The 72,089-nt window shown below is 36.0% G+C and overlaps 4 protein-coding genes, 2 long non-coding RNA genes and 1 pseudogene across 9 annotated transcripts; 4 read left to right on the top strand and 3 right to left on the bottom strand.

Annotated features, from left to right (window-relative positions):
• Positions 1-26,594: 26,594 nt before the first annotated feature.
• On the top strand, positions 26,595-28,256 carry LOC110817661 (hydroxyproline-rich glycoprotein family protein). The gene has a single exon (XM_022046291.2). It carries the CDS (start codon positions 26,595-26,597, stop codon positions 28,254-28,256), a length of 1,662 nt encoding a protein of 553 aa, XP_021901983.2.
• A 1,623-nt stretch (positions 28,257-29,879) lies between these two features.
• Positions 29,880-32,335, top strand: VIP3 (Transducin/WD40 repeat-like superfamily protein). Its single transcript, XM_088207378.1, has 2 exons — positions 29,880-30,330; positions 31,570-32,335. Exons 1-2 carry the CDS (start codon positions 29,992-29,994, stop codon positions 32,194-32,196), a joined length of 966 nt encoding a protein of 321 aa, XP_088063504.1. The 5' UTR covers positions 29,880-29,991; the 3' UTR covers positions 32,197-32,335.
• Positions 32,336-33,528: 1,193 nt separating this feature from the next.
• MTO2 (Pyridoxal-5'-phosphate-dependent enzyme family protein) lies at positions 33,529-35,357 on the bottom strand. The gene has a single exon (XM_022046290.2). It carries the CDS (start codon positions 35,262-35,264, stop codon positions 33,642-33,644), a length of 1,623 nt encoding a protein of 540 aa, XP_021901982.2. The 5' UTR covers positions 35,265-35,357; the 3' UTR covers positions 33,529-33,641.
• Positions 35,358-35,995: 638 nt separating this feature from the next.
• Positions 35,996-37,713, bottom strand: LOC110817658 (putative polygalacturonase At3g15720). Its single transcript, XM_088208498.1, has 6 exons — positions 37,567-37,713; positions 36,831-37,007; positions 36,466-36,530; positions 36,320-36,410; positions 36,130-36,237; positions 35,996-36,043 (listed from the first exon to the last, which is right to left on the bottom strand). Exons 1-6 carry the CDS (start codon positions 37,711-37,713, stop codon positions 35,996-35,998), a joined length of 636 nt encoding a protein of 211 aa, XP_088064624.1.
• An 8,192-nt stretch (positions 37,714-45,905) lies between these two features.
• LOC110817636 (uncharacterized) lies at positions 45,906-48,761 on the top strand. The gene is made up of 2 exons (XR_002540231.2): positions 45,906-47,634; positions 47,692-48,761. It is a non-coding gene; the product is annotated as an uncharacterized LOC110817636 (long non-coding RNA).
• A 2,405-nt stretch (positions 48,762-51,166) lies between these two features.
• LOC148252981 (uncharacterized) lies at positions 51,167-57,234 on the bottom strand. Of its 4 annotated transcripts, none has more exons than XR_015813281.1 (4): positions 53,675-57,232; positions 52,766-53,452; positions 52,437-52,533; positions 51,167-51,388 (listed from the first exon to the last, which is right to left on the bottom strand). It is a non-coding gene; the product is annotated as an uncharacterized LOC148252981 (long non-coding RNA). The 4 variants fall into 4 exon arrangements; XR_015813282.1 differs by lacking the exon at positions 51,167-51,388 and having other exon boundaries at positions 51,395-52,533; positions 52,766-52,836; positions 53,046-53,452; positions 53,675-57,199; XR_015813279.1 differs by having other exon boundaries at positions 52,437-53,452; positions 53,675-57,234.
• A 14,680-nt stretch (positions 57,235-71,914) lies between these two features.
• LOC148252980 (putative xyloglucan 6-xylosyltransferase 3 pseudogene) overlaps positions 71,915-72,089 on the top strand; it is a 700-nt pseudogene continuing 525 nt past the window's right edge.

The raw sequence follows: 72,089 nt of genomic DNA, 5'->3' as shown, positions 1-72,089 counted from the left end.
TGCCAAATCCCTTCTTCGAGTATCTGCATAACTCTTTTGTCTCTTTTAAACCACTTGTGTAACGGCCCCAGAAATTAAAAGGAAATGTATATATTTATTCTAAGTGCGGAAGCGAAATAAAATAGATTATAATTAACATCCCTTACACAATAATCAAAATGTATTAGAGATATGAAAGAATAAACTAACTAAAAGAAATACTATGAATGAATACTACAAGGAAAACTAATGAATCTTTAGGCTTCTATTCGCCATCTTCCTGCGGAACGGACTCAGGAACTAAGTCTTCCTGATCTGAAATGGATAAGTAAGGAATGAGCTACACTAACCCAGTAAAGATGTCACACTATCTCACTGTCACAGTAATAAAGGTTGGTATAAAACAAATACGACCAATAGAGCATAATTCATAACAAATTCATTTATCAATAATAAAACCCTTACTGTCACTTACCTCGGTGAGATTCATGAAAATAACTTATGAAAACAATAACATGATAAACATCATAAAATCGTGCACACTCTGTAACATAACACATATCATACATTTATATTTCAATCATCAGACAACAAATTTTCTCTTTTATCAGCCCACTAGTATCTATAGGGATCCCCGCTACACGTGAACCATTCACCTTAATTCCAGGGCCATCCTCATATCCCGTCCAGTATGAGTGCCACAATATTTAAATTCTTCATACCCTGTCCGATATGAGAGACCACGTTCCCGGTAGGGTTCCCTATGGACCCGGTCTGTCCACCATCTCCTTGGATATCTAGTGAGGCTGTCGACTTATCCATTCATAAATTCACATACCATCCTTATTTTTCTTAGTCTCAATTACCCAATCAACATAAATACGTAAACCAGCAACGCACATCAAATAAGGCAACACAACATCGGGTCCACAATAATTCAAACCATAATAGATTAAACAGTTATTCATGCATACGAAACTACAAAATAAACAATCAAATATTATACTGCATTTAGACTATAAAATATATCAAACAGGAACAGATTGACAAATACATCAGGTTCGGGCTCTATTAGCAATCTTAATTAATTATACATGTCTATTTATTCATAAAATACCGTTCAATCATTTATTAGGCTTTAAAGCCGTGATAGGAAATAGGGTGAGGGATCCTTACTTATTTCAGAGTTTAAAATCGGGTTCTCACTGCGCCTAAGAGCAGTCCCTAGATTCCCTGAATTTTTCTTCGAAAACTGAAACACACTTCCGGTACCTGCATATATCCCCAAAAAAAACCCCAAATTAGACCCAGGGCCTATTCGGCTAATTTTAAAATTTCAACACGGCGGCGATCCGCCTCGGATTGACCGTTTCTGGCCGAATTCGGCCAAACTTGCATTGGTTCCAATGATAAAACACCCCTAGGGCCCTCGGTGGGCCAAAAAATTATAGAAAACGGAGACTTACCGGCGGCGGAGCTCTCAGATGCGGCGGCTTCTCCGGCGCGAGTTACGATTTGGTGTTTTGCTCAGGTCAACTTGTAGAGAAAAAGACGGTGGTCACAGTGGTGTAAAAATGACATCGAACGGGAACCGGAAAGGGCCTCATCGAAGGCAAAAATCAAGGGAACCCGCGGCGGTGCCGCTGGGCTTCGGGGGTGTTTTCGGGCCAATTGGCTGCTGGTTTGGCTCTAATTTGGCCACAGGTAGATTCAGCATCGAAAACCGAGCCAAGGGGAGAAATTTTACCTTGTTTGGCGGCCGAAAAATCCTCCGATGTGGCGGCGGGTGACGGCGACCGGTTCTTCCAGTGGCTGGGTCGTCTTCTCCGACGAGAACTCTGGCGGCTAGGGTTTGGGTTTGGGTGTGGGTGAGGTTATTTATAACCTTTTCCTTTTAATCTGAGCCGTCCGATAGCGATTAAATTAGAAATAAATCTGGGCCGTCCATCACAATGCGATCTGGGCCATCCGTGCGTGATTCAATCTGAGTCGTCCACACACGTGAGATCTGGGCCGTCCATGCTCGCTTTTGATCTGGGTCGTCCGTGCGCGCGGGAACAGATCTGGGTCGTCCGATCGCGCGCACACGGATCGCCCACGTGTTTTCGTCCTGCGTGGCTTACCGCATCAGCGTTCCTGCCACGCGGCGTGTCCTGGTTGGCCGGGGCTGCTGACGTGGCGCAATTTTTTTAAATTGCATTTTGACCTCCGGTTTTCAATTTTCTTTTCAAAAACACCCCTAGAATCCAAATTTTCACCCATTTTTCCTAAAATCATTTTCAATTAAATCTCAAAAATAATTTTACCCTATTTTATCATTATTATTGTTTTTATTTTTATTAAATTAAATTAAATTAAATTAAAACCTTATAAATTAATTATTAAAATAAAATAAAATCAAATAAAATTCTAATAATAATAAAATAAAAAGTTTTGGGTGTTACAACTTGGATATTCTTTCTTATCTTGTCTATCTTTGTTGTGATCTCTTCTACAAGATCTGGACTGATTAGTTTCCTGTTACCTACCCATTCCCAAAAAATTAGTAATATGCATGGTAGACCATACAACACTTGGTAAGAAGCCATACTGATGTTTGTTTTATAACTATTGTTATAGAAAAACTCTATCAATGGCAGGTGATCACTCCAATGACCTCTAAAATTTAAGACATAAACCCTAAACATATCCTCTAGTGTATGGATGGTTCTTTCTAATTGACCATCTGTTTGAGCATGCAATGTTATACTAAAAGACAACTTAGTTCCCAAGGCTTTGTTGAAAGCTTTTCTAAAATCTAGAAGTGAATCGAGGATCTGTCTGATACTACCGACACTGAAACCCCATGTAATCTAATTATCTCCATGATGTAAGTTTTAGCCAACTTGTCCAAGGGGTTTGTCATTTTCACAACCAGAAAATGAGAAGATTTATGAGTCAATCAATAATTACCTGAATAGTATCGTTGCTTGAATGGTCTTTGGGTAATCCTGTCACAAAATCCATCATAATATGCTCTTATTTCCACTCAGGGATCAGTAGTGGTTGGAGTAAGCCCTCTAGTTGTTGATGTTCTACTTTAACCCATTGACATGTGAGATGCTTAAAGACAAACTCGACGATATCATTTTTCATACCGTTCCACAAAAACTAGAGTCACATATTTTGGTTATCTTGATATTATTTAAATGTATGGGGAATTTTAAATCATGAACCTCTGTTATGATATCTCATTTTAACTTGTCATTATCGAGAACGCACAACATGCCTTGAAACCTAAGCGACCTATCATTATAAATTCTGAATTCTACTTTTAAACCATGTTCGATGTCCCTTCTGATGACTGTTAAGGTGTGATCAGTCAACTGTGCCTCTTTAATCCTCTAGGTCAACTCGAGATAGATTGGTAAATGAGCCACGCATATAGTACATTTTAGATCTTGATGTTATATCCTCTGCATGGTGTCTACCAATTATTACTTGGAGATCATAATGTGAGCTAACATATCTGTATTCTTCCTACTGAAAGCATCTGTCACTATATTACCCTTAGACGATACAAGATCTTATAATTATAATCCTTTAAAAGTTCAATCCAACGTCTCTTGCGCATATTGAGATCTCTCTAGGTGAATATGTATTTCAAGCTTTTATAGTTAGTGTAGATTTCAAATGTCTCCCCACATAAATAATGACGTCAGGTTTTCAGCTCGTAGACAATTCAGCAAGCTCTAGGTCATGAGTGAGATGATTTTGTTCATGAGTTTTTAACTGCCTAGACCCATAGGCTATAACTCTCATATGTTGCATCAGAACACAACCCAAACTCTGGTATGAAGCATCACTGTATATTGTATATCTCCTTATTCCATTCGGTAAGACCAACACAAGCATAATGGTCAGTCGCTCCTTGAGTCATGTAAAATTTTTCTCGTATGCTTCATGCCACTCAAACTTAATATCTTTCTTCATGAGTCGTGTAAAAGGAACTGTTATACTTGAGAATCCTTTCATAAACCTGTGGTAATCTCCTGACTTCTTTGATTGTAGTCAGTTGCTTCCAACCCTCATGACGTGAATCTTGCGACAGTTCACTAAGACTCCATCTTTCGATATTAAGTGCCTCATGAAAGAAGTTTGTTCAAGATAAAATCAACATTTACTCAGCTTTGTATATAGTCTATTTTTCCTAAGAATCTAAAAGATTTGGACCAGATGTTGGGAATGGTCTTCCTTATTCTTATAGTAGACTAGGATGTCATCAATGAAGACTACAATAAATTAATCCCAAAATGGCCTGAAGGTTATATTCATTAAATTTATAAAGATTATGGGTGCATTTATCAACTTAAATGGTATGATGAGAAACTCATAATGTCCATACCTAGTTTGGAAGTCTATTTTAGGATGTCCTCAGCTTTGATCTTTACCTAATGATACCCCAAACGTGGATCAATCTTAGAGAAGATTTGAATACCTTGTAACTGATCAAAGAGGTCATCAATTCTAGAGAGTGAGTACTTGTTGATTGTAACTTTGTTCAACTTCCTATAATCTATATACAACCTTAGTGACCACCACCTTTCTTTGTAAACGTGATTCCGACACCCGAAGGGGATATACTCTATCAGATGAACCCATTATTATGCAGCTCTTTGATTTGTTCCCTTAGTTCTTCTATTTCGATCCGGCTCATCCAGTATGGAGCAACCGAGATAGGTTAGGTACCCAGTCAGAGATCAATGGCAAATTTTGCTTTTTGATCTACTAGCAGTTCTAATAGTTCATCAGGAATTATATCAGAAAAGTTTCGAATAAAGGAGTATCTTGAATACAAATCTCCTTTTTTTTTTTTGCCTATTCGTGGAAAAGAAATCATTAATTAATGACATACCATTAAATTGAATTGATTACTCTCATTTACCAACAATAATTAAGATGTTATTAATCAGAAAAAAGTTCTTTATTAGGGATATTGAATACAAGTTTCTTGTGATAACAGTCGATGATATTGTGATAGGTAGCTAACCAACTCATTCATAGAATTACATTAAAATCTCCCGTGTTTAATGCTATTAAATCTACACTTAATTCTCTATCTATTATTTCTATGATGTACAATTTGTATACAACATTTGTCATCAATGTCCCATTCGCAGGTGTAGTCATTAACAAAATATAATCAAGACGTAAAGGAGACACATTTAAACATCAAGAAAAAGTATGTAAAACAAAATAATATAAAACACCAATGTCAATTAAAACATGTGCAGAATGTTTACAGATAGTATACATATCTTGGATCACATCTGGGTTGGTTTCAGCATCCTGTTGAATGAGAGCATACACTTTGTCTTGAACTGTCGGCCTAACCTGTCTCTGGATCATTAAAAAATCTCTAGCAAAATGTTGTTTACTCCCACACCTATAACATGTGTTGTTGAGATGATGACAAGGTTAGGTCCCATGATCCCTGCCATACTACTGGCAATTCTAATTACATTATACAACTAGGTTCTGAGGAGGTACTTGTAGCGCTACTCTGGGTCTTTTATTTTTCTGGTCCAGTATCTCTAACACCAGCCTCCGATGTGGGGTGAGGGATCTGGAATTACCCATCACCAAGGAAAAACTTTGGATATTACTTTCAACCAATTGTGCATTGGCTAACACCTCCACGTATGTGCAAAGCTCTAAGACATATAATTGTTGTAAAATCTCTAAATGAAGGTCCCACTCGAATCTCCTAGCCTTCTTACCTTCATCTGTCATACTATTATGGGAGTAACGACCCAACTTGAGGACTCTCCGGGCATAGTTGATGAATGACAAGCTCTCCTAATTGAGTTGTGCAAACTTTATCTTTTTTAGGTGGCAAATATGCTCTAAAGGTACTTGACATTGAACGCTGCAAAGAATTGCTTTCAAGAAACAAGAGTGGACAAGATAGCCTGCTTGAGTTGCCACTAACATCTTGCTTCGCCCACAAGCATATATATAACAAGTATGACTTTCTATTCTAGGGTCACCCCAAGTGTTATAAAGGTGTTCTCGATTTCTGTTAACCAGTATTTAGCTTTATCAAAACTAGATGGCCCTACAAAAGTAGATGAGTTTAGTCTTTTATATCTTTTGATATAGTCTGTGCCTATTATGGGTAGAGGTAGGTTTTACTAGAGAGGGATATGATTACTAAGAGGAATCAGGTCGTACTGTGGGGGAACTATGGTGTACTGCGAAGGGACTAGATCATACCGAGGTGGGATTAGATTGTGCTGCGGTGGCACTAGACCTTGCGGCGGTAGAGGTGGAGGGAGATCAAGTAACTCTCTCCTCTACTCCTTGGCTTGCTGGGTAGAGATTAACCTCTCAATTATTTCATAAAGTCGGTCAATATCCTCCCATAATGATCCCTCTAAGGCAGCTTTGTTCAATGGGGCTCTTTTTCTCCTCGTGTTTCTCTTTTCTACATCACAAGATGAAAGTTTAAGGTTTACTTCCTCAAAATTAATCTCTATTTTTAATTGTCCTAAGCTTCACATGTAATGAATGATTTCGAGAAACGTGACTCTGATACTAACTGTAATGACTCAAACTTCCATTTGAAGTTCTAATCGCATCACAAATAGGCAATTGCAAGTAATTTAGGAAAACATCTCGCACAAAAAATATTTAAAAATTAAAAATACATCCCTTACATGACTCAGTTTCAAAATGCCCAATATTAGTTATCTAAGTTCTAAAAATAAAATTTACTGCAATAAATAAAAAACTTTTAATATAGTTCAATTTAAGGTAAAATGAAAAAGAACAATCTCTTAGCAAGTCTTTTACTACTCAAAAGTGGGGTCCTGAACGTCTAAATCTGAAAAGTTTAAGTAATGAATTGGATGAGCTATATTAGCTCAATAAGGATTTGAAAACCAAATAATGTAACAACTTATCAAAGCATTGTAGAAAATAGTAAAATACTGATATAATATATTTTTTAGTAAAATTCATTTGATTATTTAAAAACCTCTCATACTTTTCTCAATCACAATACCATCAATACACATTACGTACCTGAACGAACAACTTGTATTCTCATGCATAAACATTGTTATATCATGTCAAATATACCATCAAATGCAAATTATGAATCAAATCAATTCACCTTTACCATCAAATACAATATATGAATCAAATCAATTCACCTTTCTCTTTCGTTAGGTATTCAAGGTCACATATATCTTTATTTTTCATCCCATAATGCCTCTTTAACTAATACCGTTTAACACATTAAGGATCCCCTCTACTTACGAATACTCAAACGCTTCCATAATCAATGATAAATTGTTGGTCATACTCATACCCTATGATGCGTTCTATACAATACTAGTACGTGCACTAGTCGTATTAGTAATACAGATATGTGAATTCAAGCATAGTTCCATGAAGATCATATTTTATAAATCAATTATTATACTGAAAACTATTATTTGAAAAAGACTAATTGAATAAAAGTAAATTATAAAATTAAATAAATTGTAGAAAATTAAATAACTATAATAAATTAATCAATAAAATAATGTTAAAGTCCACAATCCCCTTAAACTTGCCTAGATATTAATATTGATAATGAAATCTGAGTTAAGATTGGTAGGTTAATTCTAAAGCCTGGTTAACCTTATTCAGGCACCTAACCTTTCAGCTTTAAATGAAATTCTTATACAGACACTTTTATAGAAATCTGCATATAATGAAACCAATTATCTGACCTTATTCAAGAATACGAATACATGCCACTAGTTAATTTGAGATTATTTATTTGAACAAATCTATTATTAAAGGTGTTATACAAAACACTAATAATCATGTATTGAAATCTCACTGATTAAAAATTCTAACTTATTTATTTGACACATCATTAAGGAATTCAATCAACAAAATATCAATACAAGCATTAAGCTCAATGAATTTGCATAAAAACTTACTCAAATATCATTAATCAAAATTAATACGCATCATAGTTTAGTGTTCATGTCAAACATTCCCAATTCAACCCCATAATCGAGCAATTCATTATTCCCTATTCAACACACATACGCACGCACACAATTATGTTCACAACATGTATCAACATCGAAGCCTAACACTATAAACTAATGGACACATTTACACACATACACCCAACGTACATAAAAATTATTATACATCAAGATATGCACCAACATATATAAAAACTATCATACATCAATATATACACGCAGGAACTCATCAAGTACATCAATACATTATAGTATGTAGTCCAAAATTAAATACTGCGAGATAAATCACACAACAGGAAAATATTCACATAACTACATCAAATGGCTTCGTCGACACTTGTTGCTATTTTTTTATTTATTTTTTAAAAGCAATGAACGAATTAGATTTTCAGTTTGAACCTTAATAAATGATTACTGGAATGGGTTTAGAGTCCTTACCAGAATTAGAGGCTTAAAACGTTGTTGTCTTGGATCGTTGGTCGTAGTTTAGCTTTTCGTTTTTCGAGCTTTGTGTTGTTCCCTAATTTTGACGTGAAAACTTCTCTTAAACGTAAATCAAAGAGAAAAATAACTAAAAGATGAGGAGAGGTGACTTACCAGAATCGCGTTTTGTCTCCTAGCCACCAGCGTGGCGGGTTTCACCTTTGGGTTCGGCTTTTTTGTCAGTGTTAGAGAACAATGATCAGAGAGGAACGCAAAGGAAAAAGGGACAAAATTGCTTATTGAGAGTCGGTTCAAGGTTCCAACGTTGCGTCCTTTTTTTTTTTTTGGTCTCCCCCCCCTGCCTAGGATTTTTAGAGCCAACAGGGATGGGGCTTAAAAACCACCCCCCCCCCCCCCCCCCCAATCGATCTGCACTGTCCATCCCTGTCCATGTGGCGAAAAGGAGAGCTGCCCAATTGTGAGCATGTGGATTGCCAGCGTGTCATCCACGTCACATCACTTATTGGCATGGCATCCATGCAGTACGATTCTACTGGTCGTGCGGTTGAGTCAGCGATTCTACGTGACCTATTTTCTAAAATCACATAATGGCCCGTGTTTATTTAAAATTCTTTCAACTGTGTCCCTTTTTATTTTAAATGGGCTCTGATTTTGATATTTTATTTCAAAAAGGTCCAAAATTAATTATTTCAATTATTGCTCACACTTTTAACAAATTTTGATCTTAATTTAACACATTCACGCACTTTTTAAATTATAACATAAACAAATGAGAGCTGATTCTTTATTACGCAATGAATTCGAAGGGTTTTTAAGTCCAAGATATTGCAATATATACCTGCTTCATGAAATCTAACACGTAATTGAGTTATTGTCCTAGTTGATTTTAACATATACACGAAAGTATTTGAGTATATAAAATTATAAATAGTAGAATAATACAACAACTAAATGCCTATTTAGTATTTTTAAATTTAAAATTTTAATTTCAAAATTTTCTAATTGAATATTATCACAATCACACTCGCACTCTACTTGTTCTAATTAATTTGAATTTCAATGATAAAAAAAAAAAAAAAAAAAATTGACAATTAACTTTACAAATAAATTCAATGTTATCATCTTGCATTTCTATAGAGGGGGGGGGGAAATAGTAAACACAGTCAGTTGATGAGATGAACACGTGAAGCATGGCACACGACAACGACATTATTACATATAAAAACTAAGGCCACTTGCTTACTCAGTATTTTTGCTCTTGATTGCATTTATTAAATATAGTATATAATTATAATATTAAAAAACAGATCAGCTATTCACTTAATAGATAAAAATAAGATAATTAGAATTGATTTATTTAATATTGGTCAAACCCAACAATAATCACCCTAAGATTTGAATATTCGAATTTCTTAATTGGTACTGCATGTCGTACATAGATATTTGATTTGGGAAATTATAAAACATTAAATTAATGATAAAATGGTTGTATGTAGGGTAAATGCATTTTAATTAATAAGTAATTAGCAAGTTTAAATTAAATTAAATTATTTGATTTTGTCATCATATCAACAAACCTTCCATCACATTTCTCCACGTTACACGTATACGTAAATCATGGGTTGAATACCAAAAAATGTTACGTCTACGATAATTTTATTTATTTTTTAAAAAATAAAATTGGATTAAAAAAATGTAATGATTGTGGAAATTAGAAAGTAATTAATTAATTAATTAAGACACGTGTGAAGAAGACTTGGACTTGGAGAAAACGTAGCTTGCTTGTGGACGGACAGCTGGGGTACATCTCTTTCCCGGAGCTCTCTGTTGTACAAGAAGAAACCACGGGCCCTACTTTTGCTTCCATTGTTATCGCACGCGTTCTTCTCGGGCGTGTATTTCACAATCTTCTTTTTCTTTTCTTTTCTTTTTTTAAAAAAATAATTAATTTATATACTTAGAACAAATAAATTATTCTTTATTTCACCATTATTATGTAAGAGGGATCATCAACCAAATCAATCAACGTCCAAGTATGCTTGTAAATCAAGAGGTAAAGAGATAGAGATGTCTGAGTTCACGAAATAATAAATAATGTAGAGGACATTAATTAAATTTATAAAATGAAGAGCATGAAATATATAATAATTTTAAACAATTTTAATACTCTAAATTTAGAGTAAGTTGCACATTTATGAATAAATTTTATAAACATATAAGGTATAAAATAAATTTAAAATTAAATCAGCAGAATAAATTTTTAATAATTAATTAAAAATATTATTAGAATTTATCAATCATTTCAAAATTCTCGTATGCAAAGAGAGTGGTGAGCTCATAATTCAATTAATAATCAAAATCTACTTGCAGAAAGATAAATTTAATACATATATGATAGTAAATAAAATAAATTTTAAAACATTTGAATTAACATTTAAAATTATTGCGTCAAAGTTTACCAAAATTCAAATAAAAATTTTACAATCCTTAACAGTTACGTTATATCGTATCCCTATAATAAGACACAAAAATCATATTTACACCTAATTATATATATATATATATATATATATATTAGGGGCTTAAAATATTTTTAATTCCTATGGTGTACGTCCAAAAGAAACATGCTTATGACAAATTCCAATGCTTACCTGGGTTGGTAAGGTCAAATTATAGCCAAACTGAGAGTTTTAGAATAACTTGAAATTTCATATATATTCATATTAAAAACAAATAATTTTATCTAATAACTCAGAATCAAAGGCTTACTAAAATTTAAGTTTGATCCAAAGTTTATACATAAAATAATAATTTATAAAATAATATATACTTGCAAAAAAAGTATATACTTAGTTAGGTATACTAAAACTAATAAGGAGTTAAAATATTTAGTAATACTCAAATAATTTTTAAATATCATAAATCACCCAAGTAGGTTAAAAACTATTCACATGTAACTTTAAATCCCAAATTTTCTAATAAAATAATAATACTTCTTTGATATCCTCTTCATTCAAAATGTCAAATAAATTTTAAATTTGTTTATGTATGTCAGTGACATGCTTAACGTATTACCTATAGAATTTAAGATGATATTTATTTTAGCATCCTAAAACTATTTCTTAGAAAATTAAAGATTGAGATTATGTTTACATAACACCCAACCTATTACAGAGTATTTAATTCTCCTAATCATTATCTAAATTAGTGACCAGTAATTGACTAAAACTTTAGAAAGAAAAGATAAAATATCTTATTTTTCTACAATTCTAATATCTTTTTCAATTTTAATCCAAATCATACAATCTTAATGTTTATGAAAAAAAATATAATGTATAGATTATATATAAAATGCCATACCAAAAGCATGTTGAACAAAATTAAAAACAAGGTAGAAAAGTTGTGCCTAATTGCATTCTACAATAGTTCTCAATTTTAAAAAATTCATATCTTATTTTCTGATTCAAATGATGTAATGTTGGAGTCTATCAAAAGCTTATGATGTAGATTATATATAAATAGTTTGGTAGCCAAAATATAACTAGAGAATTACAAGATGGTCACAAGGCCTACTACCGCACAATTCACGATTTTTTACAACCCTAAATTTTCAAGAATTCATAACTCCTTCAATTTTAATCCAAAATCATACAACCTTGGTGTATATGAAAAATTTAGGATATGTAAACTATAAATAAAGTAGATTGGTAGCAAAAAATTAAAAAAATCAAAAAATCAAAAGTGGTCAAAATGTTATTGCCATACACTTTTTTTGTTTCTCTACATACACATAGTTTTTTGTCTTTTAGCTTTCATGTCTAATATTATGCAATGATTTTATCTAAAATATTAATATATATGTATTTATCCATAACCAGGTTTTATATTCACCCCTAGTTAAAATAAATTTAGTCCTCTAAACTTGACATACTTTCAAAAAATAAGTTAGCATACTCCTTTTTCAAATCATCCTCAAGCTCTCAAGTTACCTCTTTTTTGGTATAGCTGCTCCATTATACCTTTATATAGTGTATTGTTTGCTGCCTCAGTTTTTTCTTATTTACGACACAGATAGGTTATTCTTCGTATGACAAGTCTTGCCTAAATTTTAATGGTTTTAACGCAACTATGTCACCCAAGATGATGAGACACTTTTATTCTTCGTATGACAAGTCTTGCCTAAATTTTAATGGTTTTAACGCGACTATGTCACCCAAGATGATGAGACACTTCTTTAGTATAGATACATGAAACACAATATAAACTTTTACTAAGACAGACACTAGGAAAATTTTATAAGCAACTTCTCCAATCCTTTCTAAGACTTCAAATAGTATGATAAGTTGTGGACTTAATTCCCTCTAAATCCCAAACCACATGACACCATTATTAGAATAAACTTTCAAGAACACATAATCTCCTACTTGAAACTCAAGTTCTCGCTTCATGTTACTTACATAACTCTTTTGTTTACTTTATGCAACTCAAAGTTGCACTTTAGTCAAATTAAACTTTTTTAATTATTTTGTTCCATGATTTCAGGACCCAAGATGTAACACCCAAGTAATTTAATTTTTATCTTACTATTTTTATTTTTATCTATTTGAATTTTTAAGATTTTTAATTAATTTAATTTAATTTAATTTAATTTAATGAAAATAAAAATAATAATAATGATAAAATTGGGTAAAAATATTATTTGAATTTAATTGAAATTGATTTTGGAAAAAAGGGGGTGAAAATTTGGATTCTGGAGGTATTTTTGAAAAGAAAATCGGAAACCAGAGGTTAAAACGCAATTTAAAAAAGTTGTGCCACGTCAGCACCCACGTCAGCGGCCCGGTCAGCAGTCCGGCCAACCAGAACACGCCGCGTGGCAAGAAAGCGCTGACACGGGACGGGCCACGTGGGCGATCCGCGTGCCCGCGACCGGACGGCCCAGATCCGTTCCCGCGCGCACGGACGACCCATATCAAATGTGTGCACGGACAATCCAGATTGCATCGCGATGGATGGCCCAGATTTAATCCCAATTAAATCGCGATCGAACAGTCCAGATTTAATCTTGATAGACGATTAAGATTAAAAAGTAAAGGGTATAAATAACCCCACCCACACCTGACCACAAAACCCTAGCCGCCAGTGCGTCGCCGGAGAAGAAGAACCAGACGCTGGAGGAGCCGACTGCCGCCACCCGCCGCCGTACTGGAGAAGTTTTCGACTGCCGATCGAGGTAAATTTTCTCCCCCTGGCTCATTTTTTGATACTGAGTCTGCCTACGGCCAAAACGGAGCCAAACCACCGGCCAAACGACCAAAAAACCCAGCTGAAGTCCAGCGGCGCTGCCGCGCTCCACCTCTATTTTTACCTCCGATGAGGCCCTTCCCGGCCTCCGTTCGATGCAAATTTTATACCATTGTGATCACTGTTCTTTTCTCTACAGGTTAATCGGAGACAAACATCAAAACGCGACTCATACCGGAGGAGCCGCCGCACCCGAGAGCACCGCCGCCGGTAAGTTTCGATTTTTCGTGATTTTTTGGCCCACCGAGGGCCCTAGGGTTGTTTTATCGCAGGGACCGATGCAAGTGTGGCCGAATTCGGCCGAAAACGGCCAACCCAAGATGAATCGCCGCCGCAAGCCTCGCCGGAGCACGGCGGAGCCGCCGTACCAGAATTTTGATATTGGCCGAAAGGAGCCCTAGGTCTGATTTGGGATTTTTTGGGACACGTGCAGGTACCGGTAGTGCGTTTCAGTTTTCCGAGAAAAATTCAGAGAAATTAGGGACAGTCTGTAGGCACACTGTAGAGTCGAATTCAGACCCCAAAACAGGTAAGGACCCCTCACCCTATTTCCTATCACGGTATTAAAGCTTAATAAATAATTAAATGGTATTTTGTGACTTTACAGATGTATAATTGATTGAGGTTGCCAATGGGGCCCGAGTCTGATACAATGTTGGTCTGTTATTGTTTGATCAAATTTTCAGTATTAAATGCAGTATGATGTTTGATGTAATGATGTTATGGTCTTGTATGCATGAATCATGGTTTCTTTTATTATAGTTTGTATTATGGTGAACCTGATACTGTGTTGTCTTGTTTGGTGTCAATTACTGGTTTATATGTTGTGTATGATTGGATGATTGAGATCAAGAAAAAAGGCAAAAAGATTATGTGAATTGATAAATAGATAATGTGGACAGACAGACTAGATATCTTGGGAGATGGTGGACGGACCGGGTCCGTAGGGAACCCTACCGGGAACGTGATCTCTCATACCGGACGGGGTATGGAGACCTTATGTGTTTTGGCGCCCATACCAGACGGGGTATGGGGACAGCCCATTTCACTCTCATACCGGACGGAGTATTGAGGTTCATGATTTTTGGCGCCCATACCGGACGGGGTATGGGGACGGTCCTGGGATCAGGTTGTAAATGTTAATGGTTCACATGTAGCAGGGACCCCCTATGGATCCACATGGATACTAGTAGGCTGGTAAAAGAGGAAATATGTTTTCTGATGATTGAAATGTAAATGTATGATATGTGTTATGTTATAAAGTGTGTATGATTTCATGATACTATAAGGTTATTGTTTTCATATATCGTTTTCATGGATCTCACCGAGGTAAGTGGACAGTAAATATTTTTATGTTAATAAACGAGTTCGTTATAAATTATGCTCCATTGGTCATTTTTATTTTCTACCCACCTTTACTTCCGTGGCGGTGAGATAGTGTGATGTCTTTACTGGGCTGATGTAGCTCATTCCTTATTTAACCATTTCAAATCAGAAAGACGTTGTTCCCGAGCCCGTCCCGCGGGAAGACGGCAAAGGGGACGCCTAAAGACTCCATAGTTATATTTATAGTTCTTATTTTGAGTATCTCTTTTAGTTAGTTTATTCTTTCATATTTTGAGTACGTTTTGGTTATTGTGTAAGGGATGTTAATCAAAATTTTTATTACGCTTCCGCATTTGAGATTTTTAATACATATATTTCATTTAAATTTCCGGGGCCGTTACACAAGATCTTTCTTTCCCCCATATTATTCCAAGAAATAAGTGATCAACACTTCCTTTACAAGAATTAATATGGAGCTATTTAGATACTACCTTGATAATTATTACAATAAGCATATTCAACTAAGGATAAGTGTTCATTCCATGAGCCTATAAAGTCTAAAATACAAGCCTGTAACATGTCCTTTAGAATTTGAATTGTTTGTTCTAATAGTCCATCTGTTTGAAGATGGAAGTTTGAACTAAAATAAATTATAGTTTCCATCAACTTATACAAACTTTTCAAAAGTTTAAAATAAATCTAATGTCCTTATTTGACACAATAGTATTAAGCACTTCATATAATTTAAAAATCTCTTATACATACAAGAGAACATCCTTCTCTAATGAAAAATTGATCTTAATTGATAAGAAAGAGGCAGATTTTAATAATTTGTCCAAAATAACTCAAACAATATCAAACAGGTCATATGATTTAGGCAAACCCACCATAATGACAATATGCTCCCACGTTTAATCAAAAATAGGGAAGCTTTGTAATTTTCCTACATACAGTTTATGCTCAATCTTCACTCATTTACATGTTAAATGTTGAAAAATGTATTTTGCGATCTCTATTTTCATATTATTCCACTAAAAGCTTTTTCTAGGTCCAGATACATTTTGGTGACCCAGGATGCATTGTGTAACCTATGCTAAGTGTTTCTCTAAGGATTTCTCTTTTTATCTCTGAATCATCTGGAAAACACAACCTATTACCTAAGTATAAAGATCGATTTACATGAATAAGGAAATCTAATATTTCTCCAGTTTTAACTTTTATCTTAATTCTTTACAACTGGTGGTCACGACTCTAGGCCACCTTATTCCTTTCAATTAATTTTGATTGAACTCCAAGATTAAATAATCGTGCACTAGGTTAATGCCAAAGTAATCGGATTTCCATCGCCTGTGAATCTCATATAATTTACTTTTCAAGAAGTAATTAAGGTTACCAAATTACTTAGTTTTTTCTTGTTTAAGGCATTAGCCACAAAGTTCTAGTTTTTTCTTGTTTAAGGCATTAGCCACAAAGTTCTCTTTTTTTCTGGATGATAATTGATGGTCATATCATAATTTTTCTATAGCTCTAAGAATCTTTTTTACCTTTATTCAGTTCATTGTACAAATAATGCCTCCAATTTTTTAGTGCAAAAACCATAATTGCCAACTCTAAATTGTAGGCGGGATAATCCTGTTCATATGACTTTAGTTGTCCAGAAGCATAAGGAATAACCTCTCCTTATTGCGTTAAAACACATCATAAACCCTTTTAGAGGTATTATTATAAAAGTAAACTTATTACCCCTAGAAAGAACAGTGATAATAGAAGCAATCAATAATCACTCTTTTAATTTCTGAAAACTCTACTCACAATCCTTAATCCACATAAACTTTGAGCCTTTATGTGCCTAATGAATCGAAGGCAATGGATTTGAGAAAATCCATTCATAAACTTTTTTATAATATCTAGCCAAGTTGAGGAAGTTATATACTTAAGTTATAATAGTTGTTCTATATCATTCAAATACAACTTTTATTTTCTTATGAGTCTATATAAATGTCATCCTTCATGATCACATAGCCTTAAAATGCCACACTGCTAAGCCAAAAAAATTTCACTTCTTTAATTCAATATGTAACGTTTTTTTTAAGGTTGGCAAGATAAGTATTTTGAGTAACTTAAGACTCCATTCTCTCCTAAGGAAATAAACAAAGTAATTGCCTTGTTAACCACATCCAAAACATGCTCTCAAAAGCCACTTATAATCATTTTTATCACGAAACCTGTTGGAATGATAACATCTACTCGCTTCTCCTTGTGAGTAATTTATGCAAAATAATTGTTAAATATTTCTCTTTTCATCTTGATTACTAATTATTTGATCTTTTTTTTTGAAAATGTAGGGGTCTTTATCTTTTCAACTAATGTTCTGCTTCTTGTTTTTTCAATAATCATTCTCAACTCATTTATTCAAGCTTTACTCAAAACCTCTAAATAGATCTCTAGCTCAAAGGACATAAAATCCTTTTTGAGTTCCCCTCTCAAACTTGACATAAAATGTTTAATATTTTCTTGAATTGTAGTTACCAAATAAGGAGTGAATTTAGTTAATATCTCAAACTCAATTTCATACTACACCACTATCATGTTATATTTCTACTTCAAGCTAATAATTTTTTTTCCCTAGTTATCTACATGCTTTAAAAAATGTATTGCTTATAGAATGCCTTGTGAAATATATCTAAGTAATCGGACTTAAACTCGCATCATCTTTCTCAAGGATATTATTTTCTATATTTGACCACTCATGTGTACTACCAGTTAATTAGAATATAACAAATTTAACATTTTCTTCATCAGCACAATAAAGGGTGTCAAGTCTCTTTCCTTTGCTCGTAATCCATTCTTTAGCTTAAAGAGTGTCTCGTAATGCCCTTGAGTTTATTTAGCTTAAATTATGTGAGTTAAGTCAACTTACTATGTTGCCTTAGGAGCTATTTTTTGGGAAGTTGTTGTCTCAATGATTCTCTTTATTGCATTTGCATCATAATTTAATAAGATATCCATCATATGTTGTCGATTTTACAGCCACAACCATTCCACAACTATTACTACTACTATAGTCCCTTCCACAACTTTTACAACTACAACCATTCGTCATTGCTTTATCATTATCGTTATTGAACCTTTGTTTTCATCATTACTGTCATTATAACCACTGTTTTTGCTATTATTATTGTCAAAATTTAACCTTCAACCACTCTTACACAATTAACATTGTTATTATTGCCACCATATTTAAGCAGTCTTTGTCATCACAATCCTTAAATCTGTCACCTCGCCATAGTCATTGCCATCCACTCAGTATTGTTGGTGTCACATAATCACCACCATATTTTTGAATATTTTCAAGCTTAAAGTGTAAGTTTGCTAATATAAAGAATAATAAATAAAAATGAAAAAAGATAAAAATAAAAGTAACTAGAGGCATCATGTCTCTAGAAGCCAAGGAAGAAGAGGTAAAAGAACGGACGTGCACATTAGAAAGGAAAAAAGAAGAGGCGGGCATGACTATTCTTCTCCCACCTACAAAAGAGAAAGAAGAGAGAGTGAGATCTATGTATAAAGAAATAGAGAAAGAAATCAAGAAAGGAGGTCGCAGCTCACCAGTCAGCCGAAGAGGAGGAGATGTGCTGACTAGATTAGTTTTACCCCTCTTCAACTTATGTTTACTTTTGCTTAACTCTTGTACGCAGAAAATGAGACTCAATTTTGTATTTTTACTGCCAATTTATAAGCTGTTTTCTTTCACTCATATAACTATCTAATTTACTTTATTAATCCCAAAGATGAATAATTAAGATATTTATTTAATTTATTTAACTTATTTTTCTAGAACGAAAGGCATAGGGAAAAGAAAAGTTTATGTTTCAACGAATCACACGTAGAGATATTGATAAAACACATAGAGTTAATGGTATTTCATAACTAATTGATTGAGCAGCAGCTCGCAGACCACCTAAAAAAGAATATTTATTAATAGATCAAAGATCTTTGAATGCGTTGATTTCTTACTAAAGAAATTGGCTTTCTATCAGGAGTTTTGTTTATCGATCGATGTGAAAGGGTTGAAAACTCTCACTTTATGCTTGAAAAAGAGCCTTCCCAACGATCTGCTTTATGAATGGAAGGGTGGAACCAAGGAAGACAACTGAATACCAGAAATTCAAAGAGAAGGATTTCCAGAGGTAAATATCTGACATTGAGCCCGCTTATCATAAGTATGAGTTGGGAGAGCGAGATAGAGATAAATACCCAATAGACGGTGAAAAGGATTTCCTGCACGCGGGAACCTTCATTCTATTTTGCAACCTTGATGTTTAGTTCTATTCTCCTGCTTTTATAAAGCTAACCGGGAGGGAGGTCTTTTTTTGGGTTTGGAGCCAACCATCATTGTGTTGCATAAGATGATGTCGTCCCACTTCGAGTTCCTTTCTTCATAGTAAAATATGATGATATGCTTCGGCAATCTTACCTACCAAATAAAAGGCCTGCTAGGTGATTGAAATCACTCAAGTCAGTGAGGACTCACTCACTCATCTACTCATTCTTTATATAACAATTTCTTCTATCTACTGAATTCAAAAGGCAACCCACCGCGCTGGGCTATAAGATAAGATACAGCTGTTGTACTATTTTACTAGTAAGAAAAAGCTAACGTAAGAACTGGAAGAGTCTTATATGTACGGTAACCCTCTCTTCCACTATTTGTGGACTGTTGCACAGAAAGGCCGACAAAAGCAACCTTTCTTAGTATGTTTTTTAAGTGCTCACTACTAGCGACAGGCGGCAAGGCCATAAAGTTAGTTCAGTTGGAAGCCTAAGCCAAGAAGGTACGAATAAAGTGATAGGCCCCTAACAAGATAGGGTAGGGGGACAACTTTCTTGTGGTAGTAATTGCGAACATCTCTCTTTTTCTCTTAGTGTGCACAGTTTGCTTGCATGCTACTTTAGGCACATCTCTCTTAAATTTGAGACTTTCTGCACCAAAAATATTCTTTTAAACAAAGGTATTCGTGCTTGGATGGCGGCTCAATATCAGCCTCATGAAAACCTTATATTCCCTGAAGAGGTTCTACCACGTGGAAATGCTCTTTAACGGAACTTTAGCTTTAGCTGGTCGTGACCAAGAAACCACTGGTTTTGCTTGGTGGGTAAGGAATGCCCGACTTATAAATTTATCCAATAAACTATTGGGAGCTCATATAGCACATGCCAGATTAATTGTATTATTGGCCGAAGCAATGAACCTATTTGAAGTGGCTCATTTTGTACCAAAAAACCCATGTATGAGCAAGGATTAATTTTACTTCCCCACCTAGTGACTCTAGGCTGTGGGGTAGCTCCTGGGGGAGAAGTTATAGACACATTTTCCATACTTTAGATATGGAGTACTTCACTTAATTTTCTTTGCAGTTTTGGACTTTTGCGGTATTTATCATGCACTTCTCGGACCTGAGACTTTTGAAGAATCTTTTCCATTTTTCCGACTCCTCAGAATTTGGTAACTTCAACTCCATTACCAATAACTTACGAATCTTTTTTCAGATTACACCCATTATCTCAAGTTTTGGATAGAACTAATCCATTGACCGAAATAATTCATGGGAGAAAATTGAGTTATTTGGGCCCTAGAGGATTAATGGGACGAACTGCTAATTTTTGGATATGAGATATCCATCCTAGTCACTATGGGCGCATTTGCCCCATTCCCACAAATTACTTCTGAATAAATTAAAAAAAATCATATTTAAGAACCAAACATTTCGTGATTCATTGGTAAATCTACTTTACTTTGATTTTCTATCAACCAAAAATAAAAAATTTGGGATTATTAACATGGTTAAAGCTAAACCGTTTGAAGTCCAGATGTAGCATGATACTCTTTCTACTACTATAGTTAATAAGATAATAAAAATATTATTATCATATATTAAAATAAATTATCAAATAATAATATATTCAATATATTACACGAATAATTGAATCGCGTGTATAACACTTATATCCCTAATACTTGGGACAATCGATGGTCATAACACTCATATTGGTCGAGGTATGAGAACAACCAATGATTATCCATTGGTCATGAAAATATTTGAGTATCTACATGTAGGGTGGGTCCCTATGAACTTTAAATAATATCGATTGAAAAGACATCACGCGATAAAATCTAAAAGTAAATAAAAGGTTAAATATCAAATGGAAAAGAAAAGTGATTGATCTAATATATGTATTGTATTTGATTATGAATTCGATATGATATGATGGTATTTGCACATGAGAATGTAAGTTATATGAACACGAACATGATATGGTTTGATGGTATTGTGAATGGGAAAGAAAAGAGAGGTTTTTTTAATAAAAAATTAATTTTATTAAAATTTATATTATGTTGGTATTTTTTACTATTTTCTACAATATTTTGGTAAGTTATTACGTTGTTTGTTTTTTGTATCTTTACTGAGTTAGTGTAGCTTACCTAATTTATTATTTATCTTTTTCATAATATGACAATTAAGACCTTGCTCCTGAACAATAAAAGATTTGTTAGATGATTTTCTATTTTTATTTTAGAAAAAACTTGAGGTTTAATTATTTCTTTAGTTGGAGTACTTATTTTAAATGTTTTTAAAAACCTTGCTATCCACGATTGCCTCATGATCACATGCACATCATAGAAACATATACAAGAAATGTTTTTGTAAACATTATATTGACTTGCTGCTTTGAATTATGTTATCGTAGTTTTCATTAATTTAAGTCACGGGTGTATGTTCAAGACTCTAAAATGAGTCAGACTCAGAACGCTACAGGTGAACTTTTATTTTATGATAGTTAGGACAAGATATGAGTTAGAGCTATAAGAGTCTAAAGTTCTTTTCGTTTTCAAAATTAAAATAAAGTTCTTAAGGATTAGTTAAAGTGGTAAGTGAGCGACCAACTTGTACCTTTGACAATTTTATCTAATTGTTATAAATAACATTTTAAGACTAAAATTATAAGTCAATATAACAATTCTTTATTGAAAATTTTTTTATAATAAATTTTAGGACCGAACAAACCCAAAAAGAAAAAAAGAATATATATATATATATAACCCTAAACGATGTTGCAGTGTCACTTTGGGTACTCAATTTTAACTGCATTTAACCTATAAAGATAATTAGCTGAAAAGAGGGAGAAGAAAACAAAAGGTTTGGTGTTTGAGAAAGTGTAAGCTGAAAGGCCATTCCCATTCATGTTTGTTGTAAAGGGAATGATTTCAATCATTGACGCCACGCTCCTCTTAATTATTTATTTATTTACTTACTAACTTTGTTTGTCGCTTGGCCTGGCCGCCTCGTGGGTAGAACTGCAAATGCAATTATTTTAATAAAGTTTTGATAATTCATTTAATCAAACATTCTTTACAAATTTAATAATTTGGTAATGTTGATATAATTCCTCTTCAACTTGCATTGCAGCAAAGCTGATAATCTCTCTCTCTCTCTCTCTCTCTGCTTCAAGTTAAATCAACTCCAACTACGTCTTTGAGTTTCGTGTGTGTATGCATATCAACGTGTATATATATATACATTAGTTTTCTTAAAGGCCAATTCTTTTTTTTTTTTTTATCTGTATATATATATATATATTCCGGTCTAATATGATTGAGTTTTTTCACACCCCTAAATGATGTAATTTGTTATTCTAAAAAAATTATTTAATAATTTGGTATTTTAATGCTAGACATATAATAATATATGTGTGCTCCAAATTTTTTACTCAAACCCAACCCCATCAATCAATTTATTGCATTAATGGTAACATCCAACATTATAATTAATTAATTACTTAATTAAATATTTGTTACCGTCATTTTTTATTATAAATTAAAATTTTAAATCAAATCTTATTTTTGTCTATCTTAATTTATAGTTTATTTTTTATTATGTTATAATTTATATATATATATATACGAATCACTAGTTAATAAATATATAAATTTAACATCAAGAAAAATGAAGAAATAACATAAGAATCATCCTTATTCACAATTTTTTTAAAAAAATTAATTTTGTAACTAGTATGGGTTTCTTTGGAAGTTATGTTAGTGTGTGTGTGTGTATACATATACATAAACATATATTGTTGCCAAGCTACATTTGCTAATATCACATTTTTGTGAAGCAAAAGGTTGTTGACAACGAATATGTACATAAACAAAGGAAGTAAAAACTCAAACCTCTAATTAAAAATTCTGAGCGTATAATTCAAAAATAGTAAAATAAATAATACTGAAATTTATAATTTAGCGGAAATATACTTTACTTAAAATACTCAATAGAAATACGAGAATACTCTTGAAACTTTAACGAAAAAAACATAAAAGAAACAAATATAATTAATTTCTACTGAAAACAGATAAAGCGGAAAAGATAATCTTTTAACTAATTTCCTGCTGTTCAGTATCTGGATTTTGGTCGTCCTGATCTGAAATGGTAATAAGAATGGATGAACAACACTAACTCAATAAAAATATCAAAAAAAATTTAGTGCGGAAACAATAACCAAAGGAGTACTTACCTTGTATTAAAAACCATATTGGTGCGGTTACACCCTTTTTTTTATGGAAAATAATTTAATACACATTTATTTTTCCTTTAATATACTTTCATGCATTATATCTAGATACGTTCAGGAAAATGATGGAATTCTATTACTTTGTTAATCATTCACTTATCCATCCTCTAGAATTATTTCTATCCTCGGTATCTATGGGCACCATAAGAGTTTTTAATACTCGTAGATTTATATTTCTTTCACCACATCGGCTGTCCCCACAGCCCATCTGGTAATGGGCGCCACTTGAACCGACCACTCTATATCCCGTCTAATATGAGTGCCGCTTATATTAGCCATCACCATACCCTGTCTGGTATGGGCGCCTTTCATAATCTCCCAACCTCGTCCGATATGGGACTTCTCAGTCCCGTACAATTGAGGATTATATCCACGATAGGGGTTATATACTCTCATTCCTGATAACCGGTGACTATTCATTCACCTCACTACTCGATTCTATTTTCATCAACAACCTGTTCTGCATCATGCAAATTCCAAACTATCTCTTTTACCTTTTAATCATTGCAATGTATACATAAACACAATATTAATGCCAGAACACGTAACTCGTAATTGGGTGTGCATCGAGGGAGAAGTAATCATCAAATAGGTTAAAGTAAATATAATATGAATGCCTTAAAATACAATACGACCAGATAAGGTAAGATTAATTTCGATGAATAGAATGCTTAGAACATCATAATAATATAAAGTTATATGCAATAAAACAAAATAAATCAAAATAAGGGGAATATATATAGGAATACGTGTGAATTTATTTAAGAAAAACAGTAGAATAAATCAGAATAATGATCAGCATTTAGCTGCATCGGCAACTTCAAGGTTAAATTTAGCAACACGTGATGTGGGTTAAGTTTTTTATTCAACCAAGTACATTTATACATACACCTATAGATGTGTATTACTTTATTTTATCGTCATTCTCACCATGTTATTATTTTACTAATATTATTATATTTATTGGTATTATTATCATTAATTAATCTATTTATTATTATTTATGTATTATCACTATTATTAATTAAAATATATTATTATTATTACTATTACTATTACTTTTTTTTGTTGACCTTTGGTCAATTGCTACAGAAGGAAGGGTTTTAGGTATTCTTACCCCAAATCAGTCGGCAGCGGCACGACTCCTTGAAACCACCGGTCGCGGCGATCCCGGCCCTCGGCTTCCACTTATCTCCTCTCCTTTTCTCTCATTTATTTGCCAAATGATGAAACAACGTGTTATTAGTGCCTACGGAAGGAAAAGGAGCAAGAGAAGGCGGACGGCTGATTGAAATCGGGTTCGGCTTCTAGTCGCAGCGCGCATCTCTCCTCCTCGTCTTACGGTGCTCTCGGGTGGATCTACGGTGAGTTTTATATTAAAAAAGAATCAGGAATGAAGAAAATGAAGAAAATTGTGCTTATGGGCATTAGTTCGACTTCCAGCATGGCAACACTGTCACTCCCTGACATCTGAGCTCCCTCCGGCGCCCCCTGCATGTCTTCTTCTCTAGTCAACCTAGCGCCTAGGGTTTGGGGACCAGCCGAAAGGAGGTTTAAATACCTCTTATCTTTTAATCTGGACCGTTCATATAGGTTCACATGATGCGAAATAGTCGTATGATCGCGCTTATTTGAGGAACGGATCTGGATTGTCCGATTGAAAATACGTGGGCAATTCGATCAATCCTATTTGGAGAATTGACCTCGATCGGTCACGCGCGTAGGGCCTTGAACCGTTCGATCAACCGAGCATACAGATCGCCAACGTGGCTTCCCATGTGGAATCTGTTTCAACGTATCCGCCACGTGTCGTGCGGTGACTCCTTGTGCTACTGACTTGGGCGTCCACATGGTCTTTTTTTTTTTTTTTTAACGAATTAATCCTTCTTTTTAAAATTTTTTTTAAATAGATCATTTTTTATTGTCAGTTTGATTCATTTTTTTAAATTATTTTTAAAAATACTCAAAATTCATATATCTGAAAAATAATTAAAATTAACTATTTTTATTATTATTAAAAATTTAAATTACATTATTTTGAATCTAAATTCTGGCTCTGAATGTTGCAGGAGGAAATATCCTGAAAAAATGGTTCTACTTTTTACCATTTACAGAAAATATATAATTAATATATATATATATATATATAAAAGATATTCATCCGAACTTTGAGATTCATCATCAAGTGGGTAAAGTGAGGTAATATTTCCACCTGAGTGGAAAATAAATTATTAGTAGAGAAATTAATATTTTGAGAATATGAAAAAATCGACTAAACTTTCACCCAAACAGTCAATATGGGTTATGCAGTTTTGATTTAATAATGTAATGATGTTAGATGTTCATGCTTAAACTTTTTGCTACATATACATATATATATATATATATTTTACCTTTTCTTTTTCAACAATCATGAAATTTCAAATTAATTATTAAATATTTTAAGAACATGAATATAATTGATTTATTGTTATTTTTATTAAAAAATTATATAAGTTAAACTTAAAATATAAAAATTATATTTATAAAATTGCAATTCACATGCATCCTCAAAATAACTTTCTTTTTAAAATAATTTTTTTTTTTTGACCTTTCTTAAAAGAAATAACCTCAAACACTTCACTTATAATTTGACGCTCCTAATAATCAATTTCAAATTCATTATAAGCAATGTGGGAGATACCTTCCTTGACTTTATAAAATTTACACCACATTTCCTTGCCATTATAAAATATATTTATGTACTCCTTTAAATTTGATTTCCATCTCATAACTTTCTTCAACCTTCACCTTATATACATATATACCTACATATACTTATCTTTCTCTGAAAGCCAAGAAATTTTAAACAAACACCCACCCGCAAAATCGTCGCCGGCCACCATGAATCGGTATACCTCGCCGTCTTCTTTCCTTACTCCGCCGTTGCTTATCATAATCTTACCCATTACCGCATTACTGCTTTTGATCTTTCTTCTTCCTTCATTTCTCTCTATCAGCTCCCAAATTTTCCAACCAACTTCCTCAGTTAGGAAAAGTTGGGATTCTATCAATATATTTCTGGTCTTGTTTGCGATTCTTTGTGGTGTTTTTGCTAGACGAAACGATGACGCATCGTCCCCCGATGAAGACGAACAAAAGTACATCGGCGTCGGAAATGTTTCCCGGGATGCAGCTTGCAGCAAACCTGTCTCTGTTTCAGACCAATGGTTTGATCAGTATGATCATCCTAAGATCTACGATACTCCTCCCCTGCCGGCAATTAGCATAAAGAGGAACAGCAGCTCGTACCCGGATCTCAGGCATGAATCCTTGTGGGAAACCGGCGATGAGAGGTTCCGGGTTTTCGATGATTTTGAAATAAGTAAGGTCCGATCATCGGCAATCTCCTCCGATCATCGTCAACTTCCACTTCGTAGAACACAGAGTGAACTGGAGCATGAACGTACCAAAACCAAGGTGATTCCAGTTGACACTTTTGTGCTTCGTCACCCTCTAAATCCGCCGACAACGCCGCCGCCTCCACCTCCTCCTCCGCCTCCGGCGGTTCGTCAAAAACCCAGACGAATATATCACTCAATCAGAAATGAAGAAAGAGTGGAGAAGGCAGTGGAAAACAATGGTATTACCGAGAATAAGACTTCACCAGCAACTCCCCCGCGGCCACCCCCTCCTCCTCCGCCGCCATCTTATGTGAGGCGTGGATCAGAGCAGAGGTACGGTAAACTTGAACGTAGAAAAAGTAATGCAACGAAGGAGATTAAGATGGTGTTGAGTTCATTTATTCAGAATCAGAGAAAGAGAAAGAAGAAGCTAAAAACAAAAAGTGCTGAAATCAGGCAAGATCATCTTCTTTACTCTCCGCCATCTGAATCATCATATTACAACCAGTCGACCGCTCCGGCAACGCCGCTTCCACCTCCTCCTCCGCCACCGTCAGTTTTTCATGGCTTATTCAGGAAAGCAAGCAAAAACAAAAGGGTTCACTCAGTCCCGGCGCCACCTCCGGCACCACCGCCGTCATCGTTAACACGATCTTCCAAGCCAAAAATCCACGTCCCACCTCCGCCTCCGCCTCCCCCTGCACCAGCAACACCTACACGAGGACGAATTTACCCAACAGCCACCCGGAGGCCACCGCTGCCAACGAGGGGGAACACTTTTTACGAAGAAAACATAAATAGCGGCAATCAGTCTCCGATGATTCCCATGCCTCCTTCTCCACCGCCACCTCCGTTCAAAATGCCGGGGATGAGGTTTGTAGTTCGAGCGGGATTCGTTAAGATAGGAAGCAGCCAGAGCTCCCGTTGTAGCTCCCCTGAGTTGGAGGACACATCTCTTTTCTCCGGCAAGGAAGAATCAGAAACGACAAGCTTGGAGGGGGGTGGTAGCGGTGGTTGTGGTGGTGGGTCAGTGTTTTGTCCCAGTCCTGATGTTAACGTAAAGGCCGACAGCTTCATTGCTCGGCTACGGGATGAATGGAGGTTGGAGAAGATGAATTCCATGAGGGAGAAGGGAAAAATGGTGGCCTTTGCCTCGGCCTAGGCCCAGCCCAATCAAAAGGCCAGATTAAAATTTCAGCAGATATTCTACACGGTACATTCATTACCCTAGACCTATAAACACAAAAGTTAATTGAAGAAGAAGCAGCAGAAGTTAAAAATATATTATGAGACATAATGGAGATCTGGTGTGGTTTTAATTCACATCTTGATGATCGTTCATGGAGGACGATAAATGTTGGTTTATGATTAGGCTCTGAGTTTGTATTTTGATTAAGCTCTTGGAGCCAAGTTGGAGTTGGGTTTGCAGGTTTTGAATTGCTTATATGTATGTATGTATGTATAGGTGGGTGAGTGGGGGGGGGGGGGGGGGGGTGTTAATGGAGATGGGCTCCCATTTTGGGTGTGTTTTTCTTTTTTCTTGAAGCTCACCTGGTGGAGCCCCTTTTTTTCTTTTTACTTTTGTAGAAAGTGTTAATTTGGATTTCAAGTTTTGCTTCTGATCTAAATCTCTGTCTGTGGATATAATCTATATATACATATAAGTACATAAAAGCATAGATGAATGAGTGGCTGGATAATTGATTGATAAAAAATTTGGGAGTACAGCTCAAGTGAGGAGATATTTGTGCAGGTCCCCCATTGATGAGCAAAAATAAAAATTGTTAATTTCTTCTTTTGATCTACTCATTATTTTGACACCAAACTCATATTGAAATATCTCTATATTCGTATAACCTATAAAATATTTTTAATTTTTAATAAAAATAAAATGAAAAGCACTTCCTTGGCCCTCCAATTTCCACACAAGATCCAGACACTAAATTATTTCCATACCAAAAAAATTTAAAAGCACTTAATTTTTTTTTTTAATATAAATTCAAGTGAAATTTTATCCCGACACTTAAAATTATTTAGTTCATGTTTCGAGTTGTTTCATACCATAAATCAAAAAATTTGTCGGATATGCGGATTCACATCTCTTGCATCCAACACAATACTTTGATACTTAGTGAAAATAATTTGTTTAACTTTATATCCATTCCAAGATATCATTTTTAATATATTTGTAGAGTATACCTCATACATGTGACATAATTTTTTTTGGTTCTAAATGTGACATAAAATTTATAAATTATTTAATGTAATAAAATTTTAATATGATAAATTTGTGAATGAATTATTTTATTAAATTTTTTTTAATTAATTTATTTTTGAATTAACTAATAAGAGAATATTAAGATACTTTAATTCCTTCCTTATGTTTTCACTAATAATATCTATTAGATTACAAAATATTATACATATTAAGTCTCAAATTGATGAATATTATCATTTTATGATTAATGCTACTTATTCAACAAAGTTGACAATCCATAATTATGTTTATTTATTTTTTTGTACTTACTAGTTTATTCTTTTTATATTTTAAAAATAAAAATTGTAACAAGATTTTTATTACTAATACTTTTACATTTTCGAAATTTATAAATAATTAAATTATATTACATTTTTTAAAATAAAATAAATTATTAGTACAATATTTAGTGTCATTTAAAATAATTTTTTTAATATCTAATTTTTACCATTATACTTTTTCCTTTTCGTCTTAAAAGGTTAAAACTGTCACTAAAATATAATTTTCAGAAAAAACTCAAAACCCCTTTTACTGTATACGAGTAACGAGTACACATTCGGATTCAACTTTTCAATGCAAGAAAAACCCCAAATCTAGTCTAGGGTTCTGCTTCCTTGCTGCCGTAGCTTACACCAAACCAATGAAGCTCGCAGGCTTGAAATCCCTAGAGAATGCACACGACGAGTCCTTATGGGCTGCCACTTGGGTCCCCGCCACGGACGACCGACCCGCTCTCCTGCTCACTGGCTCCCTTGACGAGACTGTCCGCTTGTGGAGGTCTGACGAGCTGGTTCTTGAGCGTACCAACACCGGTCACTGCCTCGGCGTCGCAGCTGTAGCTGCGCACCCCTCCGGCGTCATCGCTGCTTCTTCCTCTCTCGATAGCTTCGTCCGCGTCTTTGATGTCGACACCAACGCCACCATCGCCACCCTCGAAGCTCCCCCCTCTGAGGTTTGGGGAATGCAGTTTGATCCTAGGGTAATTTCCTTTCTTTTTGGCTTCCTCTTCCTGCCCTTTCTTTTGTTTTTCCTTGATTCTTCTAGTTTTTGTTTTTGCAATGTGAGGAATTTTTCTTAGGTCCGGTTCATTTGATGATTTGTGTTAACTAGGAGATTCGATAATGATGTACTCAAGCTTGTGTGTAGAATGTATTCTTCTCTTTTTAGGCTCAAGGAATTAGTTAGGAGGGATTGAGGGTTAGTTAGGTGAGCTTACTTTCTCTTTCCCATGAATTTTCCATCCACCTAAATAATGGTTCTCTAGGAATCTATGGGGAATGTGAAAACATTTATGCTTAGAGGAATTTGTGTTTGCATCCAGAGTTTTAATTGTCAGTAAATATGAGAATATACGCATGGGCTCTTCGAAGATTCTTATTTCCGCTACAAGATTGAGATTTAGTGTTCCTGAGTTTCGGAAATTTGCATCTAACTATGAAGTTATTTTCTTCTCTTTTATCGTGCCGCCGTACCTAAAACATGTATGTCACTCAGATGAGGGAACTTGGAAGTTTATTTTACTGACCTTACTTCACAATGGTCAAGGCTAATGAATGCATTACTTGGTAATTTAATCAAGGAAGTATATCAGACAGTCTTACTTGGTGATTTGATTGTAGTACGTGCCAATAGAACAAGTTTAGGTCCGTGATGTGCAAAAACAAAAATTAGCTGCTCCATGTTCGGTTTATCTATATGACATTAATAGATGCGCCATCTTCTCTTTTGGTAGGTATATTAATGTTGCAGTTTGCATAAATAATCTTTTTAGTCTGTTATTTTCCATTACCCGTGAAAACTGCATTCCTTCTAGTATGTATCACCATTTGCTGCAATGAGGAACTTGCCCACTCTGCTATGAGCCATATGCTCTTGAGCTTAGTAATTCATAGCAATGCTGTTCAAAAGTTGTTTTTCTCCAAGATTCATGGTTCTGCTTTTACCTTTTCATTCTGGAATCTCGTGCATGTATATGTTGTTTTTCTGAATATGGACTCTGCCTACTTGCCAACTTCTGTCTGCACGGCAAGCAAACTTTGTACGTCACTCAAAAAATAAGAACTTATTTTTGGTTTTATTTTTGTTATACATGAGATAGCAAACCAACTATTTTCAACTTAATGGGTATGTGTATTTGGCTTGAGTGGAAATTCGGGACTCCATTAGCCTTTTTATGTACATTTAGAAAAACTGCTGCTAATGGTAGATTAAATCACAGGGTACCACTCTTGCTGTTGCTGGTGGTGGTAGTGCATCAGTCAAGCTCTGGGACACTGCCACTTGGAGACTAATTGCAACTCTATCCATTCCTCGACCAGAGGGACCCAAGCCAACTGATAAAAGTGGCAGCAAGAAGTTTGTGTTATCTGTTGCTTGGAGTCCTGATGGGAGACGCGTTGCTTGTGGTTCGATGGATGGCACCATCTGTGTTTTTGATGTAGATCGTGCCAAATTTCTTCATCATCTGGAGGGCCACTTCATGCCTGTGAGGTCTCTTGTGTATTCTCCAATGGATCCACGTGTACTGTTCTCTGCATCAGATGATGCTCATGTGCATATGTATGATGCCGAGGGAAAAAGTCTGATTGGGGCCATGTCAGGCCATGGTAGCTGGGTACTGACTGTAGATGCAAGCCCAGATGGAGCAGCTATTGCAACAGGCTCCAGTGACCGGACTGTAAGACTTTGGGATCTTAAGATGAGGGCAGCTGTTCAGACAATGAGCAACCACACAGACCAGGTCTGGTCAGTGGCATTTCGCCCCCCAGGGGGCACAGGTGTCCGGGTGGGTCGCCTTGCAAGTGTATCAGATGACAAAAGCATATCGCTGTATGATTACTCATAAGGCTCTCTGTCGTAGTACTGAGAATATCAATTGTTTGTATCATTTAACATAAGACAAGATGTTATTTAGTTCTTTTGTGTCTCAAAAAAGTTCTTTTGTGTTGCTGATTAAAACGAGCACTATACAGCATTTGGCTTTAGATCAACTTTAGCCCCCTTTAAAATCCAGTTGTAGAAATTTCTAACTTTTAGTAAGTCCTTGTAAACTACAGGATATAAGTAAATCAAATCAACCAGAGGATAATGAAAACTGCCCTGCGTATGTCTACTGTCAAAAGGTTTATTAAACCTCAATGCAGGATCCTTGTGTCATAATGCTGTTGAACCTTACGATTTTCAATTGACTTCTATCTATGAGATCATAGACATGCCTAGCTGCCCAGTCTCACTCAAAATATTTAAAAATTTAAACAAAAATAATTGCAGATACAACAGGTTCAATCATTCAAGAGTTTTTCAGCGGGTATTTGATTTACAGGAGCATTAACTCGGGATGCATTTATAAGCCATATATTGTTCTGTAATTCCAATTGATTGGCTGGCTGAAAGGAGGGGCCAAATGAATTAACCTTCTAACATAAATTATGAGCAAGTACGGCAACAGCCAGAAATGGTTGTAACATTCCTCGCTAATCTACTCCATCACATTCCAAATTAGCAAACATTACATCACAAGACAAAGCAATACCCAGCTGCCTACTCATATGTGTTTCATGTAAGCCATAAGATCGATTGGATAACCATTATTTCCAAAGCCTAAAAACAACCGATACATTTAAACTGTAATCGTAGTCCATTTCACGTTTAAATATCATTTGTTTGCATCGCATGTTCATTTCATTAGAAGGGCAAGGGAAGAACTACATGTTGTGAGAGCAGCAGAGACCCAATTGAGTATGAGCTTACTACTGGCTTCACTGTCCACCCACAACTTTATCAATTAAGGGGAACCATCCAAAAGGGCTATATTCCTGGTAAATCCAGGCCCTACAACACCCACTTCATATTCAACAAATCAAACTCATGATGTTAGAATTTAACTGCTAAAAGACAATCCAATTTAACTTATTGTTTCACCCATTTCTTTAATCTCATTACTATCAAGCTAGGATGCTGAATCAAACAACACTTTTATGCCATTTTCATCCATTTCTGTCCCAAAAAAGGTAACAGATAGCAGATTAAACGTTAGCCTATTCATGCTTCACATACTCAAATGTTGGTGGAAGATGATTTCTACTCTATATAAAACCCAAAATTACCTACCATCTTCACACAAAACCCGTCCTACAACCCAAACCTACTGTAAAACTTATCTAAGAAAAAGGGCATATCAAAACCAAATAAACGTGTTATTTCAAAAAAAAAAAAAAAGAAAAAAGAAAAACCAAATAAACGTGATTTGAACAGAGTATAAGGGGCCTAAACTTACAACATGAAATCCTATTAGTTGGGAGCCTTGTTACCCAAGTAACTCTTCAGCACATCCATCACTGCCCCAAAATCCGCGTTGACTTGCACTGGTGGATTAGCAAACTGGCAAGCCATGTCAGGAATAGCCTTTGAATGATAATCAATCTTTGACTGCGTGAATTTCAACCCATGAGCAGTGCTCACCACTACAGTTCTGTCCGTTGGCCCTATCACCCCGCTATTCCTCAGCTTAATCAGAGCCGTCAAAGCAACCCCGGTGTGTGGGCATATAAACATGCCTGTGGAATCTGCTCGTGCCATTGCGTCCATTAACTCCTCCTCCGTCGCTTCCTCAACAATCCCATCTGAATTTTTGAGAGCGTACACAGCTCTGTCAATGGAAACAGGGTCTCCGATCTGGATAGCAGAGGCAAACGTGGAATTAGCCTTCACTGGCTTAAAATCCTTCCATCCCGCCTTGTAATGTAGGTAAAGCGGATTAGCATTGGCTGCCTGAGCACAAACAAGCCTGGGAATACTATCAACAAGACCCAGTTCTTGGCACATTTTAAAACCTTTATAAAAAGCATATATGTTACCAAGATTACCACCCGGCACGATCACCCAATCAGGCACTTCCCAATCAAACTGCTGCAGTATCTCGATTGCAGCAGTCTTTTGTCCTTCCAGTCTTAAACTGTTTAAAGAATTAGCCAAATAGATAGGCAGCTCTGACGTTACTTCCCTTATCAACTTCATGCACCCATCAAAATCAGTATCTATGCTCAACACAAAAGCTCCATTTGCGATTGGCTGCACCAGTTGCGCGATTGATATCTTGTTCGCAGGCAAAAACACGATTGAGGGAATCCCAGCAGAAGCGCAGTAAGCGGATAACGCCGCCGATGTGTCGCCGGTGGAGGCGCAACCAACTCCAACGAGTGGTCGCTTCATTTTGCGCAAGCGGTTCACTTGGCTGACCAGAACGGTCATTCCCAGATCCTTGAAACTACCCGTATGGCTGATCCCACAGTGTTTTACCCACAAATCGTTCATGCCCAGAAACTGTTTGCCAAAACGCTCGGCCCAGAAAAGATTGGAATTCCCTTCGAAAGCACTGACAATGTCGTCGTCGTCGATCTCGGGTAGAACCCACTCCTTCTTCGACCATACTCCGGACCCGTAAGGCCACGTAGTTTTCCCTACGCGAGAGTCGAATAGCTCCCGCCAATACCCGCCGTCGAACTTCCTCAACGCATCCATGTCATGCTGGACGTCGAGCAGGCCGCCGGAGCGGCTGCGGTAGACGATCTCGTCGAGCGAATAGAACTCGGACGAATCAGGGGCAGCGTTGAAGGGAACGTAGCGTGCGGAGAAGGGGTTGGAGGAGGAAGAGCGCTGTCGGCGCGCCTCATCGCGGATGTTCTCGTCAGATAGGCGACGGGTTTTGGAGAGGGGAGAGGAAGGAGGAGCATTATTGGTACTGGGTTTTTTGGCAGTGGAGGAGGGATCTAATATGGAAGAGTTGCAGGAAAAGAGAGGGAGACGAGAATTGGGCGGATATATTTTAGGGGAATTAAAAGGTTTGGGTTTGGGTTGAGAAGTGGGGTTAAAGGGGGTGGAGAGGGAAGAGCCGAAAAATGAAGAAGAAGCCATTTTTGAACAGAGGGAGAAGGATAGGGAGATTGAAGAAGGTAAGAAGAGAGACGGCTGGTTTTATTTTGGATAATTTGATGTAATTTTGATATGGTATTTAATAGTTCAGACACGAGGAGTTTTTGCACCAACGTTTTGATTGTGCCGTAAAGGTGAGATTTTTGTTTTTTGTTTTTTTCAAAAAAATGAATAAAATTTAACAAGTTTGGATTTTTTAGAATATTAAGTCTTAATTGAGATTAAAACATTTTTAATTTTTTCGAAGTTATGAGGGTGCCATAAATCCACACGATACATACCAATCAATTCAGAAAAATAAAATTATATATAAAATGAATTCTTGTATATATATATATATATAAACAATCACGACGTAAAGGATCAATGAAATGCCGATTAATTTTATAAGGGTTTACCAAAATAAATTATTCAATAGCAATTATATCATATATATATATAAATCTTGTTTTTCTCCCTCAAAATAAAATACGTGAGGATAGAATGAGAGAAATTGGGAAGTAAAGGAGAGGTTAAACAAGGAATTGGTGGAGTAACAAAAGAAGAGAAACCGTGAACATTGTTACAAATGGCCAAGGTTGGTAGGTATGGTGCCGATGATACGATGATGTTAACATTGTCGATGATTACATTGGTACAACCCGATCCCTTGGTATTGCAATTCAACACGATCGCTTCTTTATTAGCCGATGTTCCGCGGAAGTCTTTGAACGTTATGTCATGTCGCTTACTTTCACTCCATCTCCCGACTCACTTCCCTCCTAGATCATTTCATTAATCCCATATAATCATTTTTTATTTTTATTAGTTTAATTAAATGTAATTTATGAAATTGCTTCATACTTACAGGGAATATGAGATTAGGATTATAGAACTGGTCAATTATGATGGGATTTCTCGTATCCACAAGGTTGATTTGGTTGAAAGAAATCTTCCTAGCATACCCAGATCCACCCTAAAATAGTTTATTAATAATAATAATTAATTATGTACATAATCGTTTCAAATCTTCTCTAATTAATTTTTTTTTACGTTACCTGCCAAGTCTTGATTCTCGCTCCATTTTGAGTTCCTATAAGCGTGCAATTTTGAACTTGTACTTCTTCAACCCTCGAGTATTCTCCATTTGTAATTCATAATTTCTGGTAGAATAATATAATTTTGATTGATTGATTAATCATACCTGATGCCGTGGCCAGTGATGTTAATACGAGAAGACCCAGTGTTGATTGCAATACAGTCTATCACCTGTATGAATATAAATACATATTTACGTACATAATAATTAATATATAATAGTGAATGTTTAACATATGAATGGAGTCCGAAATGTCAATTCCATCCGTGTTTGGGAGCAACTCTGCACCCATTTATGCTTATATGGTTTCTTGGACTATTTACATGCATAATATTACTCACATCCACTCCGTGGAAATGAATTGCCTGCCCCCCCCCCCCCCCCCCCGGGAAAACTAATTAGTTCTCAATATTTTTTTTTTAAAAAGAAATATATAATTAAATACTGAATTAATAATAACGAATTATTACATCCAGAGTGGCAGTTTCGTAATTTTGATTGCAATATTTCCACCAAACAGGACCCTGACCGTCGATTCGTCCTCCGCCGTTGATGGTGAGACCGTTGATATTTGAGAAACTAATCCATGCTCCCAAACCATCCCCCGTTCTCCATCTCCTTCTCGGTGCAACAACATTCCCTCTAACCTATTTCCAATAATTTTTATTTATTTATAGGACTTCAATATACACACACGCACGCACGCACATTTCATTGTCTTATAAATAATTATTAAAATTATAACTAGTGTATAACACAGAATATAAATTTATTTCTTTTAAAAATAATGAATAATTAAAATATTTTTAGTAAAGAAATGATAAATATTAAAATATTTTAAAAATAAAGAATGAATAATATATATATATATATATATACACACGCACACATGCATATATGATATTGTAACAATTATTAACCTGAATGTGAATAGTTTTGGAGTTGCAGGGACCCAGGAACGTGATAGGGTTGAGCATGAAAGTTTTCCCACGAGGAACGTCGAGTGTTGGGTTGCCTTCCCGTGCTCCACATACATCTCTCCATGCTCTAATAAATGACTGTATTACATACATACATACATATATATATATATATATATATAAAAGTAATTTCAGAAGATTTTTTATAATCAAATCTCTTATTATAATCAACGAAAATTGATAGAGAAAGACATATACATATTAACGAAGAAGGAAATATACTCACATGTGAATCATCAGTAACACCATCACCAACAGCACCATATCTCACAACATTATAAACATCGCTTGTCACATAGGAGGAATCAAATGGAATACACGAACACCATCCAATTAGAAACCCTAAATACGTAACAATAATTAAATTATTCATGGAACCCACGAGAAAAAAAGGTGGAGAAGAAAAATGAAAATCAAAGACACTAGAGGTAGCTGTAAAAGAAATTAAGAATTAAGAATGGTGGTGAAATGGAGGAGATATATGTACACATATGTACATGTATACGTATATTAAAAGATGGAGAAATGACAAAAGTTATGGGAAATTTTCCATGTGTGATTTCTGATTTCTGGTTCCTGAAATCTTTCAATTTGTTTTCGTAAATTCAGCAACTTTTTCTCATTTAATGCATCATATAATTTTTGTGCATCTGTTTTTCTTCTTTTATTTACTATTATGTTTTACATATTTATGAAAAATGTATTTCTTAAAAATATTTTGTTCAAAATGAACATAAATAATTACTCACTAGACACCTACTAGCTGGCTTGGTTAATATTAAAAAGAAAATTAGAAATATATAAATTATTACTCATGGTTAATCTGGTCTAATACCAACACGATTTACTAAAGAGATTTTGCATACATACATACATACATATATATATATATATATATATATATAAAAGGGATTTTTTAAGCAAATATTGAAGAAATTATTGAAAAAGAGAAAATTACTATAATTTGGAATTTTGTTTCTTTCTAAAATTATCATCTTTTGGAATTTTCAATATATTTTTTATTAAAATAAAAGTTTGGAAGTTTTAAATTAGCTAGACAAATAAGAGTTTATGGAAATCTAGTGAGAGGTTAAGAAGGAATGTTGTTGAAAAAGCATATCATGTAATGATCTAAAAAAAAAAAAATACAATAGTTTTCTATAATTATGGTAAAGTTTTATTACAAGATATTATAATTTACAAATCCTTCTTTTAATCATGATTTTTTTTTTATTTTATATAATGCATGTTATTGAGCCATAACAAGTCATATATTGAAATGTCAAATCATATATTCCCTTTGTTCTTCAATCTTCGGTGTATGAGCATATACATACCATCTAGCTCCTCCATACATAATATTATTTTCAAATGAGAAACTTAATTATTTATAAGGACTATTTGTAAATTGTTTTTGTTAAATTCCTAATTATATAGCATATGTACTATTGAATTATTAGTCCGTTAAAATGTTCAATTAACTTAATAAAGTTATTCAACTTCTAAGACAATCTTTTAAATGGTATCAAGTTTGTAATATGTAGAGAATTAATGTTTTATTTTATTTTAATTTTCAGATTAATTATCTTTTAGAAATTTAACTAAAAAATTATTATTTTTTTAAAAAAAAAACTTTATACGCATTTTATTTTTCAATAGAGTTTAAAAATTATCACCGCTGAACAGTAATCTTAATAATCTTAACAAAAATAATTAATTTTTTTTTTTAAATCATGCAGGTAATAAAAGTAAGCATTGTGATTTTTAGTTAATAATTCTAAATAGAGTAATTATATTTTTAATTCATTTTTATATAAAAAAATCATTAAAAAATTACATTTTGGAATAATTTAGTAATTTAGAGTCCAAATAAAAATAAATAAATATGAGTTCTGAATTATGATAGTTGATATGTATCATAATTTAGAAACTAAATTGATAATAATTTTCCATATATTTAGAATATAATTTTTCGTATATTTAGAAATTCTTAATAATTCGTTCCCATATAATCGGAAAAGAATATTATTTTGTTCATTCCAAATTTACAAAGAGAATATTTGGTGTCCGAATAAACATAACCTATTAAGAATATTTTTTTAATTAAATTGAATAAAAAATATCTTTTATAAATTTTAAACGATAAATTAAAATATTAAGTATTATATATGTATTAATTGTTAGCTATATTTTGATTAATTATTGTTTGTTAGTTTTAATTTTGATTAATCTTCTCCATTTTTAAGTTAATTTTCTTCTTATAAATTTTTGGTAAAAATTTGGGCATTTGGAGAATCCACTAGGTTTATGGACCCAATAAAAATAAAATATCAACTTTTATAGAATTAAAATTTTAACTGTAACGATCCCGAAAATTTAAAAACGAAATATATATAAAGAATATAAGTGCTGAAGCGAAATAAAAGGTTCTGGTTAATATCTCTTACACGATAATTTAAACGTACTAACAATACCCGTGAACCATTCCCTTGACAAACTTAATTTCCATGGCCGTTCCCATACTCCGTCCGGTATGGGTGCCAAACAATAAACCTCAATACCCCGTCTGGTATGAGGGTGAAACGAGCCGTCCCCATACCCCGTCCGGTATGAGCGCCAAAATATTTAAAATCTCCATATCCCGTCCGGTATGAGACAACGTTCTCAGTAGGGTTCCCTATGGAGCCGGTCCGTCCACCATCTCCTAGGATATCTAGTGAGGTTGTCAACTTATTCATTTATCAATTTACACCCCTTTCTTATTTTTTTCTTGGCTTCCCTTACCCATTCAAACATGAATACTTAAACAAACAACGAGCATCCAACAAGGTAAGCATATATTAGATTCACAAAATCAAGCGATAGTTAAGTAAACAGTGATTTATGCATTCAAAACCATAGAATAAATAAAACAGATACCATAATGCATTTAAAGTATAAAATAAACCAAACAGAAACTGACAGAGAAATATGTTCGATTCGAGCTCTATTAGCAACTGTAATTAATTATACATATCTACTCAATTTGTACAAAATACAATTTTATCATTTATTCAGATTTTAATCCTATGATAGGAAATAGGGTGAGGGGTTCTTACCTGATTCGAAGCCAAAAACTGGATTTTCACTGCGCCTACGGGCAGTCCCTGGGTTTCCTGAATTTTTTCACAGGAACTGAAACGCGCTTACGATACCTGCACATGTCCTAAATAACTCAAAAATCAGACCCAAGGCCTATTCGACCAATTTCAGAATTTCAGCACGGCGGAGCCGCCGTGCTGCATCGGGTTGGCTGTTTCCGACCGTTTTCGACCGAATTCGACCAAACTTGCATTGGTTCTTGTGAGAAAACACCCATAGGGCCCTCGGTGGGCCGAAAAAATACGAAAAACTGAAACTTATCGGTGGCGGGGCTTTCCGGTGCGGCGGCTCCTCCGGCTCGAGTCGCGATTTGGTATTTTTTTCCGGTCAACCTGTAGAGAAAGGAACGGTGGTCACAATAGTGTAAAAATTACATCGAACGGAAATCGGAAAGGGCCTCATTGGAGGCAAAAACTGAGAAAACCCACGACGGCGCCGCTGGGCTTCGGCAGCATTTTTCAGCCAATTGGCCAGTGTTTTGGCTCCGATTTGGCCACAAGTGGGTTTAGAATCGAATTCTAAGCCAATGGGAGAATTTTTACCTTGTTTGGTGGCCGTAAAGTGCTCCGGTGCGGTAGTGGGTGGCGACGGTCGGCTCCCTAACGGCTGGGCTATCTTCTCCGACGAGAAATCTGGTGGCTAGGGTTAGGGTTTGGGTGTGGATGAGATTATTTATAACCTTCCGCTTTTAATCTGAGCCGTCCATCGCGATTTAATGTAGATCGTCCGATCGCGATTAAAAAAGAAATGAATCTAGACCGTTCATCGCGATGCAATCTGGGCTGTTCGTGCGCGTTTTTGATCTAGGCCGTCCGTGCGCGCTGGAACGGATCTCAACCATTCGATTGCGCGCACGCGGATTGCCCACGTGGCTCCCTTCTGCGTGGCCTCCCGCGTCAACGTCTTTGCCACGCGGCACGTTCTGGTTGGCCGGGACTGCTGACCGGGCAGCTGACGTGGCACAATTTTTTTAAATTACGTTTTGACCCCCGATTATTAAATTTTCTTTCAAAAATACCCAAAGAACCCAAATTTTCACTATTTTTTTCCAAAATTATTTTTAATTAAATTCTTAAAATAATTTTACCCCTTATTATTATTATTATTATTATTTCTATTTAATTAAATTAAACTAAATTAAAACTATATATTATTACATAATAAATTATTTTATTCATATAAAAATTAAAAAAAATTAAAATAAAATAATACTAATAATAATAATACCAATTGGGGTGTTACAACTCTCCTCCCTTAAAGAAATTTAGTCCTTCAAATTTGCCTTTTACTCTTGATCGAACAAATGGGGGTACTGAGCTCTAAAATCTGATTCTAGTTCCCATGTAGCCTCCCTTAGTGTGTGTTCTGCCATAAGACATTTACAAAGAATATTTTCCGATTGCGGAGAAACCTACTCTTTCGATCCATAATGCCGACTGCTACTTCCTCGTAGGATAAGTCTTCTTGGAGTGGGAGGGGATCGTGGGCCAAGACATGAGAGGGGTCTGAGTTGTACTTGCGTAGCATGGGCACATGAAATACATTGTGGACCTTGAAAAGCTCTGGAGGTAGTGCTAGTCTGTAGGCAGCAGTACCAATCATGTCTAATACTTCGAATGGTCCAATGAATCGGGAGTTCAGTTTTCCCCTTCTGCCAAACCTACTAATTTTCTTAAAAGGAGTGACCTTGAGGAACACCCGATCGTCTTTCTCAAATGTTAAATCTCTCATCTGGGTGTCCGCGTAACTCTTCTGCCTGTTTTGAGCCGTCTGAATGTTCCTTATGATCTTAACTATCTTGGATGTAGTCTCATCTACCAGTTCCGGGCAAAACAATTTTCTATCGCCCACTTTTTCCCAACAAATCGGTGATCTGCATGGACGCTCATATAACGCCTCATACGGGGCCATGCCAATGCTCGCTTGGTAGCTGTTGTTGTAGGCAAATTCTATCAGGGTAGCTCCCTTCTCTCCTCTTGACCCTGTTGGGCAGCAATGAGTCTTTCTAGCATCTCAAATATTCTGTCAACATCTTTCCGAAGCGAACCATCCCGGTTGCTTGGTGTAGCGGGGGTCTTCCTCTCCTCATATCTATGCACCTGCATTTCACAAGAAAGGGTTAAGTTATGATTCATTGGTTTGATATTTCTCTAAGTATTATTGTGTAAGGGACGAGTCCGAAGAACGCGACTCTGATACCAACTGTAACGACCCCAAAAATTTAAAAAGGAAATGTACATAAAGAATATAAGTGCGAAAGCGAAATAAAAGGTTCTGGTTAATATCTCTTACACAATAACTTAAACGTATTAACAATACCGAAAATAAGTCATCTAAAGGAAAATACTGGAAATGAAAGACTATAAAAGAAACTAATAAACATCTAGGTATCTACTCGCCGTCTTCTTGTAGATTAGGCTCGGGAACCAAGTCCTCCTGATCTGAAATGGTTAAGTAAGAAATGAGCTACACTACCCCAGTAAGGACATCACACTATATCACTGTCACATAAGTAAAGGTTGGTAGAAAACCAAAAACAACCAACGGAGTACAAGTTTCAAGTAAATTTATTTATCAATAATCAAACCATTTACCGTCCACTTACCTCAGTGAGATTTGTAAAAACGACCCATAGAAACAATAACATCATAGATATCATAAGTTTATACATAATCTGTAACATAATACATGTCATACTTTAATATTTCAATCATTAAACAACGTTTGCTCCCTTTTTATTAGTCTACTAGTATCCGTGGGGATCCATAGGGGTTCTCGCTACCCGTGAACCATTCCTTTGACAAACTTAATTTCCAGGGCCGTTCTCATACCCCGTCCGGTATGGGGTGCCAAACAATAAATCTCAATACCCCGTCTGGTATGAGAGTGAAGCGAGCCGTCCCCATACCCCGTTCGGTATGAGTGCCAAAACATTTAAAGTCTCAATACCCCGTCCGGTATGAGACAACGTTCTCGGTAAGGTTTCCTATGGATCCGGTCCGTCCACCATCTCCCAAGATATCTAGTGAGTCTGTCAACTTATTCATTTATCAATTCACACCCCTTTCCTATTTTTTCTGTTACCCATTCAAACATGAATACTTAAACAAACAACGTGCATCCAACAAGGCAAACATATCTTATATTCACAAAATAAAACACTAGTGAAGTAAACAGTGATTCATGCATTCAAAACCATAGAATAAATAAAACAGATACCATAATACATTTAAAGTGTAAAATAAACCAAACAGGAACTGACAGAGAAATATGTTCGATTTGAGCTCCATTAGCAACTGTAATTAATTATACATATCTACTCAATTTGTACAAAATACAATTTTATAATTTATTCAGACTTTAATCCCGTAATAGGAAATAGAGTGAGGGGTTTTTACCTAATTCGAAGCCGAAAATCAGATTTTCACTGCGCCTACGGGCAGTCCCTAGTTTCCCTGAATCTTTTTCCGGAAACTGAAACGCACTTACGGTACCTACACATGTCCTAAATAACTCAAAAATAAGACCCAAGGCCTATTCGGTGAATTTCAGAATTCCGGCATGGCGGCTCCGCCGTGCTCCGCCGATAGTGCCACCGCGAGCGGCGGCGATTCGCCTCGGGTTGGCTGTTTCGTTTTCGGCCGAATTCGGCCAAACTTGCATTGGTTCCTGTGAGAAATCACCCATAGGGCCCCTTGGTGAGCTGAAAAAATGCCAAAAACTGAAACTTACCGGCGGGGGGGCTTTTTAGTGCGGCGACTCCTTCATCTCGAGTAGTGATTTGATATTTTGCTCTGGTCAACCTGTAGGGGAAGGAACGGTGGTCACAATGGTATAAAAATTACATTGAACAGGAATCGGGAAGGGCCTCATCGGAGGCAAAAATCAAGAAAACCCGTGGCGGTGCCGCTGGGCTTCGGCAGCGTTTTCTAGCCAATTGGCCAGTGTTTTGGCTCTGATTTGGCCACAAGTGGGTTTAGAATCGAATTCTGAGCCAATGGGAGAATTTTTACCTCGTTTGGCGACCGAAAAGTGCTCCGGTGCGGCGACGGGTGGCGGCGGTCGGCTCCCTGGCAGTTGGGCTGTCTTCTCCGACGAGAGCTTTGGTGGCTAGGGTTAGGGTTTGGTTGTGGATGAGATTATTTATAATCTTTCACTTTTAATCTGAGCCGTCCATCGCGATTTAATCTGGTCCCTCCGATCGCGATTAAAAAAGAAATGAATGTGGACCGTTCATCGCGATGCAATTTGAGCCATCCATACGTGATTCAATCTGGACCGTCCGTGCCCATACAATCTGGGCCGTCTGTGCACACGGAAATAGATTTCAGCCGTTCAATCGCGCGCACGCAGATCGCCCACGTGGCTCCCTTCTGCGTGACCTCCCGCATCAGCGTCTCTGCCACGCGGCGCGTTCTGGTCTGCCGAAACTGCTGACCGGGCAACTGACGTGGTACAATTTTTCTAAATTGCGTTTTGACCTCTGGTTTTCAAATTTCTTTTCAAAAATACCCCCAAAACTTAAATTTTCACCCATTTTTTTCAAAATTATTTTCAATTAAATCTCTAAAATAATTTTTACCCCTTTTTATTATTACTATTATTATCTTTTTATTTAATTAAATTAAACTAAATTAAAACCATATATTATTACATAATAAATTATTATATTCATATAAAAATTACAAAAAATTAAAATAAAATAATACTAATAATAGTAATACGAATTGAGGTGTTACATTAACTTAATTACCAAGACATTTAATATAAGTTTTCTGAAAATTTTAAAAATAATGACTAATTTTTCATGCCTGACTAAAGATGGTTGTTTGATCTCTAAAAGGACCTTGGGTTTTGGCCATATTCATTATTTTAATTTTTTTAATTATCTAATAAGTTATATTTTAATTTAGCTTTACAATTTTAAAAAATTAATTTGTTAATCATCAATGATTTATTTATAAATTTATTTTCTATTAATGTATATAGAATATTATTATTTAATTATTAATAGTTTTTAAACCTTTTATTTTCATTTTTTGATAAATTTATTTATTATTCTATGTAACTTAAAATTATTTAATATACTATGCTGACACTCTGGAATTTTCTTTTAAAATGATGAGATGTACAAATGACAAAAATTCCTAAATCAATAATGATCGAACATTTTAGCACTTTTCTATTCTACAAATGATAAGAAGCAAAAAAGGAGATTTTTTGAATAAACAAAAGAACAAGGGCAATAAATTTTAATAGAGAGGGACTTAAATGGAAGAGACGGACAAGAATGGCGCTAAAAATGCAAATTCCATGGAAGTAGGTGAATCAACAAAATGAAACACCGAGAGCCAATTAGCTCTGGTCACGTGTGCTAGCGACGTCAGAACGTGCTAGTTAGAAAAGAGTGATCTAGATGAAGCCATCTTACACTAATGGGGCGAGTCACACGGTGTTGAATTAATCCCTTAATCATGGACGACTCAGATTTGAAAAAGCAGAACAATGATCAGGATTAAATTTCATCAGTTATAAAAAAGGAAGAGGTCGAGCTACAGTGACTCATGGGAGAAAGAAGAACTAAGTTTCTTATAGGTGATGAGAGAAAGAAGAGGGAATTACTGCTTCCAAGGTCGAAAGGGGGGCAAACGATGAGGGATTTTACCAAGGCATAACCACTATCACTCGGGAACGAAGAAGTAAGATCAATTTGATCTTGAAACCGAGTTTTGAAATGGATACATTTAATTTTCTAAAAAGTGATACTATGAGTAAATTTTAGAACCCTAATGAATAATTTGTGCGAATTTAAGTCTGAATTATCTATGTGAATTGAAGTCTACTGAAGTTAATTTCTTCACTGAGGTAAATTTTTATAAGCTAAAATGATGGGAGTATGAGACAAAAAATAATTGTTGTAAAACCCTTGAGAGATGTGGGAAGTCTTAGGCGTCCGGGTAAGCAATCCTACTTGAATTAACAAGCTTATCAGTTTAGCTTGATCCAAAGTTAGTGATGCCTAAGTGAATTAAATAGACCACTACAATCAGATAGGGAAAAAAGGGAATGAGGTGGATTAGGATACAAAGGGAAAAAGAATTTTAGGAGATACTGAGTAACTAAACACCCTACTGTATGAGGTTATAACCCAAGATTTAAAGACTAGAGGAAAATATAACAGGGAAATGTCAAGATGATTTAGAGATGTAGTGATGTTGTTGGGAGAAGCAATATACAACTCTGAGGATGGGTGTAGATAGAAAGTGAGGATGTGTGAGGAAGACAAGAGATTGAGAGTAAGGAAAAAAAGGGGATAAACTGTATAGACTTAAAAAAATGAGAAGAAAAAAAAGGAGCAATCGTAAATAGGTGGACGAGTGTGGGGAAATTGAAAGTGGAAATGGTAATAACGAAAAAAGTATAGGAAACAAAAAAATGAAATAAATATTGTAGAGGTAGACCTTTAAGGGTGAGACAGATCTTGTATTCAGATTTAAAGAGATTGAAAAGCAGGTGGCTTCCTAGTTTGATCGGAAGACACTGTTAGGATCCATAGATCCCAACGTGTTCCCACAAGAAATCCAAAATACCGAAATGGAAGAAAATGACTTAGTCAACCGCACATGCACCAACCATCCCCACAAAATCGGTCCACCATATCCACATTCAGCCAATTCCACTGTGCAACAACTCTCCACAACAGTAGTGGACCATTATCCCTTATCTCTTTCTTTGGAAATCATGTTCGTAGAAGTAGGAAGTAGTTATTAGCTTGTAATCCCTCTTTGACTATTTAAAGCCTCGACATATGAATGAAAAGCAAATAGAAAATCATTCCAAATTCTGGGTTCTTTTCTCACCTTAAGCAGAAAGATTTTTATTTCCTTCAAGTTTTGATTGGGACCTAACATTGGTATTAGAGTTATGTCTAATAAGAAGAGGATTGAACAACTCGAAGCAAGTGTTGGGAGGCTACAACATAGCTTCAGTAAAATAGAGTTGGGAGTTGCGGATAAGCTACACCAGATGGAGGACACCCTTAAACGGTTGACAGAGGCGTTGCTAACTAACCAAGAGGATTCCAGCAGCAACAACCCAGTTTGAACGGGGTCAGCATAGCCTTTCCGTGAGGAAGGACCCGGTTGAAATGAAGGTAATAGCCCGCCCTTCCACTCTCATCTTGCCAAACTTGAATTTTCAATTTTTGCAGGGGGCGATCCGACCGAATAGATTAGCCGAATGGAGTAATTCTTTGATTACCAAGCCACTGCCGATGAACAGAAAGTGCAGCTGGCGTCTTTCCACTTGGAGGGCGAAGCCAACTAGCAGTGGCAATGTCTTCACCGAACTTATCAAGAAGAAGGGAAGCTGGTGACGTGGACCAGGTTTGTAGAAGAACTTCGGCTCCGCTTTGGGCCAACAGAGGTGGAAGACTTTGATGAGACATTGTTTAAAATTAGGTAGGTCGACCCATTGAGAGAGTACCAAAAAGAGTTCGAATGGCTTGGCAACCGAGTCCACGGTTGGACCCATAAGGCTTTAATTGGAACCTTCAAGGGCTCAACCCGAAATAACAGATGGGATAAGGATGTTCAAGCCTAGGACCCTGAAGGATGTGATAAGCCTAGCCCGTATGCGTGAGGAGCAGTTGGGCCGTTAAAGTAGGCTGGACTGGGTGGGACAGACTCAACCCGACCCACCAGCACGCTCTCTATTTGACTAGACCCCGCGAGATCTAGCAGCAACAGTCGCCGCTCGCAAATAGTTATCCTAGGAATAAGCACAACGTCAGCGAGCACAAGGTTTGTTCTTCCACTGTGACCAAAAGTTTACATTCGGCCACAGATGCCGTTGATCCCAACTATTACTTCTGGAAGTCGACAAAGAGGAAGAGGGTGGCGAATCGGTGAAGCCTGGCTGAGCAGAGAGACAAGAGCACCTGAATCTTGAGGACAAGGTTGCTAACAAAGGGGAGAGTGATGTTAGGATTCGTAGATCCCAACGTGTTCCCACAAGAAACCCAAAATATCAAAATTGAAGAAAATGACCCAGTCAACCGCACGTGCACCAACCATCCCTACAGAACCGGTCCACTATATCCATATTCAACCAATTCCACTCTGCAGAAGCTCTCCACAACAAAAGTGGACCATTATCCCTTATCTCTTTCTTTGAAAATCATGTTCGTAGAAGTACGAAGTAGTTGTTAGCTTGTAATCCCTCTTTGGCTATTTAAAGCCTCGATATGTGAATGAAAAGCAAGTAGAAAATCATTCCAAATTCTGGGTTCTTTTCTCACCTTAAGTAGAAAACATTCTTCTTTTCTTCAAACATTGATTGGGACTTAACAGACACATGTTGGAGTAGGTGTTGAATTAATATAGAAGTAGTTGGTGAATTTCCCATTTGGGTATATGTGGTGAGCAGACTTGGAAACTAACTGAAACCTCCCTGTAGTGCGGTGATGTATGAGTAGGCACGACAGAATTTAAACTGTGGAATTGATTCTATTTGAGTAATGTTGGATTTGTGATAAGTGATGTCTTTTAAATGTCCTCGTGGCGCTCTGTGTGTGAGCATATGGGGTTAATTGTGTGATTGAGGGATAAATTCTGGTTGCTTACTGATTGAAAAATGTGTCTTGCGAATGATTTTATTATGTAATATGTATGTGTGTGTGTGGTTAAATAAGAAGCCTTAGGGGATTTCTGCATGAATAATGATGGCATATGATGGGTATGTCTTACAAATTTATGTGTTGCAGGGAGTGTGAGTGTGTGTGTGTGGCTACTTGTGGAGCCGTATGCTTAAATCCTAAAAAATAGTCTCAGTTTCATGGTGGGTGAGTTGCTATAAACTTACTTTATACCGTGTGTGTGCGTGTGCCGTGACTGCTTAAGAAACCTGGGATTAACGAATACTGGGAGTGACTGGTTGGGAAAATGTGGGTGTACGTGAATACGTACATGGGTAAGGGGAGAATCTAATGGAAATGAAAATCTGGGAAAATGTAGACATGTCTTAAACTGGGAATAGTATGGGGTATTGTCATGAGTAATGTTGATATGTGATAAGTGATGTCCTTTAAATGTCCCTAGGGGATAAATTTTGGTTGCTTGCTAATTGAAAAATGTGTCTTGCGAATGATTCTGTTATGCAATATGTATGTGTGCGTGTGGATAAATGGGAAGCCTTAGGGGATCTCTGCATGGATAATGATGGCATGTGATGGATATGTTTTGCAAATTTTTGTGTTGCAGGTTGTGTAAGTGTGTGTGTGGCTACTTGTGGAATCGTATGCTAAAGCCCTAAAGAATAGTCTCAGTTTCATGGTGGGTGAGTTACTATAAAGTTGTTTCATACCCTGTGTGTGTATGTACTATGACTGCTCAAGAAACCTGAGATAGAGGGATATTGAGAGTGACTGTTTGGGAAAGTGTGGGTGTGTGTGAATTACAGGGGTAAGGGGATAATATGATGGAAAGGGAAATATGGGAAAATGCAAACATATCTTAAACTGGGAATAGTGTAGGGTATTGTCATTAGTTTGCGGGATTCCGACATTAGTCCATAAAGGAAAGTTACTAAAATAGTATACACAGAAGTATGGTAAGAGTTTAAGGGACCAATGAGCTGAAGATAACTAAGGAAATTTGGAGAATTAATTGCACCAATTTCAATTATGTTAGTTTGAGCTTTAAATTGATCTTATTGGGCTATGTAACTTACTCTTTTATTATCTTACAAAGACTGTCAAACAGGAACAAATCCAAGAGTTTCTAGAGCCTGGTTATGACTCGGAATATGTGCATAATTAGCTACAATCACTAATGAATTTTTTTAGTATAATTTTTGATATGATGCAATTATTATAAGTTAGTTTGGACTAGACACTGAAAATAGTGATATTGTAGATGTTTACAGTTGCTAGATGATTGTTATGTTGCATATATAAGCTAGGGGAGACAATTTTAGTTCATATGTTCTTGTCTACTGATGTTTTAAAACTAATAGAAAGACGTTTGACACCACACTCTTTTTGGGGATTAGGATATTACAGTTGGTATTAGAGCGGTATCCTGAGACGAACTGTGACATGATAAGCTCGTAAATAGGAAAAAAAAATAATAAATAAATAAATAGATAAATAATAACATATGTATAACGAGGCAAAATAAATTAAGACATCCCCGGGTTAACTCAATCTAACTTTTGGTGGCATGTAAGATAAATGGAAATCTTAAAGAGGGGTAGAGGAAGGCCACAAAGGGGATCTACTCCAACTCTCCTGGAACTACAAAGGACTCAACCGAGATAATTTCCTTCCATCAGGTACCACTTCCTGCATTTCATGTTGTGTTTGGATGAATTTTATGGTGGTTTATTAATGTATGATATTGTATGGTAATGACATAGTATGACAATAACATAGTAAGGTAATGACAAAGTTAGAACATGTTTGTGAAAATTGCACATTAATATATAATAATGACAACTATTTTGTTTGGATTGATAGAATGATATGGTTGTATATTCAGTCAAATTACTAATTTGTTCCTGCTTTATTGTATGTAATATTAAATAAAAAAAGAAAAAAAACACATTTAATTTGTAATTTAGTCATTTAATTTGAAAAATTATTTAAATTGTAATTTTTAATGAATTATGTAACGGCCCTGGAAATATTAAAATGAAATGAGTATTTAAATATATCAAATGCGGAAGCGAGATCAAAATTTCAGTTAACATCCCTTACACGAAAAACAAAAAACGTACTTAAAATATAAAAGATTAAACTAACTAAGAGAGAAACTCGAAAATAAAACTATGAGTATGACTACAGAGTCTCTAGGCATCCCCTTCGTCGTCCTCCTGCGGAACGGGCTCGGGAACCATGTCTTCCTGATCTGAAATGGTTAAATAAGGAGTGAGCTACACTAGCCCAGTAAGAACATCACGATATCTCACCGTCACGGAGGTAAAGGTGGGTAGAAAAACACAAAAAGACCAATGGAGCATAATTTACAATAAACTCGTTTATTAACATGAAAACCTTTACCATCCACTTACCTCGGTGGAATTTATGAAAACAATATAAGAAAAATAATAACATTATCATAATCATGGAATAGTATAAGCTGTAAAACATAACACTTATCACGCCTCTTGTAATTCAATCATTGTACAACATATCTTTTTTCTCATTTACCAGCCTACTAGTATCCGTGGGGGTCCATAGGGGTTCCGCTACCCGTTAACCTTTAACATTCATAATCAGTTTCCAGGGCCGTCCCCATACCCCGTCCGGTATGGGCGCCAAAACCATGAACCTCAATACCCCGTCCGGTATGAGGGTGAAACGGGCCGTCCCCATACCCCGTCCGGTATGGGCGCCAAAACCATAAACCTCAATACCCCGTCCGGTATGAGGGTGGAACGGGCCGTCCCCATACCCCGTCCGATATGGGTGCCAAAACCATAAGATCTCCATACCCCGTCCGGCATGTGAGACCACAATCCCGGTAGGGTTCCCTACGGACCTGGTCCGTCCACCATCTCCTAGGATATCTAGTTAGGCTGACCCTCATAATACAATTATCAGTCTACACAATCTTTCATTTTCCTTTTCCTCAGTCAGCATCATCAATTCACATACAAACAAGCAAAACAGTAATTCATGCCGAACAGACAACATACAGTATCAGTTTTTCAGTCATTCAACCAATGATTAATAAAAACGTAGTATTTGCACACAAATCTGTAAAATGAACACATCAAACCTCATTTTGCATTTAAAGCTGTAAACAGGCTAAATAACAGTAAATCACCAATCACACTAGACTCGGGCTCCATTAGTCACCTTAAGCAATTTCACACATTCGTTAATTCAAGAAATACCGTTTTATCATTTTGAACTTTAATACCGTGATAGGAAATAGGGTGAGGGGTCCTTACTTGTTTTCGGAATCCGAATACGATTCACAGTGCGCCTGCAGGCCGTCCCTAATTTTCTCTGAATTTTTCCCGGGGAACTGAAACACACTAACAGTACCTGCACGTGTTCCAAAAAAAATCCAAATTAGGCCCAGGGCCCCTTTCGGACCAAATCGCAACTCCGGCACGGCGGCTCCGCCGTGCTCCGGCGACGGCGCCGCCGCTGGCGGCGGCGAGTCGCCTCGGGTTGGCTGTTTTCGGCCGAATTCGGCCACACTCGCATTGGTCCTTGTCAGAAAACAACCCTAGGGCCCTCGGGGGGCCAAAAATCACGGAAAAGCGGAGCTTACCGGCGGCGGCGCTCTCGGGTACGGCGGCTCTCCGGCGAGGTTCGTGTTTTGGTGATTCGGCTTCGGTCAACCTGTAGAGAAAAGAATGGTGATCACGGTGATATAAAAATTGCATCGAACGGAGGCCGGGAAGGACCTCGTCGGAGGCAAAAACCGAGAGGGGCGCGGCGGCGCCGCTGCGTTTCGGCCGCGTATTCCGGCTGTTTGGCCGGGATTTCGGCCTCAATTTGGCCATAGGAGGAATCAGCGGAGAAAAACGAGTCGGGGGTATGAAATTTACCTCGATCGGCGGTCGGAAATTTCCCCGATGCGGCGGCGGGTGGCGGCGGTCGGCCTCTGGTTCGTCTTCTCCGGCGAGCGGCGGGCGGCTAGGGTTTGTGGTCTGGTGTGGGGGTTCTATTTATAATCCCTTGCCTTTTGATCACAGCCGTTCATTTCGTTTTAATCTGGGCCGTTCATTTTTGATTGAATCTGGGCCGTCCGTGCGATTGAATCTGGGCTGTCCGATCGCGCGATTGATCTGGGCCGTCGGATCGAACCCACGCGGATCGCCAACGTGGCTCCTTTCGGAGTGACGCGGTCTTGCCACGTGGCAGGCCCCGGTTGGCCGGGACTGCTGACGTGGCTGCTGACGTGACCCCCTTTTTTTTTTTTTTTCCTCCTTTCCGGGTGCTACAAATTATTTTTCTTAAAATAGCAAAAACAAATTTTGTTATAAAGAATAAAAATTGATGCATGAGGGTATTGGGATAATCAAATTTATTCCTAAAACTCACTCAACGTATATAATACCGAAACTAAAATCGCTAGAATAACTCTTCCATTTAATTAAATTTACAATCCTAAAAGAAAAACAAAAATAAAGACTAAGAAAAATAAATAAAGAAAGGAAAAACATCACAGACTTACCGATAAGTTGATCCCCGCTCCTTGACTCAACAAGACTTCTAAAGACTCGTGCTTCTCGAAAAACTTGAATAAACTAATTTTAGCAAAAATACGAAAAGAAGAAAAGCCAAAATTCTCAATAATTCTCTCAAATTTATTCTTAAAGGTTGTGTTTATATTCTTAGGGCAAAGAATTCCCTCAACGTATGCAATACCGAAACTAGAACCGCTAGAATAACCCCTCCATTTAATTGAATTTACAATCCTAAAAAAAAAAAACAAAAACAAAGACTAAGAAAAATAAATAAGGAAAAGAAAAACGTCACGGACTTACTGATAAGTTGATCCCCACTCATTGGCTCAATAAGACTTCTAAAAACTCCTACTTCTCGAAGAACTTAAATAAACTAATTTTAGCAAAAATGCTAAAAGAAAAAAAGTCAAAATTCTCAAAAATTCTCTCGAATTTATTCTTAAAGGTCGTGTTTACATCCTAAGGACAAAAACTTATTTATAGTTTTTCTTGAGCAAACTAGATAATTGCAAAATCTTGAGATAATTAATAAAATAATACTCTACATAAAATTCTATTTTAATCTAGAATAAATACATAATAAAATAATTATTCTATCTCAAATAAATTAATTAAATAATCTTAAAAGATAGACTTACATTAAAATAATAATTAATTTAAATCTATATTTATCCCATATGAAATGCAACATTCCAAGAAAAATACCACAAGTCATGAAGTGATGAAGTCATTTATCTATTAACAAGATTTTATAATTTCATTTCCATCTAGTGATGTGAATACAAATTATATAATAGTTTCTCGAAAGCAATCTGTAAAGACTTTTCCCAATATCGTCGTTATAACAACAGTGTTAAGTGCTAAATGTGGATTAATTCAGTGTGTGGGTATGGTGTCATACTCCCGAGTCCTGTTCCCTGGACATGCCTTCCCTCCCTTAAGTGGTAGAATCTACTAGTGGTATCTCCTGTTCGTGTTTAGGTTTCACTATGTATGAAAATAACACAATAATGAACCTACAATGCCCAGTAAGGTCAAATTTAGATTCTCAAACAGGGTATTGAATGCAGTACAATTCCTAAATCAGAATTCCCTCAACCTCTTTTCATTGCTGTGCTGGTGTTCTCTATCTCATCATACCCGACTCTAGTAGCAGATTTCCCCTTAAGCCCCTATTGTTTCATATATTGCTTCAAATCAGTAACCATACTGCCATTAATATTTCCCTTTCCTATCCCTCTACATCTCCCAAAATTATATGCAGTTAGGCATCATTTTAATTTCCTACTACCCTATAATTATCCCTCTGACTTCCTCTTTACCTCCAGCCTCCTACCAGGCCACTTCCCTTTATACACAGTCTTCCAGCATTCTCCAGTGAAACGACCCCCATACCAGTCACATTCTGTCTCCCAAATGTGCCATGCTAATTCATATATAAAGAGAAGAAAAACAGAGAACACCAGGATCTCAATCCCTCGACCCACTCACATAATGGGTCAACTTTGTTACTGGCTTCCCTTCACCAGAGTGCAGAGGATGCATACACACAGACACCACATATGCAGCGAGCATTACTCAGAGTTCTTCGGGGCTTCAACCCTTCGACCCTATATAGAAGGGCCACAATTATTCTCAACTTCGCTCTTCACAAGAGCATACCAACAAATATGAACCAATTAAAAATTATCAATTTGCAGAAAATCATGCAATGATCCAGAGGGACCTTTTTTTAGTTTTAAATGCTCAATATACCCTTATAATTTCACATGTCAATCACACCTAGTATTTTAAGAATACTAAACTCTCGGGGCTTCTACCCCACGACCCATTCTGACTGGGCCACTGTTTCCCAAATTCGCTCCCGTCGGAGCACCAAACAAATAAAAAATATGCCAACAATACGCACCATAAACATACCAGTCTAACAACACATAATATACCAACAGTAAGATCCGGGGCATCGACCCCCCGATCTTATGCAAAAGGGCCAAAGTCGTTCACAGAATCGCTCTTCCCAAGGGCCGACCAATATTCACATCAATCATGCAGTATAAATTTTCAGAAATTCCACAACAATCCTGAAAGACCCCATTTCAATTATAAATATTCAATATCTCGTGAAATATCCAAAGTCAACCGTACACAATAAAATCAAGCATGCCAAACTCTCGGTCTTTCTACCCCTCGACCCAATTATTGGGCCTATTATAATGTCATTTACTTTTCCCATGAAACAACCACAATGCATATAAAAAAATATATAGATGAAATTAACCCAAATCCCATTCATTTCCAATATGTATCGGATGTTAGTTTCCCCTCCAGATGTGCAGAGTTCCTATTAATCCTGCATTCTATCATAATTTTCCTCTCAACAGATACCCAAATGAGTTAGTCTCCAAAACTATAATCTCAACTTATTGCTAAACTTAATATGCAAATTCTAACCTTAAGGGGAAAACGAAACTGTAACCTACGTTGCGTAGCAGCAGCAACTATGTGTCAAGCCCTTCCCCCACTCTTATTTTAACTTCTAGTTGATGCTCATTTTCATCACTAATAATATAAAATTAATACAAAAGAGAATGAGCAGATGCCATGCAGTCTTGGCCATGATTTGACTGTATTATGGTTTAAAACCATAATAAGTGACCCCCTCCGGTAGAGATATCTTTTATGGTTTGACATCCCTATCCATTCCCATTTCTACCCGCTAGCCTCACCCAATTTTCAGTTTCTTTTTCCTTATGTTCATATTGCTGCAGGTCACACTTTCCTTCTTGGTATCCCCCGAATTCCCCGTCTCTCCTTGGATTACAGTGTTGCTTGGTCCTATTTTTTCTTTTGGCTACCGCCTTCTGTCTCTCTGGCTCTCTCCCTGCACCTAGTTATTCCCTTTCTCCTCTACTCTTCTCCCCTTCCTCTCGCTCTCTTTCATATCCGAAACCAGGAATTTCAGATACTAATTCAAATTCAATATTTGAAATCTAAATTTGTCTTACCTCAATAAAAATCCGTTTTGTTGCTATCTTCTTCTGTTTCTCCTCCCTTCCTCAACTTGTTCCTCTCCTATTTCACACCCTCTTTCTTTTCCTCCCCTTTCTTCCTATCACTACCTCCCTTTTAAACTAAATAAATTTAATCACAACCGTTGGGTTCTCTCCCTATTCCTAGCCGTTCATCACAACTAGAACCCCATCAATACCCTCTAAATCGCTTGATGAGCGCCGGGTGTCTCTTCCGGAACGTTCCTCACACTGGTAACGTTGTTTGCACACCTGGCAGTGGTTAGTTTGCTCTGTTATTTTCTGTTTACTGATTCCATCATTTTTCAAAATTTCTCTCTTTTTCTTCTATTGTTCTTTCACGATTAGGTCTTTATTTATTTATGATTTTAGTGGATGCAGAGTGTATGTGATGTACTCCTCCATTCCTATGGGGTTTATTCATGACTCATATGTACACGCTCATAGATATTTTTTTATTCTAGTAATATTTGGTATACCGACTGTTACAATACCCTCAAAAGAAAATTTGTTCTCCAAATTTCATTACATATCAAATAACTGAGGGTAATTTGTTCTTATAAGAGATATTATTTAACATTATGTCCTTGTCATCAGGACACTCCCTTGTTTTCTCTCTTGATTTTTCTTGTAATGGAGCACCTTTAGCTATCGGCTGAGCAACCTTTATGCTCAATAGGCCATTGACTTTTTCTGCGGCCTTCCTTCTCTCTTATACTCTTCTTGAGTATTCATCAAAGGACCATTTAATTTTGACTTGATCTTCATGTGCCTCTTTTGGTGATAAAGGTGTAAGGACAAGATTCAGATTGTGCTTTCGCAATGAATGTCGATTGGTGTGGTCGTAATGTTGTACCTGTCTATCAAACTTCTAAGGTCTCCTAAGTATCAGGTGATTGGCATGCATAGGTACGATATCACAATACACCTCATCGTGATATTTTTTGATAGAAAATGGTACTATGACTTGTTCGATAACTTGGACTTCACCACACTCATTCAACCACCGTAACTAGCAGGGATTTGGATGTTTGATGCATGTTAACTCTGTTCTTTCCAGAATAGAGTGCTTGCCAAATTAGCACAGTTACCACCATCAATGATCATTCCATAAACTTTACTGTTGATAAGGTATCACATGTGGAATATGTTCTCCCTCTGCTTGTTGCCTTCACTCCTAACTTACACGTTGAGAGCTCTTCGGACAACAAAGACATTACTCCCAAGTGGAGCATCTTCGATGGATTGAGATATAGTGTAGTACCTATAAGAAAGGTTAGTGAAAATAATATATTCTCTCCCTCACATTCCCTCGTGTTTACCTTACAATCCCTCAATTGACAACTTCATATGTCGAGTTGAGTGTTTAGAATTAGAATCGCTTGAATTGGATCTGCACGTTAAGTCTTTATGACACAATAAGGAGCTCTAAAGGATTCTAATTTTTTCAGAAGCTCAGAAACAAGCACACAGAAAAAGAAATGGTGTGCCCTGTGTGTTAAGTAACTATAGTCGATTAGTCACTTAATAATAATAAATATTTTTTCCTAATGGAACAAAAGTAAAATGAGTAATAGAAACATAGATCACAAAGAATGACAATTCAGACTTATGCATAGGGATCTGATCAATTATGATAGATATAATCGGGAGGTGTATCTTCTTATACTACCCGCAATTTGTTGGATACGCTCTACGACCGGTCAAGTTTCTTTATGCAATGTTAATGCAGATTACAGAAATGCAATTCGAAAATTAAATGTGGATAGTGTGCAGAATAAAAACAGAAGGTTTTGCTCACACCAGTTAGGTGATATAGTTATCCTTTGATTTCTCAAAGGATTTTCGGTCCAATAAGGCAACTATTCTGCGTTTGTGATGTAAAATGAAAACAAGGTGCCAATTGCCTTATGGTGTGCAATTGAAATAATTTTATATTTTGATATGTGATTTTTTTTTTAATAATAACACGAACTACTTGAATTGAATGGATAGATATAAATTCAAACAGGAAGCAATACAAACAAATCAAAAATTAATTTGAATTGTTAATGAACAAATGCTAAAGCAAATAAAGATAGATTTGGGTTTCTATGAGCCAAAGTTTTGATACCTGATGACGCAGGAGGGTATGGGGAGAATCGAATCTACTCCTGAAACCCACTCAACGAATGTAATACTGATACTAGAACTGCTAAAATAACCTCTTCCTCTAATTGAATCTACAATCCTAAAAAGAAAGCAAAAATAAAGAGTAGGAAAAATAAACAAGGAAATGAAAAATACTACGGATTTACCAATAAATTGATCCCCACTCCTTGGCTCAACAAGACTTATGAAGACCTTTGCTTCTTGAAGAACTTAAAAAAGCTAATTTTAACAAAAATACTAAAAGAAGAAAAGCCGAAACTCTCAAGAATTCTCTCAAATTTATTCTCAAATGTTGTGTTTACATCATATGCGCAAAAACTTATTTATAGTATTTTACGGGCAAACTAGGTGAGTACAAAATCTTGTTATAATTAATAAAATAATACCCTACATAAAATTCTATCTTAATCTAGGATAAATACATAATAAAATAATTATTATATCTAAAAAAAAAACAAATAATCTTAAAGAATAGACTTATATTAAAATAATAATTAATTTAAATTCATATTTATCCCATGTGAAATCCATTCAAAACACATGTGAAAGTTAATTTTAACACATGAGTATTTTAAAAAGTGAGTCCCAAGCCTTTTTAAAAAATTTTAAAATAATAAATAAATAAATATTAAGTATTTTAAATATTTTAAAAGGAAAAAGGAGGGACCGACCGGTTTGGGCTACCTGGATGGGCCAGGTCGGTGGGTCCGCGCAGGTTGCACAGGAGAAAGTTCGTGGGAGTTGCGGGCTAGTGGGCTTAGGCCATTTTGTTGGACCGTCCGCGGGCCTTTCTTCGCGGGGTGCGCATGTTCGACCCTTGTGCTTGGGAGCGTGCAGTTTGTTCCGCGCAGGCCTAGAGGGCCGCGTGCCTGTTTGTGGCCTGTGCAGGCTAGGCCACATGTTCGGCGCACATGTGGGCCTCCTTACTCGGGCATGTGCCTTCTTATAATTTTTCAAGCCCATTAATCGTACTTGGACCTTAAGCCTTCTGGCTTTGACAAACTTGACCCATCTCTTGAAATAATTCCAATTAGCAAAGCGCTCAGGGATGAAATTACTTTCTTGTTCTGGGCGTAAGATTGCATATTTAGAACTAATTTTAAGCTGTCTAGAATCACATCAAAAAATTAATTTTTTGATAGTAAATATAAAAAATTACTTTAAAACTACAATTTTTTTATTTATGATTATAAATAGAAAAAAAATCTAAAAATTATCTATTGTACAATATTTATTATTATCATTTCTGTGATTTAAATAAAGTAAGTAAATAAATTTTATTAAGATCAATTTTCAGTTTTGATAATTTTTAAATAACTAAATAATTATGTATATTCAATCAACTTATCTATTTCAATCATACTCTTATTAATATATATCCGATCAATTTTTTAAAAAATGCATAGTCGCATAAATATAAGAGTTTTAAAAATATAACATCCATTAAATCACTCCAATTACAAATTTAACATAAATTAATCACTCCAAAATAACAAATTTGTCCATCAGAATAATAAGATTCATCCACTTTACTAATTATATATTAAACATCCAACATAGTTTTTCCAAATTTTCTAAGTCCATACGAGAGTTTTGCACTTTGGCAACAACAACCCTCCTTTTCAATTATCTGAAAAATGCAAAGAAATTAAAAAAAATCAAAGTCCACAAATTAACAAGTTTTAATATTCAAAATTGAGATTTAATATAAGTCATTACTTGACGAATGAAGCAAATTGCTCACGAAAAAATTACACCGTTCAGGAGGGCAATTCATGAAAGCATTAGCCATGTTTGGTTTGTCTAAAAGAATCATTTAAGCTCTTGTTTCTTGATGTGGATCAAAACCCAAATAAGCAACCTCTTCATATAGTTGGCTTGCTATAACAAGAACTTGAATGTTTGTTGCCATTTTCTTGATTGTATTTGCAACCAATCAAACTTGCTGAGCTAGATAATCTTCCTATGGTATCACAAACAAACATTTCGATTTCTTCTGCTTTTAAGAACTTTGTGATTTATGTTGGGGTTGCGAAGTAGGCGTTTTGGGTGTTTGAGCATCATTCACCGTATCCACACCGTCAAAATTGAAATTGCCACCTAAATTTTAGATAAGTTGTTGGTCAATCTCCTCAGCACTCATTACACGTTCATTGCCACTCCTCTTCCGTTGTCCTTCACAAGTACATACTGTCTTACAACTAACCCCGTCAGCTCTATCCTTTCTATACATTTCTAATATATTTTTATAATTTCACACATGTTTGTTCTTCAGTTTAGTTACTTCGGGTAGAGCCAAGGATGTAACGGCCCCAGAAATTTAAATGAAATATATGTATTAAAAATATCAAATGCGGAAGTGTAATAAAAATTTTGATTAGCATCCCTTACACAGTAACTAAAACGTACTCAAAACATGAAAGAACAAACTAACTAAAAGAGATACTCGAAATAAGAATTATAAATATAGCTATGGAGTCTTTAGGCGTCCCCTTCGCCGTCTTCCTGCGGAACGGGCTCGGGAACAATGTCTTCCTGATCTGAAATAGTTAAATAAGGAATGAGCTACACCAACCCAGTAAAGACATCACACTATCTCATCGTCACGAAAGTAAAGGTGGGTAGAAAACAAAATGACCAATGGAGCATAATTTATAACAAATTCTTTTATCAATAATAAAATCCTTTACTGTCCACTTACTTCAGTGAGATCCATGAAAACAACATATGAAAATAATAACCATACAATATTATGAAATCATATACACTTTATAACACAACATATATCACACATTTAAATTTCAATCATCAGGAAACAGATTTTCTCTTTTACCAGCCTACTAGTATCCCTGGGGATCCATAGGGGGTCCCCTCTACACGCGAACCATTAACATTTACAACTTGATTCCAGGGCCGTCCCCATACCCCGTCCGGTATGGGCGCCAAAACAATGAACCTCAATACTCCGTCCGGTATGAGGGTGAAACGGGCCGTCCCCATACCCCGTCTGGCATGGGCGCCAAAACACATAAGGTCTCCATACCCCGTCCGGTATGAGAGACCACGTTCCCGGTAGGGTTCCCTACGGACTCGATCCGTCCACCATCTCCCAGGATATCTAGTCAGGCTGTCCACATTATCCACTTATCAATTCACATAACTTTTTTACCTTTTTTTTTCTTAATATCAATCATCCAATCATACAAAACATGTAAACCAGTAATTGACACCAAATAAGACAATACAGTACCGGGTTTACCATAATACAAACCATAATAAAAGGAACCATAGTTCATGCATACGAGACCATAACATATTACATCAAACATCATGCTGCATTTAATACTGGAAATTAAATCGAACAATAACAGACCAACACTGTATCAGACTCGGGCTCCACTGGCAACCTTAATCAATTATGTATCTATAAGGTCACACAGTACAGTTTAATTATTTATTTAGCTTTAATACCGTGATAGGAAATAGGATGAGGGGTCCTTACTTGTTTTGGGGTTTGAATTCGACTCTACAGTGCGCGTACAGGCTGTCCCTAATTTTTCTGAATTTTTTTTCGAAAAACTGAAACGCACTACCGGTACTTGCACGTGTCCCAAAAAATTCCAAATCAGACTTAGGGCTCCTTTTGGCCAATATCGGAATTCTAGCACGGCGGCTCCACGTGCTCCGGTGACCAAGCAGCGGTGATTCGCCTCGGGTTGGCCGTTTTTGGCTGAATTCGGCCACACTTGCATCGGTCCCTGTGATAAAACAACCCTAGGGCCCTCGGTGGGCCAAAAAATCACGAAAAATTGAAACTTATCGGCGGCGGTGCTCTCGGGTGCGGCGGCTCCTTCGACGTGAGTTGCGTTTTGATGTTTGGCTCCGATCAACCTGTAGAGAAAAGAACGGTGATCACAGTGGTATAAAAATTGCATCAAACGGAGGCCAGGATGGGCCTCATCAGAGGCAAAAATCGAGGAGGGGCGCGGCGGTGCCGCTGGGCTTTGGTTGGGTTTTTCGGCCGTTTGGCCGGTGGTTTGGCTCCGATTTGGCCATAGGCGGACTCAGCATCGAAAAACGAGCAAGGGGGAGAAAATTTACCTCGATCGGCGGTCGAAAACATCCCCGGTGCGGCGGCGGGTGGCGGCAGCCGGCTCCTCCGGCGTCTGGTTCTTCTTCTACGGTGAGGCACTAGCGGCTAGGGTTTTTGTGGTCAGGTGTGGGTGGGGTTATTTATACCATTTGCTTTTTAATCTCAACCTTCTATCAAGATTAAATATGGACCGTTCGATCGCAATTTAATTGGGATTAAATCTGGGCCGTCCATCGCGATGTAATATGGGCCATCTGTGCCTGATTGAATCTGGGCCGTCCGTGCGCGTGAATCTGGGCTGTCCGTGCGCATGTTTGATCTGGGTTGTTCGTGCGCGCGGGAACGGATCTTGGCTGTCCGATCGCGCGCACGCGGATCGCCCATGTGGCCCGTCCCCTAGTCAGCGTTTCCTTGCCACGCGGCGCATCCTGGTTGGCCGGGGCTGCTGACCGGGCCGCTGACGTAGCTGCTGACGTGGTGCTGACGTGGCACAATTTTTCTAAATTGCGTTTTGACCCCGGTTTCCGATTTTTTTTTTCAAAAACACCCCCAGAATCCAAAATTTCACCCATTTTTACCAAAATCAATTTCAATTAAATCCAAAAAATATTTTACCCAATTTTATCATTATTATTATTTTTATTTTTCATTAAATTAAATCAAATTAAAATAAATTACATAAAAATAAAATAAATAAAAAATAAAAATAATAAAATATAATTTTATTCAACTTGGGTGTTACAAAGGATGAATTAATATGTTAATATTTAAATCGTACAAAATATTACAAATAATATGTGATAGACTAGGTGATTTACCTCTATTAGTTGTTGTCACACCTCTTATTCCACTTCAAATCTCTCAGTTTTTGTATTCCAGTCAAAACCGTTCAATCTATGTTTGAAAATGCTATACGATTTGAAAAATTGTCTTTTTAAATTTTTAATGCGGTTGTGGATTTGGTCTTTATCAAGGGTCGTGTTTGGAAATGCATTCCTCAGTTCTGCCACGATACAATTAATAGCTTGTGTGGTGAATGTCCCACTAGATATGCGGCCTAACAAATGTTGATTGTAAAAAATATCTATTAATACATCATCCATAGAATTTTTCTAATGGATAGTTTTGCTCCCTCCATCCGCAGATTTGTTCCTCCTTTTCATTTTCTAAAACAACACAGCACAATACCAACAAATATAATTATTTTCAAAAACAATAGGCAACAAAATATAATGTGATTACAATAAAATAAATTTTAAATTGTAGTGTTCAATTAAAACATTAATATTACACACAAGTCATAAACCATACAAATATTATAAACAAGATAATTGGTTCAAAATGTAATCAAGCATTGTAAGCAGCTCACATATCAACTGCTAAATTGATACGGGAGGGTATGGGGAGGATTGAATCAAATTCCTAAAATCACTCAACATATGCAATATCGAAACTATAACCGTTTAGAATAACCCCTTCCTCTAATTCAATATACAATCCTAAAAAGAATGCAAAAATAAAGACTAGAAAAATAAAATAAGGGAAGAAAAAATACTACAGACTTACCGATAAGTTGATCCTTACTCTTTGGCTCAACGAGACTTTTCATAACTCCTACTTCCCAAAAAAAATGAAGAAACTAATTTTAGCAAAAATATTAAAAGAAAAAAGCTTACCCTTTTAAGAATTCTCTCAAAATCGTTGTAATTAGGTGTGTTTACGATTTATGGGTAAAGACGTGTTTATAGCTTTCCAGGGCAATTTGGATACAAACTCTTGAGATAATTTAATAAAATAATACCCTACATAAAAATCTATTTAAATCTAGAATAATTACATAATAAAATAATTATTCTATCCCAAATAAATTAATTAAATAAGTTAAAGGATAGATTTACAATAAAATAATAATTAAAATATTCTAATATTTATCCCATGTGAATTCCATATAAAACACATGTGGAAATTAATTTAAAATAATAAGATAAATAATAAGATTAAAAATATTATAAAATAATAGCTTAGAATAACCTTAAAATTAAAAAATTATATAATTAATCCTTAATTTAAATAATAATAATCAAATAATGAGATGATAATTACTGTGAATTTTGTGAATTTGGGCTAAAAAATCACATAAGGCATATGGAGAAAAGAAGTTCAAAAACTTACCACTTCTTCCCCTCTCCCAAACACATCACACACCTCACTCGCACGCGGGGTTTGGGCAGTTGGCCCATTTTCCTCTCCCTCAGGTATGGGTCCACTAGATCAGGTCTCAGGATGCGGGCTAGCCTTTGGGTCTTCCCGATGGGCCTCGGTCGGCCCACCTGCAGGGGTGTGTGACATGGGCCACACGGCTTACTAGGTTGCGGGTTAGGCCCAGCAGGCCGGGTGGTGGGTCAGGTGACTTGGGTTGCCCACTCGCAGGTACTTCACCTCCATACACGGTCTTGGACACGCCATCTTCCTTGGGCGTGGGCTTTCTTACAATTCTACAAGCCGATTAATCTTACTTAGGCCTTATGTCTTTTGGTATGAATAAACTTAATCCATATCTTGGAATAATTTCAATTAGGAAAGTAGTTAGAGACAAAATTACTTTCCTATCCTAGGCATTCCTGTTTAGGAAACTGGAACTTAATTTTCTTTTTAAGTCGGAACCTACTAGATTCCTCTTTGATGTAGATTGACATCCTTGACACCAAATTTGGGCTATCTAATATCACATCATCCCCCATTCTTCAAAAATATTCGTCCTTGAATCTTGACCTTCATCACAAGGGAAAAGATTATTGATTACAGTAGTAAACACTTCATACCTCCCTGGCATGCTTGTTTTGTTGTTGATGTATGTCATGACTTGATTCACAATCTTTTTCGAGATCTGGATTGAATCTTTATAACTCATTTGTCATGGTAATTATTTATAAGAGGAAAATAGTACAACTATACAAAGAGTGGTTAAGGTCAAAATGAATCTTTCTGTAGGTAAGTACAATCAAACTTCCCCTTTCATAGGAGATATTCTTTAATATTATGTCCCGGTCATCAGGACACTCCTTTGTTCTCTCTCTCTCTATTTTTCTCATAATGGACCATCTTTAACTGTATACTGGGCAGCCTTTATACTCAATGGACCATTGACTTTCTCTGTTGCCTTCCATCTCTCTCCTACCCTTCTTAAGTATTCATCAAAGGATCGTTTAATTTTGATATGATCTTCATATGTCTCTTTTGGTGATAAAGATGTAAGGACATGATTCAGTTCATTCTTTCGCAATGAATATCGATTGGTGCGGCTGTAATTTGTACCTATCTATCAAATTGCCAAGGTCTCCTAAGTATCACGTGATTGGCATGCATAGGTACGATATCATAACATAGCTCGTCGTGATATTTTTCGATAGAGAACGGTACTATGACTTGTTCGATAACTTAGACTTTGCCACACTCATTGAACCACTGCTTAATGCATGTTAACCCTGCTATTTCTATAATAGAGTGCTTGCCACATTAGCACAGCTACCACTCTCAATGATCATTCCACATACTTTATAATTGACAAGACATCGTGTAACACCCTAAAAATATTTGTGCTTAATTCTATTGTAAATCCCTAATTATTCGAGCCCTGAGGCCATTTGAACTCCTTAAAATTTCTTACTTTAATTTCTGAATGAAATTTAATTTACGAATCTTCGTATTTATTGGTTTTTTAATTTAAATAATTATTAAAATTTATTTTAAAATTATTTTGATTTAACTTAAAAAGGTTTTAGGGACAACAGAGGAGAAAATGACAAAAAAATTCCGCAAAAAAATGCCCACAGGAAAACCTCCCTGCTCACGCGGGCCTCGCGCGTACCACGAGCAGCTAGCGTGCGACGAGCACCTATGCACATATCCCATCTGTGCGAGGTGCGAGGCACGTGGTTTGTGCGCATCCCATCATGCACAAATGGGCGCGCGGCTCTACACACCATGTGTGCGCTGCCCCTTTGACGCGAAAACCATCATGAAGGATATCTCTATAAAAGAGGAGAACAAGTAGAACTCTAAAGTCCTCGACGAATTAGGCTCAACAGGGAAAAATGCATAGTTTCCCGTAGGCCTAAAATCCCGAAGTCGAGCCTGCAAGCTTCAAGGATTTTTTAACTTGCTCGTCCAGGATTGGATCAGCAACACAATCGATGACGAAGCACAAACAGAGGTCGAAAGCCCGACATAAAGATGGAAGACATGTGCGACATGCGTAAATTATCTATGACACGTGATTGACAAGCCTGGCAATCCACCCGTACAGGTCGATAGCTCACACGTGTGAAGCAGTAAACGAGCGTGCAACGTGAACAACCCGCACGCCCCATGCGCCGCTTGCGCACAAGGCCTGAGTGGCATGTGCGCGGTCCCTGCGCTTGTGCGCAACTGGGATCACTTGCCCATTCGTAACTTGCGGCCTGGGATTCCCACTCTGCCGCGCAAGCAAAAAAGCTCGCAGACCAGCTCGAGCCCAAGGTCCAAACCCACTAGTCCACTATTCTCGCAATTGGCTTTCTGCTACACAATCCACACGGATCGGTTGGCCCGACCCATTTGGGTAGCCCAACCGACCGACCCCTCTTTTCCTTTATTTTAAAACATTATTTAATGTTTATTTTATTTTAAAACCCTTTTAAAAATGCATGGGACCCACTTTTTAAATACCATATATTCAAATTAATTTATACATATTTTTTTAATGAATTTCACATGGGATAAATATGAATTTAAATTAAATATCAGTTTAATTATAATTCTATCTCTTAAGATTATTTAATTAATTTATTTGGGATATGATAATTATTTTATTTTGTAATTATCCTATATTAAGATAGAAATTGTATCTAGGTTATTATTTTATTAATTATTTCAAAAATTTTGTACTCATCTAGATTGCTCGGGAAAGGCTATAAATAGACATTTTTTCCTATGATGTAAAATACACATTTGAGAATAAATATGAGAGAATTTTTTAGAGTTTCGACTTTTCTTTTTTTTAGCATTTTTGCTAAAATTTGTTTTTTTTTAAGTTATTCGGGAAGTAGGAGTCTTCAGAGGTCTTGTTGAGCCAAGGAGCGAGGACCAACTTATCGGTAAGGCCGTGGCGTCTTTCCTTTCTTTGTTTTATTTTTTTAATCTTTTTTTTTACTTTTCTTTTAGGATTGTGGATTCAATTAGAGGGAGGAGTTTTATTCTAACGGTTATTGTTTCGATATTGCATATGTTGAGTGGGTTTTCAGGAGTAGATTCGATCTTCTCCATACCCTCCTGCGTTATCTGGTATCAAAACTTTGGCTCCTAGAAAACCCAAATCTATCTTTATTTACTTTAGCATTTTGTTCATTAATAATTCAAATTAATTTTTGATTTATTCATATTGCATCCTGTTTGAATTCATATCTATTCGTTCAATTCAAATAGCTTGTGTTATTATTAAAAAAAAATTATATATAAAAAATACAAAAAATACCTCAATTGCACCCCATAAGGCAATTGGCACATTGTTTGCATTTTGCATCACGAAAGCAGAATAATTGCCTAAATTAGTGACCAATTATTTACATTGGGATTGATTGGACCTCCCTTTGTGCTTCGTCATCGATCGTGTTGCTAACCCAATCCTGGACGAGCAAGTTAAAAACTCCTTGAAGCTTGTGGGCCTGACTTCGGGTAATTGGGCCAACAGAACACTGTGCTTGTTTCCCCATTGGGCTTAATTCGTCGAGGAATTCAAAGTCCTACGCGTTCTCTTCGTTTATTGGGATATCCTTTGTGATGGTTTTCATGTCATAAACAATGAGGTGATAATTAACATATGAATTTTATAAATTTGGACAGAAAATTCACATGGAGCATATGGAGAAAAGAAGTCCAAAAACTTACCACTTCTTCCCCTCTCCCACACACATCACACACCCCACCTGTGCGGACTAAGGAAGCTCGCATGTGCACACGCAGCCTTTGAATCTTTGCGGCTTCATAGCCCGCCCAAGTCTCCTAGGCTGGGCCCGTGGCTGCTGCTAGGTCTGGTAGTCAGCCTGGTTTCCTCTCCTTCGGGGCGCGGGTCTGCTGGATCAGGCATCGGGATGAGGGTCAGCCTTCGGGTCTTCCTAATAGGCCTCGGTCGGCCTACCTGCATGGGCGTACGACATGGGCCGTTCGTTCTTCTCGGGCGCGCAATTTGCTAGGCCACAGGTTGGGCCTAACAGACTAGGTGGCGGGTCGGGTGACTCAGGTCGCCCACCCGTGTGTACCTCCCCTATACGCGCGGCCTCGGACACACTATATTCCTCGAGCGTCGGCTTTATTACAATTCTTCAAGTCCATTAATCTTACTTGGGCCTTATGTTTTTTGGTCTGAACAAACTTGGTTCATATCTTGGAATAATCCCAATTAGGAAAGTAGGCAGGGATGAAAATACTTTCTTATTCTGGGTTTTCTTGTTTAGAAAATTGGAACTTACTTTCCTGTTTGAGTCGGGATCTGATGGATTTCTTCATGATGCAGATTAGCATATTTGATACTAAATTTGGGCTATCTAATGTCACATCATATATGATCTCTAATAGCTTCTCATTTTTTATTTCCTCAATACTGTCCTTAATGTTATATGGATTTCATTCATTGGGAGAACTGTTTAAAAGTTCTTCATCAACCTCTACAAGACGTTTATCATTTAGATCATCTCTCCGTAAATAGTTGTGCAAAATGCAACAAACAAATATAACGCGATTAAGAGCCTTGAGTCGATAATAAGGTTCAGTGGAGCTTGAAATAATTGAAAAACGTTTCTTGAGAACTCCAAAGGCACGTTCAATCGCATTATGTAAAGAAGCATGACGAAGATTAAATAGCTCATGAGCATTGTGTGGTTGATTTCTTGAATATTCACTCAAATGGTAATGTTCTCCCCTTTATGGAGTAATTATTCTACCCTGTAACATGAAACCAGTATCCACAAGGTAGAACTTACCTATAAACATTGAATAAATAGAATTATTACTTTTTCTTCAAACTTATACATTATATATTAAAATTCAATATATTTTAATTATCTTTGAAATTTTTTAAAGGATCCTCAAGTTTATTTAATGCATGTTTTAATATTTTTGAATTTGATGCGGTCTCCTCTCACCCAGCTAGGACGTATGAAAATTTCAAATTGAATGTACAAGCTGCCAATATATTTTGTGTGGGAAAATCTTTTCTCCCACAAAACCTTGTGACATCATTTTTAGATACTTTCACACGTATATGTGTTCCATCAATCGCATTAACATAATTATGAAATTAATTACTCACTAATTAATTAAACTTATACTTATTTCAAAAAATTTAATTAAATTTATATGTTACGAGAAATAATTAAAAATTGAATAGCTTATAGATTTACCTTAAAAAATGAAAAAAAAAATCTAGGATTGTTGGCTATTTTTGGAGGCACTTATGATCCATCGGGCTAAGTAAGAAATTTATATGGTATTTGTACTATACATCATAACATACTATGGAAATGGTGACTTGTCATTTCTCCGGATCGTCGAAAATGCCAAGATAGGACTCGATTTCTCTCACTATGTCCTAATAAGTAAAGTGTCTTGCTCTTTCCTCTATAGTTGCACAAATGGTGGACTTAAGTTCACCATCTATAACTATTAAACAATATAAATTCATAAAAGTTGGAGCTCTCATCCTAATGATGTGCCGACAAAACTCACTTGAGACTAAGCTTTTCAAAAGCTTATCTCAAACTTTCTTTTTCTTTACTCGTAATTCATGAGTAAATTGAAGCTTTGTCCTTCTATGAACATAAATCACAACAAGTATGACAAAGTACCCCGCTATAATAGCTACATGTTTCCTAAGATCCGTTTTTCTTACCTTATGGGGAAATAAAAACAATACCAAAGAGAAGGAGAATTTTACCATATAAAGCAACAAAAAACAAGAATAAGTTTTCACAAATTTATCTTCAATAAAAAATTTTACTCAAAGAATGAAGAAGAATTTAATTTTGAAAGGCACTACAAAATAACATTTTCTCTATCTAATCGTAATTCACATGCATGTACAACTATCAGAATAACATGATTGCCAAAAGACAACATATGATATCTTACAAATAATTATCTCATATTCATCACCAAACTTGTAGGCATATGATATGTAACTTAAGGGAGAGGTCCTTCTCTTATATAGACTAATAAAAGTTTGATACCCATTCTTTAATTAAGACGAAATTCATGAAAAATCTCAAGGCCTCTCTTAAATAGTGTCCAAACACTAAAAACAAAGGCAATGAGCAAACAGTTGAGTACTAGAGCTTTGTCCTTTGCCAAATCCCCATTAGCTTCTTATTTTCTTCTTTCTCAAACAATCTCTCTGAAGAACTGGCTTTAATTTTTATATAGAACACCCCTTTAGATATATATATGGAACGAATTAAGGTTAATTTTCCTACTTAATAAATTTAGGATAAACCTATAAATTACACCTAGTATTTCTCGTAGATCATATCTACAAAAATGGTTCTTAAACATCAAGCTATCAAAATAACAATTTCACCATGTTTGATCTAAAAAATGACGTTACAAAAAGTATTTATAATACTTATATATAAAATATTAATTTTAATAAAAAGTTTAACACTAGATTAAACTATAAGTACAATCTTAAAAGACCCTCCATGCCGTATAATATTATATTACAAGAAATTGTATGTTAGTTAGCAATATAATTCTTCATCTTTTTAAAAAAATTCTAAGCTAAATCTGTAACATCCAACATTTACTAGAATTAACTTTGTATATCTGGGTTCCAGCTTGGACAACATGAATTTTTCTCCAACCGAACCTTTTCCACCAAATGAAGTACATGACATGCAAACTTAATACATTTTTGAAATGCATGCATGGGCAAAAACACTCATGGGGATCATTATTTATTAAAATCGGTTAAGAATAAGATTGACTATTGTAGGCTTCATGGGATAGAAATTGTGTATAACTTGGCCCATTTGGATAAGGAGTTTGCCGGGTATTGAGAAAAGTTACCTTTGATTAGGAAGTTAATGATGTCTCACTCGG

The sequence above is a fragment of the Carica papaya genome, chromosome 7 (assembly GCF_054855325.1).
Source record: "Carica papaya isolate Zhongbai chromosome 7, ASM5485532v1, whole genome shotgun sequence".
NCBI classification, from domain to species: domain Eukaryota; kingdom Viridiplantae; phylum Streptophyta; class Magnoliopsida; order Brassicales; family Caricaceae; genus Carica; species Carica papaya.
This window is presented reverse-complemented; position numbering and strand designations above follow the sequence as displayed.

Coding starts and splice junctions, on each gene's coding strand:
- LOC110817661 (XM_022046291.2), top strand. CDS start 26,595: ATGAATCGGTATACCTCGCCGTCTTCTTTCCTTACTCCGCCGTTGCTT.
- VIP3 (XM_088207378.1), top strand. CDS start 29,992: ATGAAGCTCGCAGGCTTGAAATCCCTAGAGAATGCACACGACGAGTCC. Junction 30,331..31,569: donor GAATGCAGTTTGATCCTAGG/GTAATTTCCTTT, acceptor ATTAAATCACAG/GGTACCACTCTTGCTGTTGC.
- MTO2 (XM_022046290.2), bottom strand. CDS start 35,264: ATGGCTTCTTCTTCATTTTTCGGCTCTTCCCTCTCCACCCCCTTTAAC.
- LOC110817658 (XM_088208498.1), bottom strand. CDS start 37,713: ATGAATAATTTAATTATTGTTACGTATTTAGGGTTTCTAATTGGATGG. Junction 37,008..37,566: donor GTGTTACTGATGATTCACAT/GTGAGTATATTT, acceptor TATTGGAAATAG/GTTAGAGGGAATGTTGTTGC. Junction 36,238..36,319: donor CGAGAATCAAGACTTGGCAG/GTAACGTAAAAA, acceptor AAACTATTTTAG/GGTGGATCTGGGTATGCTAG.